Source organism: Dipodomys spectabilis, unplaced genomic scaffold (genome assembly GCF_019054845.1).
Source record: "Dipodomys spectabilis isolate Male_0828 unplaced genomic scaffold, ASM1905484v1 ptg000185l, whole genome shotgun sequence".
Classification (NCBI taxonomy): Eukaryota; Metazoa; Chordata; class Mammalia; order Rodentia; family Heteromyidae; genus Dipodomys; species Dipodomys spectabilis.
The window spans coordinates 2,000,518-2,072,606 of record NW_024870862.1 but is presented as its reverse complement, the minus strand read 5'-3'; the positions used below and the strand labels follow the sequence as shown (position 1 = coordinate 2,072,606).

At 39.4% G+C, this 72,089-nt stretch overlaps 2 pseudogenes; both read left to right on the top strand.

Annotated features, from left to right (window-relative positions):
* Positions 1-29,936: 29,936 nt before the first annotated feature.
* LOC122121150 lies at positions 29,937-31,309 on the top strand (annotated as a pseudogene).
* A 13,968-nt stretch (positions 31,310-45,277) lies between these two features.
* On the top strand, positions 45,278-45,374 carry LOC122121176 (annotated as a pseudogene).
* Positions 45,375-72,089: the final 26,715 nt, after the last annotated feature.

The window sequence follows — 72,089 nt, the reverse complement described above, 5'->3', positions numbered from 1 at the left end:
TTTGGATAACTAGATCTCACCTCACTGCCCAGTGTTGAGGCAGGACAGTGAGAGATCTAGATTCTTTGATAAGGTCATTGGATCCTCAGTATGAGATTATTCTTGAATGTCCTAACTTAGTGCATGGTCAGTCGCATCTAAGACTGCCATGATGTAGGATAAAGAATCTAGAGAATCAGAGCCGGATAGGGTCTGTTCTGGGAGGCTTGAGTATTATGTGTTAGCTTTGAGCTCCAGTGTGCCCACCTGCTTCCCTTTCTTGGGTGGGTCTATGGTAGAAAAAGCTTGAAACTAGGGTGTGGGTCTTGTCTTTGATGCTCAAAGCTAGTACTCTACCATTTGAGCCACAGATCCACTTCCAGCTTTTTTGGGTGTTTAATTGGAACAAAGAGTTCTCATTAACTTTGCTGCCAAGGGTGGCAACCAACTGCAGTCTTCAGATCTCAGTTTCTTGAGGGGAAAGGATGACAAGCACGGAAAAGTATCTTTGGCTGGGCGCCAGTACCTCATGTTTGTCATCCTAGCTACTCAGGAGCTGAGATCTGAGGATCATGGTTCAAAGCCAGCTTGGTCAGGAAAGACCCTGAGAGTCTTATCTCCAACAAACCACCAGAAATCCGGAAGAGGTGCTGTGGCTCATGTAGTAGAGTGCTCGCCTTGAGCTGAAGAGCTCAGGGACAGTCCCCAGGCCCTGAGTTCAAACACCACAACCGAAAAAAAGAAAGAAAGTAAAATATGTTTGCCTTCAAAGATGTGGAGGTTTGTGTGTGGGTGCTGTGATTGAGAGATCAGGTGCTGACCTCATTGTACAGACATTTCTAAGAACTCCTCAAGTTTGTCCCAGTTTGAAGCCAAAGTAGGATGGGTGCTGCCTCACCAAGAACTCAAGAGGATGAGGCCTGTGGCAGGCAGGGAGTGGTCGGATGGGTGCAGGGGTAGGATTGTTGTATCTGTATTCTCTCCATTGAAGGATGGATTTGGATGCTGGGTGTCAAAGTTTGAAGTCAAGTGTTGCAAGAACTTTGTGGCCTGACGAATCGGGTTTCCTCTGGGTTTATGAAGGTGGTTGAACCCGGGGGCTGCTGGTGCTCACAACTGTCATCCTAGCTACTCATAAAGCTGTAAAGACCACGGTTCAAAGCCAGCTTGTGCAGGAAAGTCTGTGATACTTGATATCCAATGAACCACCAGAATACAGGAAGTGGTGCTGTGGCTCAAGTACTAGAGTGCTCATCTTCAGATGAAGAGCTGGACAGCCACCTGGCCCAGAGTTTTACAATGGGTCTTAAATTGCCAGAGGCCTGTGTTCCAACTTTTCTCTGGGGCACAATTCTGGCTGTCCCAATATTTGGCCACCTCCAGGGGATTCTGGGAAAGCAGTGCCAGCTGGCATAGGGTCTCTCATGCCTCAGAGGGAGGGCCTCAGTCATACGATGTCCTGTCCTTTTCCTCAGCTGGGCCTCTGACTGCACATCCCTCTCAGCAGGCTTGCAGTGGCTTGAGGAATGGGAGGATGCTGGTGGCTCTGGCCAACTCGAGCTTGACATCTGATTGAAGGCAACTCAAGCAAGGAAGATCCAGGGCTACCTGAGAGGTGAGGCCAAGGTGGCTTGGAAGTATCTGTCAGTGTCTAGGAAATATAAACGTACTTTATTGCAGGAAAGTTTATATTCTGGCACCAGCTGGGCCTCTCAGGTCCTTCTAGACAATTCCAGATGCCCAGAATACAGGAGGCACAGACTTTAGATTCCAAGGCCAGGAAACTGGAGGATGAGAGACTGGTATGGCCAATACCTCAATGTTCTGGGGCATTATTCTTGACCTGGCTATGACCCCCTTGTGTACGTTCACTTCTTAACCCAGTGTTGGCCACACACCAGCCACTTTGGCAGTACTGTGGAAAGGGCAGGAGTGGAAGTGAGATCTAGGATGAACAAAATCAGAATTTATGGCCTGTGGGGGTGGCAAAGGGTGTCTTTAAAAAAATCTTAGAGCTGGAACTCAGGGTCTAGGCACTGTCCCTGAGCTTCCTTTGCTCAAAGGTAACATTCTACCAGTTGAACCACAGCTCACCTTTTATCTTTTGTACTAGTTTAGTGGAGATAAGAATCTCATGGACTTTCTTGCCTGGGCTGGCTTCAAGCAGTCATCCTAAATTCTCAGCCTCTTAACTAGCTAGGATTGCTGGTGTGAGCCACAAGCACCTGATAAGGATGTTAGTGTGTGTGTGTGTGTGTGTGTGTGTGTGTGTGTGTGTGTGTGTGTGTGTGTGTGTGTGTGTGTGTGTGTGTGTGTGTGTGAGTTTACCGGGACTTGAACTCAGAGTCTAGGTGCTATCCTTTAGCTTGTTTTTGCAAGGCTGGTGCTGTACCACTTGAACTACAGTTGAACTACAGTAGCTCTGCTTCCCAGGTTTTGGTTATTCATTGGAAATAAAAGCCTGCCCAGGCTAAGTTTGAATCTTGATTGATCCTCAGGTGTCATCCTTGAGTAGGGAGGATGACAGGCATGAGCCACAGGTGCACAGCTGATAATGGCCTGGAAGCTCCTGAAAGCTTTTCTTTATTTTTACTGTGCCAGTACCGGGGCTTGAACTCAGGTTTTGGGCTTGGTCTCTTAAATTTTTCCCTCAATGCTGGCACTCTACCACTTGAGCCACAGCTACATTTCTGGCTTTCGGGAGTTCATTGGTAAGAAGAGTCTCAATAACTTTCCTCCCCTGGGCTGGCTTTGATCCACATTCTCCGATCCCATTGTTGGCATTGTGTAGAAGGTTTTCTTAAGCAAGAGTTCTTCCCTGCATTTGACCTGACTCCTCCATGCAAAAGAGGCCTGAAGGTCAGGAGCTGTGAAAATTAGGCTTCTAGCCACAGGAAATGGCTGGAGTCCATGGAGAAAAGTCAAAGCTATTCTTCCCCTTGGGCCCCATTCTGGGCCCCACCCTCTGCCCTACCTGTAACTCAAATTACAAACCTTGACCCACCCTTGAATGTTCTGCTAGACTTGTCTGAGGCCAAAGAACCTTCATTCCACCCACACTACCTGCTCTACACCACACCTCAGGACCTTTGCCCATGCTGTGTACCTTCTGCTTGAGACTCTCTATCCTGTTCCACATCTTAGAACTCCTGTGGAATTTTGGCACTGCTTATATTACCTAGTGGATCAAATCTTTCCTTCCCTTCTCCATCTTTTTTTTTTTAAATATTGAATTGCTAGAGATGGAACTTGTGCATGCTGACTGGCAAATGCTCTATATTGGTGTGTGTGTGTGTGTGTGTGTGTGTGTGTGTGTGTGTGTGTGTGCCACTCCTGTGGTTTAAATTCATGGCCTATACGCCATCCCTGAGTTTTTATGCTCAAGGCTAGCATTCTACTGCTTGATTTACAGCTCTGGATTTTTGGGTGCTTAATTGGAGAAATGAGTCTCATATAGACTTTTCTACCTGAACTGGATTGTAGTTATGATCCTGAGATCTCACCTAGGATTTACAGGGGTTGAGAAACCAGCACCTGCCCTCTACCTGTCACGTATAACCTCAGCCATTCTCTGAGTCCCAGAAGAGTATGTCTCACCAAGGTCACATTTTTTTTGCCAATGTTGGGGCTTGAACTCAGGGTTTGGGCATGTTCCTGAGCTACATTCTATCAGTTAAACCGCAGTGCCACTTATGGCTTTTTCTGTTTATGTGGTACTGAGGAATCAAACCCATGGCTTCATGCTTGCGAGGTAAGCACTCTACCACTAAGCCACATTTGCAGCCCAAGGCTCACTTCTTACAGGAGCTATGAGGGTGGGATTTATTTGTGTACCCTTTTCAGCACAGAAATCGCTGGTCATTTCATCTTTGTCAGGATTTGGGACCAGCCTGAGACTCCGCAATGAGGAATGAAGGATGAGTGATATCCACCATGCCCCAGAGATCTAGGCTCACATCCTACAGATGGATAGAGAATATGGAGAGAGAACCTTCCACAGCTCCTACAGCCTGGGAACTGTGGCCTCCCTGGAGGCAGTGGCTGGCTGCTAGATATTCCAGTAGGACACCTCAGCCAGAACATAATGCACTCATTGCATATGCCAGCCCAGGCAAGCCTTTGGAGTTTCAGTTATTAAATGGTAGAGAAGGGTGCTTTGTTCAAGCTACTTGCTCAGACTTAGTACTCTCTGAAGGCTTCTCCCAGCTTTCTCAGTTTTTAGGTCTGGGCATGGGCAACCTGCTGAATGCCCATCATCCATACATCATCAATCCATACAAAGAGACATAGAGTTACTGCCTTCTTTTTTTCTTTGGTGGGTCCGAGGTTGAAATATGAGCCTAAGCCTTATCCCTGATCTTCTCTTTCTCAAGGGTAGTGCTCTCCCCTTGAGCCACAGCCCCAACCCATGTCGGATATTTTCCTGTGATCTCTTGGAAATAAGAGTGTAGGGACTTTCTTGCCCTGGCTGAATTCAAATTGTCATTTTCTACATCTCAGCCTTCTGAGAAGCTAGGATTATATACAGGAGCCACTGACAACCTGGCTTACTCCTCCTCCTCCTCCTCCTCCACCTCCTCCTCCTCCTCCTCCTTTTCCTCCTCCTCTTCCCCCTCCTCTTCCTCCTCCTCCTCCTCCTCCTCCTCCTCCTCCTCCTCCTCCTCCTCCTCCTCCTCCTCCTCCTCCTCCTCCTCTTCTTCTTCTTCTTCTTCTTCTTCTTCTTCTTCTTCTTCTTCTTCTTCTTCTTCTTCTTCTTCTTCTTCTTCTTCTTCTTCTTCTTCTTCTTCTTCTTCTTCTTCTTCTTCTTCTTCTTCTTCTTCTTCTTCTTCTTCTTCTTCTTCTTCTTCTTCCTCTTCTTCTTCATCGTGACTAACTTAAATCTTCACAGTTTCATTCCAATGGTTTGCATTCAAAGTAAACTATCCAGCCCTGGAATTCAAATGCCAGGGCTGCCACCCACAAACGGAGGGAGATCCCGACGAACTAGTTTCTATTTTTGTGAATGTTATCAAAGTAATAATTAAATTTGCAGTTAATTCATGATTCTATTTTAGAACTAAAAATTATTGGTTTTATATCTTCCATTCTAGCACTATGGTTTGATTCCCCTAATGGAAGGATATTGACTAATATTTAATTAATGTTTTGATAAGTATTCAACCATGATACTTCATTCAATGGAGACATAACTTAGTAACTAATAATTGGTAACTATATATATACAATTTAATTATATCCTCACATTCTCTCTCTCTCTCTCTACACACACACACACACACACACACACACAGACATATATACAGCAATCTACACTTCTATCAATGTATATATTGGGCACTACTCTGGCTTGATCACAGGTCCTCAGAACTTCCTGGCAGCTCAGTTTGCCAGAGGCTGGTGTGCTAAGACAGTAACTCTATTTATGGATTGGCCATTGTAGACTGTGAGTTGAAATCCCAGCATGGCCAAAAATTTATTCATGGATTAAGAAGCCACTTTTGACACATTTTTTTTCCTGAAAAAAGTCCTGGGTCTCAGTATGATGTATAATTCATATGCAAATATATTCTGTATGATAGGATGTAATAACTGAAATGTTATATGGGTAATAATACTAAATAAATAAGGGTAATAAACGTCATACTCTCTAAACCCATGTATGTGAATAGATATCATACATGAATATTATATTTTCCAGTGCTGAGGCTTCAGTTCAGGCCTTGGGAACTGGTCTGAATTTCTTGTCTTCAAGGACAATGAGTTTCCCCTTCACCCACGGTGCCACAGAGTGACCAAACTCTCAGTTCAAATCCAAGGCCTGCCAGAAAAATGGTGCAAATTCCAAGCCAGGGCCTTATTTTATTAAGTTTTGGCCCAGCACGGGCCTTGAACTCAGGTCTCAGCATTTCTGCCACAGCCAATCCTTGAATCCTAGGACCCGAGTTCAAATATCAGAGTTGGCAAAAAACAAATAAATAAAAAGGAGAAGGATAAAACTAAGAAGTTCAAGGAGGTGGTTTTACATTTTTTTCCCTTTGCATTGTGACCATACTGGGTCTAAATGAGAAGGTCCAGAAAGTGTACATGACCTTGCATGCTGATGTTTGGCTGGCTATTAGGGAAGCCATAGACAAAACCTCAACTTATGCCTGGAGGTTGAATCCCGGGACTGCCAGTAATGATTGGCGGGAGATTCTAAGAAATGCATTCCAATATACATCCATACAAATGTTATAAAAGTAACAAATTAGTATTTAGTGTATGAATATACTATAAAATTATACACAAAAATTATACTACATTGACTAATTTTCAATTAATACTTTATTATGTATTCAACCATGATACTTAAAAATGGAAGGAATAATTTAATTGTCAACAATTGGTAGTAACATAATATATGCAATTTCATAATATACAGACATTTTTCTCTTGTTTAACAATTTATATATATATATATATATATATATATATATATATATGTCAATGTACACATTTATCTTTTTATACACTTGTCACTCCTGGGGCTCAGTGGTATAGTGATGGTCAGTACATACAAAGCCCTGGATTCAATTCCTCACTACCACATGCACATGAAAATCCGGAAGTTGTGCTGTTGCTCAAGGAGTTGAGCCCTAGCTTTGAGCAGAAAAGTTAGGGACTGTGTCTAGACACTTACTCAAGACCCAAGATGGGCACCAAAAAAAGATTGAATGTTGTGACTGCAACTCTATAAAGATAGGACTTCAAATACCTCATCACAGAGCAAGCTGCCAGCTGCCATCTAACATAACTTAGCCAGAGGTATACAACTACAACCAAGCTCAAATCCTTGCACAATCCTTGTACAAGTGAAACTAGGTACAGTTCTCATGTCCTGAGTTCAAGCTCCAGGACTAGTTTATGCACACACACACACACACACACACACACACACACACACACACACACACACACACTTTCACACAAAGAGAAAGCAGAAGTGAAGTTGTGACACAAAATATTAAAGCATTAGACTTCTGTCCTGAGCACCCAGGCCCTGTGTTCAATCCCAAAACTTAGCCACTCAGGGCCCAAGTAGGAGAGGTAAAAGGTTTCAAAATGTGATGAGCTTCACCAGCTGTAGATGACAGGAAGTTTGTGATATCCAACACCTGCTTAGATTTCACAAGCTTCCAGAAACCTAGGAGAGACATCATAGGCACATCATCACCCTCAATGAAACATTTCATTAGGTTCAGTGCCCTAGTTGTCTGTCAGAAGGACTCCTGAATTATATTGAGCACTGTATCTGAACACAGGTATATAGTCTCACAAAGGCAGGGTAAGTGCATAGAACTTGGACTGCCATGGGACATGGCACAAATGAAGGCTTCCTGTCAAACCAGAGCACTGGGAAGAGAGATAGCTTGGGGTACAAAGAAGACATTTTCTCCTGACCTTCAGAGCCCACCCACACTCCTCCTCACTAATTGGCCCAGATGGAGATGTTTGTTACACAGCTGTACAGGAGTGAGGCCTTTTGTGGGACTGTCCAGACAATGAGAGAGATTTCTTCCAGCAGGCCTGGGATGCAGACAAACCCTCAGGCTACACTGGGAGCAGTGAGGGGAACCCTGAACATGCAATGTCATAAAAGCAGTCTCTGTGTTATGAACTCATTGTATTGAATTCAAATTTCCTAGGTTGGTGTCATTCATCATAGCTACTCTGGAGCTTCACCTATAGGAATACATCCATACATACACAAAGACATGGAGGTACAGGTTCTTTTTGAGGGGTCGGGTCCTGGGATTGAACCATGAGCCTGGGCATTGTCCCTGAGCCCCTTTAACTCAAGGCCAGTGCATTAAGCTTGAGTCAAAGCCCCACTTCTGGATTTTTCTATGATCTCTTAGAAATAGCAGTGTCAATGACTTTTTTACGTTGACTGGATTTAAATTCAGATTTTCTACATCTCAGCCTCCTGAGGATCTGTAACTACAGTCAGCAGTCACTGGCACCTTCTTTCATTTCTTCTCCATTTTTTAATCTGGAAAATCTGACTTCTTAACGGGTCATTCCAATGGTTTGAACTTATAAGAAACTACTAAATGTTCTTTATAGCTGTTTTCTCTGAGAAGGATTTTCTCTCCTCATCTTCCCCTCTGGTCACAGGTTTGAAGCCAAAAGTGAGAAATGAGTGTCACAGGATTGAGGAGCAAATGTCCACAGGACATGCCAGTTCTGTCACTTAACATTGAGTTGCAGTGAATTTACTGTCTCAGGCTGAGAGGACTGAAAGCTGGAACAATCCTCATACTGTCTGCATTGCTTGTTTTGCCTTTAAAGTGATCTAATAATTATGAGTGTTTTGTGTCTCCAACCTTAATCATGTAGAACACACTAGAACCATCTTCATGTTTCTGTTTTATCTAATACCTCTCGACATTTAGACTAAAAGTTTGTGTGGAGTGGCTCCTAGGTGAATCCCAGAGGAAAGCTACTGAGAGCCTCCTCAGGAGATCACCATTCAAAGCCAGTCCTAGAAGGAATTTCTGTGAGCTTCTTGTCTCCAATAAACCACCAGAAACCACAAGTGGAGCAGTGGCCTAGAACGTACAGCTCCAGTTTTGAGAAAGTTGAGCAGGAGATACAGGCCAGACCAGGCAGAAAAGCCTGGGAGTTGCTTACGTTACAGGCCTGTGTCCTTATATGATGCACATTGAAGCTCTCAGCAGCTTTTATTTACATTTTATTATGAGGCTAATGCAGGAACAGTCACAAATCATTCAGGGGAAAAGAAGATCAGAGTGTATAGAAATAACCAGTATTCAGAAAATTACACTTGAGGATACAAACTGTATCATACTTATGTAAAAACTACGATTATGAAAAAAAGATGTGGGGGCTGGGAATGTGGATTAGTGAGAGAGTGTTTTCCTAGCATGCAAGAAGTTCTGGGTATCAGTATTACATACACAGAAAAAGCCAGAATTGGTGCTATGGCTCAAGTAGTAGAGTGCTAGGGAAAGTGCCCAAGCTTTGAGTTCAACCCAAGAAATGTCAAAGAGATAGCTAGGTAGATAGGTAAGTAGATAGATAGATAGATGGATGGATAGACAGACAGACAGACAGACAGACAGACAGGCAGATAGACAGACAGACAGACAGACAGACAGACAGACAGACAGACAGACAGACAGACAGACAGACAGACAGACAGACAGACAGACAGATAGACAGATAGATAGATAGATAGATAGATAGATAGATAGATAGATAGATAGATAGATAGATAGATAGATAGATAGATAGATAGACAGATAAATGAGCATTGCCTTCACACAACCACAAAGTAGGAAGACTGTCCCTTTCTCACTTCTCAGGCAGCAAAGGGACCAAGAGCCAAGAAGGCAAAGCCGAGTTCTAACTCAGATGCTTGGAAACAGAAGAGAAACAGCCCTGCATCTCCTTGGACTGGGGATTTGCATTAATGATGTGGAGAATGAAGGAAGGACAAAGGACTGGCAGAGGTAGAAGAAGGGCCTTCAAACCTGACAGATGGAGAATCAAAAACCCACTCCCTAAGACCAGAGAGCAGGGTTTTTCTAGTCTCTTCCTCCCCTCTCCCCCACTAAACTGACTTTCTATTGAGGCTCCATTCACCTGAGGGAGGAAGGTTAGTCATTGTTTGAAAAGGCTGAGAAAAGCCTGTTTCCCCACATTGGTGACTGTGCCTGGAATGAATGAAATGGTTTTGCAGCTCACTTCCCTGTTGAGTGTGTACATTCTGCCTCCTAATCCTACAGGCCTAGGTCTCTGCACCTAGCCTGGCTTTTGAAACTGTTTTATGTCCTTCAAATACAGTGTTACACTGGAGTTCTTTCAGCTAGCCAGGCTAGGGCTTGAATCCTGAGAACTTCATTTGAACCTTGGATGGGTCAGTGATGTTTCCTTCTATAGCTTGAGAACTCTAAGAACGTTTAGAGTGGATGTAACTTCTCATCACCAAGGGAAACACACGAAGCTGTTGAACATCTGACCTTTCAGAAGTGGAAGTCAGAGTGTCATAGACTTTCCTGCCCTTGTTGGCTTCACCCTGTGATCCTCAGACCTCAGGCTTCTGAGCTAGGGTGATGGGTGTGAGCTAGGTGATGGGTGATGGGTGCTCTGTTAGGTTCAGAACTGTAATGACATTGACAATACAAGTCAACTGCTTATCTCAATGGGCTTGGGGAGCATAGTAAGCCTTTCAACATTGGACCATTCTGATCCCTTTAGCACCCAAGGTTATAATGCTAGAGACTAAGAGGCTGGGCATATGGATTTGCTATACTTGAGCCTTAAACTCTGACTCCAATTCTGGTGTACATCAGCGTTCATTTTCCAGAGAATGTTCTCTTAATTAGCAAATAGGAAAAGTACTTTGATTAACCCTTACTTTTTTCCAGTTGTGTGTCTTATATCAAGCCTGGGCCCTGTCCCTGAACAATTGAGTTCAAAGGTAATACTCTACCACTTGAGTCACAGCGCCACATGGGTTTTTTTTTTTTTTTGGTGGTATCTGGGACATAAGAGCCTAACAGGCTTTCCTTGCCTAGGCTTGAACTATGGTCTTCAAATATCAGCATCCAGAGAAACTGGGGTTCCAGGTGTGAGCCACCACCATCTGCCCTATTGTTTTTGAGAGTCCTAGGGCTTCTTTTTTTCAACGCTAGTACTCTATCATTTGAGCCACTCCATTGCTTCTGGCTTTTTCTGAGTATGTGGCACTGAAGATTCAAACCCTGCTATTCATGCATGTTGAGCGAGCTCTTTCCACTAAGCCACATTTCTAGGTTTGCCCTTACAATCTTATCCCACAACTTGCCTGCTCTCAAGAAAAGGCTTCTAAGTGTAAATCATTAAAGAAATCCATATAGGAAGGTGTTCAAAAATAAAAACACCAAGCTCTTCCTTGAGAGATACTCTAAATATGTTAAGACTATGACAAATGCCTCCATTTAATTATGTATCATGTTTCAACACAAAAAGTTTTAATGAAAAATGAGTCAATGTCTTAAATTATTGTGTATAATTTTATGATAGATATGCAAAATATAATAAATATTATGTGTATAATAATGCTAAATAAAATAAACAATAAATGAATGAATGAAATAAAAAATAAAATAAATACAAAATCAATAATAAAAATCATAATATGTAATAAACATATATATTTAAGTATATATCCTATATTACACATGTATAGAGACATCTTTTCCATTGCAGGGCCTTCATTCAGGGCATAGGAACTCTAGCCTGAATATCTTTTCAAGGACACTGAGCTTCACCTTCACCCATGGTGCAAATGAGTTACCTAGATGGTGAGATCAAATCCCACAAACGATAGAAATATTGGTCCAGTTCCCAGACAGTGACTTAATTTTTTAATGCAAGCAGTTATGTTTATTCAGTTACATACTGAACATTAAAAAAAAGCAGTGTAGAATTTTGTACAGCTATTCAGACGTCCTTTCCTTACTCCCAAAGTGCTTCTCTGAACACTACATTGTTTCTTTTTTTTTGTATTTTTTTATTATAAAAATGTTGTACAGAGGGGTCACAGTTACATGAGCAAGGTCATGAGTATATTTCCTATTGACCATTATTGCCCGCTCCTTTGTTTCCCCCCTACCATCCCTTCTCTCCCATCTCCACAACTACTCAACCTGCCAAGCTCAGTGACTTAACTTTTTAGTTTTGACTTGACACGGAGTTTGAACTCAAGTAGTGGCAAAACTGCACTTTCCTCACATTGCCACAGACTTACCAAGATCCTGAGGTCAAATCCCAGGCTAGGAAAGAAAACTGAGAGGAATTCCAAACCAGGGAGCTTTATTTCTTTAATTTAGTTAAATAATTAATTAATTTTTTCTTTCTTTTTTTTGGCCAAACATGGGGCTTGAACTCATGTCGTGGCAACTCTGCCTCAGCTTTGAGCACTCTAGGCTGGGTGCTGCCTTGGGACCTGTATCCAGTCCTGGAATCGTAGACCCAGAGGGCTTACAGAAAAAAAAAAGTGGGATAGCATGGAAAGTGGCGAGCTGCAGAGGGCTGGGGGTTTTACGATTTTTTCTTCACACGGTGACCATCCTGGGTCTGAATGAGACAGACAGCTGCAAAGTGGACATGACCTGTCATATCTGAAGGCTGGCGTGCTATCAGGGAACCCATAGGCCAACCTGTCAACAAGTGTGACACCTGTTTTCCTTTCCTGGGAGAGTACTGGGTGTCAGGCATGATTGAGAACACATCTACAAATCTAGATGCTATGTGATAGGATGTAAACAATATAATACATAGTTAGGTATCATCACAGTCAATAAAATAAATGGTAAATAAATGAATAAATCCAAAAATGTAATGAATAACTATCACAAACATAATATAGGCTGAACATCTGTATGGAAGTTCAATCCTATCTTTAAAATCTATATAAGTAGTAGGTTTTCCAGGGCTGGGGCTTGAATTCACGCCCAGGGAACAGGCCTGACTTTTTGGTCTTCAAGCATGGTGAGCTTCCCCTTCACCCACAGTGCAACAGAGTTACCTAGACCCCGTGTTCAAATCCCAGGCCTTGCAGATAAAAAATTGCCACACATTCCAAGCCAGGGAGCTTCATTAGAATTTGTAATATGTTTTTAAGTTCACTTTGCCTTTATTTGATAGATTTTGATTTTATAACACGAGTTTTTCAAAAAAGGTGTTTAAACTTTTACATTTCAGCATAGCACATTGGTGTTTCTATTTTGACCATCTGCCATGAAGAGTGAGAATGAAAATAAGGACACCATTTCTCCCTAGATGGTCGGGACAGTTGAATTTATTTCTATTTAGAATTATTTCTATAATTATAAACTCTCTGCATTTGTGTCATGTTAGTTTTCCTCAGTGCCTAACACGAAATACACTAGGGGATTCCTGAGAGCACAAAACGTTGTGTTTCTGAATAAAAATTCACTTCTGTGAGGACAGTAGGTAATTGTAAGCATTTTGGGAATAAAATGGATTGTAAAATGAAAAACAAATATATTGGGACTGGGATGTAGCTCAGTAGTGGAGTATTTACCTAAACAGCATAAGACTCTGGCAGAAAAGTTTCCTAAAGCTTAGAATGTTAGGATTTTATGATCTGTATGAACAAATTTTTTTTTGGTCGTGGGCCTGAACTCAGGGATTATCACTGTACTCTTAAGGTCAATGTGAGCGATCTACTGCTTGAGTCACAGTGCTACTTCAGTTTTCTAGTGGTTTATTAAAGATAAGAGTCTCACGAACTTTCCTCTCCAGGCCGGCTTTGAACTGCCATCCTCAGATCTCAGCCTCCTGAGTAGCTAAGATTATAGGCATGAGCCACCTGTGCCGGGCATGTGAACAAAATTCTTAAAGATTGATTCTGAGAAAAGAAACTTGGAATACAATTTTAGTATAAATAACTTATAATGCCATGGTTAAGGCATTAATTCAAGAGTATTTATACATTGGCTGGTTTCTTAGTTTATTTAAAGTTATATATATGCACTATTAATATATATACATATATTATTAAAAACATAGATTTGAAGTGTTACCTAAGAGAATATGTGCTCATGTAAATTTATATAACTGCACAAGCTTCATTCTTTTTTTTCCAGTTTGGTTGGTACCATAAATTAGGTGGGATTTTTGTACTGTTGTTTTGTTCTCTGTTTTTGGAAGATTTCTCTCCCTTTTATCCCTCTGCCCCTGCTCCCTGCCCTTGAACTCAGCTTGCTCTTTCTTGGCTTGGTTGTTCATAGATGATTTTCTACCACTTCAATCATACCTGTAGCTGGGCTTTTTTCCAGTTAATTGGAGATGATTTCTCTCAGGCTTTTCTGCCTTCATTGGCTTTGAAATTTCATCTTCCAGTTCTCAGCCTCCAGAGTAGCTAGGATTAAAGATGTGAGCCATTGGGGTGCCTAGGGATAAATTAGAATTTGGTTGGTGTATTGTTTCTGTTTTTCTAAGCATGGGATCATCAACTATAGAATTTCTGTGAATGTCCTGGGTCTGAAGTAAGATATATAATACATATGCAAATCTGTATAGTTCTCATAAGATGTAATGAATTCAATACGTTTTATAAGTGTAGTAATAGTCAATAAATATAATGAATGAATAATACAAAAATAAATACACTCAACGCAATATGCAGTAAACATAAGTATGTAGATATTCATCATTTTTTCAAATGTGGATGAATATTACTTAACAGGTCTGGGGATTGAATTCAGGCCTTGGGAACAGGCCTGAATTGCTTGTATTCAAAGAGGGTGAGTTTCTCCATCCTCCACAGTGCATTAGAGTTTCCCAGACTCCAAGTTCAAATCCCAGGCCTGGAAGAAAAAAAATGAGCACAAATTCCAAGCCAGGGAGCTCCATTAGTATTTTTAATATTTTAAAAATTTTTTAATTTATTTTATTTTATTTTTTATATATTTTATTACAATTTCTTTTGTTTTATTTATTTCTTCGTTTATTTTGTCAAGCACAGGGCTTGACCTCAAGTTGTAACAACTCTGCCTCAGCCTCCATTATCCTAAGCTGGGATGGTGCAGCTTCTGGGCCCACAGCCATTCCTGGAATCCTAGGCCTCAGGGGCTGACAGTAAAACAAATTGAAAACGGCACCGAAAAATTGCCGCGAATTGAAGACGGTTGACGGTTTCTCGGATTTCCTTCCTTGCATGGTGACCATCCCAGGTCCAAATGACATGGCTGCAACCTATAGGTCACTGGGCATTGCTGAAGGCTGGCAGGCTGGCAGCGAAGCCATAGGCCAATCCGGACACCTAGGCCCTGAGTTTTAATCCTGGTCATGCCACTTACAAAGGACTGGAGAGCCTAAGAAACTGTTGCCTATCCATAGGAACACCAGAGGAATGTGATCAATGTCATGGTTGGATAATTAGTTTGTCAATCAGTCTAATTTAAAATTAAACCCAGTAGTCAGAAGATGTGGATTGATTTTAATTCATAGTTTATTATATATTAAAAGAATACGTGTGTGTGTGTCTGTGTGTGTGTGTGTGCGTGTGTGTTTTGTCAGTAGTGGGGCCTGAACTCAGGGCCTGGGCACTCTCTCTCAGCTTTTCAGCTCAGGGCTAGTGCTGTAACATTTGAGACACAGCACCATTCCCGCATTTTCTGATCATGTTGTGCTAGGGAATCGAACCCGGGGCTCATGCATGCAAGACAAGCACTCTCCCAGTGAGCCACCTTCCCAGCCCATAAAAGAATACTATTGATTAAATAGAGTTCTCACTAAATACCTGTGAATCACTAGGAAGGTATTTTATGTCATTGAATACTAGAAAGGCATCACTGGCAGTATCTAAATTTCTAAATATATATTTATTTGTATACTACCGTCTGCATAGAAAGGTTTTCCTATCTTGGCCAAACCTGTATCTTGATCCCAGGTCCTAGGATCCACCTGGCATCTGAATGTGCTAGAGGCTGTCGTGCTGACACTCACCCATTCATGAATGGGCCCTTCTAGGCCCTCAGTTCAAGCCCCAGCATTGCCAAAAATTCTTCTTGGAGTAAGATTCCAAGTGTGATACCTGATTTCCTTTTCTGTGCAAGTGCTGGGTGTCAGGTATGATGTATATAATATGTCTGCAAAGCTATATGCTATGGAATAGATTTGTATGAATATAATAAATGTTATAGGAGCACTAAGAGTCAGTCCATAAACAATTGGTAAATAAATAAATAATAAAATATCATGAATCATTCCAACAAACACGATATAAACTGAATATATAGATGTAAGTATAAATCATATAATAAACATGTCAATATATGTTATGTTCTCCAGGCCTGGGGCTTGAATTCAGGCCTAGTTAACAGGTTTCAATTATTTGTCTTCAAGGGATGAGAGCTTCCCTTTCTTCCCCCTGCCCCCCCCCCCCACACAATGCATCAGTATTATCCAGATGCCAAGGTGACATCCCTGGCCTAGCAGACAACAAAATGGCATGAAATGCAAGACAGGGAGCTTCAGTAGTATTGTTAATTAATTAATTAATTTATTGGTAAGCACAGGGCTTGAACTCAGGTGGTGGCAACTCTGCCTCAGTTTCCAGCACCCTAGGCTAGGATGGTGCAGCCTCTGGACCCACAGCCATCCTGGGTCCTAGGATCAGGGGCTGACAGGAAAACAAAATGAAAACACCACCCAAAAAAGCCGCAAGCCACAGGTCAGCAGTTTTTGTTTTTCTCCCTTACACGGTGACCATCTTGGGTCTGAATGACATGGCTGCAACCTGTAGGTCACCTGGTATTGCTGAAGGCTGGCAGGCTGTCAGCGAAGCCATAGGCCAACCTGGACACTAGGCCCTGAGTTCTAATGCCGATCATATCATTGAAAAGGGGCTTGATTGCCAACGAAACTATTGCCTGTCCATAGGAACACCAGAGGAATGTGATCAATGCCATGGTTGGATGAGTAGTCCATCAATGAGTATAGCTTAAAATTAGACCCAATAAGCCTGTTGCCCTGGGTTCAATTCCTCAGCACCACATAAGCAAAAAGAAAAAAGCCAGAAGTGGCGCTGTGGCTCAAGTGGGAGAGTGCTAGCCTTGAGCTGAAGAGCTGAGGGACAGCGTCCAGGCCCAGAGTTCAGGCCCCATGACCAGACCCAAAGGCAAAAGAAAAAAAGAATACTATTGATTAAATGGAATCCTCACTAAATACATGAGAATCGGTAGGAACATAGTATATGTCGTTGAATACTAAATAAAAACCTCTGGCAGTACCTAAATACGTAAATCTATATTTATTTATATACCACCATCATCATAGAAAGTTACTGCTATTTTGTCCCAACCTGGGGCTTGATCCCAGGTTCTGGGATCCACTTGGCAGCTGAATGGGCAAGAGGCTGCGGTGCTGACACTTACCCATTTATGAATTGGGCCTCTCAGTCCTTCAGATCAGGTCCCATCATTGCAAAAATATTTCTTCCTGGTGTAAGATTTCAAGTGTGACACCTGTTTTCTTTTTCTATGCAAGTTCATAATATGTCTGCAAAGTTACATGCTATGGAATAAGTGAGAATAAATGTAATAAATATTTTAGGTGCACTTACAGTTCGTAAAATAAATGCTAAATAAATAAATCAATAATAAAACATATTGAATCACTCCAACAAACACAATATAGACTGAATATATAGATGTAAGTATAAATTATATATTTAATATGTCTATAAATTTATGAGGTGTTGAATTCAGGCCTAGGGAAGAGTTTACTTCATGCATGATTCTCATAGGAAATGGTAGGCAAGATGTATGGCACAACGATTATTTTTAATTAAGAGTTCATGAACTGTGACAATAAGAATCATATTCAGGAACTGGAGACAATGGGAAAGATCCAAGAATCAGTACTCACAGGTTAGATAGGATTCCAACACAGCCCACCACATCTCCTACTCTATACAAATAGGTATTTATTAGCATACTAGCTTCAGCTTATGAATGGATGAATATTGTGCCACTGGGGCTCGATCTCAGGTCCCAGGTACGACCTAGCTCCTTCGTTGCTCACAGGCCAGTATCCTCATCTAGACCCTTTTGCCAATTGGAACTGCTAAGCTCTGAGTTCAAGACCCAATACTGCCGAAAGATGAAATCTGATGTGAGAAGGCCGTCGAGTCACCTGTTTTCCTGTCCTGTGAAAGTTTTGGGTCTCAGGGAGGATGGAGAATTCTATATAGGCAAGTCTATAGCCATAGGAATAGGTTGTCATCTGTGTCGGCACAGTTATGTCTGTCATCATACTCAATAAAACACAAAATGCATCCATGACTAAGACACACAATAAAAAGTGGAACTACACTGAACACATGATGCATTCCACACATGTATGTAAATACAGATCCTATGTGTAAAACAGGTGGGTATATTATTTTTGCCAGTGCTGGGGCTTCAAATCAGACCCTGCAACCTGGCGTGATATTGCTGTCTTCAAGGATGGTGAGCTTCCCTTTCCTCCACAGTGCTATAGATTTACCCAGACTTGAGTTAGAATCCCAGCTGTGGCAGAAAAATGGTTCAAGTTCTGAGCCAAGGTGCTTTATTATTATTATTATTACTACCAAGGAAAGAATTTGAACTAAGTTTGTGGTAACTCTGCTTCAGATTCAATCATCTTAGGTTGGTGGGCTGCCATTGGCTTATAGCTGATCCTGGGATCCTAGGCCCGGAAGTCTTGCAGGAAAACACACACACACACACACACACACACACACACACACACACACACACACACACACACACACACAGAGAGAGAGAGAGAGAGAGAGAGAGAGAAAGCCGCGGAATGGATTTTTTACATTTTGTTCCTTTCCACCGTGACTATCCTGGGTCTTAATGACATACCTACAAAAGGTTCTTCACCTTGCATTGTTGAAGGCTAGTGGGATATCGGGGAAGCCATAGGCCCATGCAGCAATGTAGGCCCTGAGTTCGAGTCCTGGTCCTGACACCTACCAATGGGGGGAATTCCCAAGAGACTCATTACTGTGCATCGAAATACCAATGGAATGTGAGCAAACTAATGATTGAATGAGAAGTTTCTGCGTGCATCAGTGTAGTCTAAAATTAGATTCAATGATCCTAGGACTCTGATTGATCTTAATGAATAGTTTATTAAGCATGAAAAGAATCACATTCCTTCAATGGTGGCATAGTAACTACCTAAGAGTTGGTAGGAATGTAGTTGATAGGTAGATTTCTCTGGCACTCTATACAAATATATATATATATATATATATATATATATATATATATATATATATATACATATATTGGTATACTACCACCTGCCTATCCATGTATGGCTATTTTGTCCACCCCTGTGGCTCAATCTCAGGGTCTGGGAACTGCCTGGCAGCTTCCTGGGCTAGAAGTTGCCTTGCTGACATACCCCTTCATGAATTGGATCTGCTAGGCCCTGAGTTCAGGTCCCAGCACTGCCAACAATTGGATCGTGGAGTAAGGAGCCCAGTGTGACACCTGTTTTCCTTTTCTCTTAGAGTCCTGGGTGTAAGAACTACATTCAAATTTGAAGGAAAGACTGCTGTGTGCCGTCCCCCCAGCACCCAATACCTAAGGGCTCCATCTCAGGTACTGGGAAAGGCCTTCCTCATCAGTGGCTCACAGGCTGGTGTGCTCACATGGACCCATTTGTCACTTGGGTCTGCTAGGTCCGTGTTCAGATTCCAGCAGTGCCAAAATTCATCCTAATATCAGAAGCCAATTGTTGCACCTGTTTTCCTTTCCTGTGCAAGTCCTGGGTCTCAGCTAGGATGGAGAATGCATGGGCCACCCTGTGGCATGGGAATAGGTTGTTATCCATGTCAGATCAGTTATACTTGTCATCATATACTCAAGAAAATACACAATACATCCATGAATAGCATACAAAATAGAAAAATTACACTAAATGCACAATGCAGTCCACACACAGATGTGAATATATATCCCATGTTTAAATGATCCATTCAAGACTATTGTGGCCTCCCTGGGGCTCGATCTCTGTTCCTAGGAAAGGCCCAGCTCCTTAGTGGCTGGTGTGTTCACCATGACCCATTCACCAATTGGGCTTGCTGGGCCTTGAGTTCAAATCCCAGCACTGCCAAAAGATTCACCTTGATGTGAGAAGCCAAACGATCCACATTTTTTCCTGTCTCATGAAGTCATGGGTCTCAGTGAAGATGGAGAATTCTATATAGACAACTCTATAACCATGGGAATAGGTTGTCATCCATGTCAACACAGTTATGTCTATCACCATACTCAATAAAATACACAATACATCCATGAATAAGACAAAAAATAAAAAGAATAACTACACTGAATGCAAGATGCATACCACTCCTGTAGGTAAAGAGAGATCCTATGTTTAAAAAAGGTGGGCTTGTTATTTTGTCCAGTGCTGGGGCTTCAAATCACGCCCTGGACCAGGCCTGACATTCTAGTCTTCAAGGATAGTGAGCTTCCCCTTTCCCCAAAGTGTAACAGAGATACTCAGACTTCAGTTCAAATCCCAGCATGGATAAAATTTCATTCTGTTGTCAGAAGCCAGTCGTTGTACATGTTTTCCTCTCCTGTGAAAGTCCCGGGCCTCAACTAGGATGTAGAATGCATAGGCAACCCTATAACCATTGGAACAGGTTGTCATCAATGTCAGCGCAGTTATACCTGTCACCATACTCAGTAAAATACACAATAACTCCATGAATTAGACACAAAATGGGGAGAAGTGTACCGAATGCAAGATGCTGTCCACACATGTATGTAAATATAGATCCTATGTTTAAATTATGAATTTATTACTATTTGGCCCTCCCTGGTACTCAATGTCAGGTCCTGGGAAAGGCCTATCTCCTTCGCTGCTCACAGGCTGGTGACCCTTGACCCTTTCTCCAGTTGGGTCTGGTAGGCTCTGAGTTCAAATCCCAACACTGCCAAAAGATGAATCCTTATGTGAGAAGCCCATCGATTCACCTATTTCCCTGTCCTGTGAATGTCCTGGGTCTCAGCTAGGATGGAGAATGCACAGGAAACCCTATAGCCTTGTCAATAGGTTGTCATCCATGTAAGCATTGTTATATCTGTCACCTTACTCAGTAAAATACACAATACTTCCATAAGATAGACAATAAGAAGTACACCAAATGCAAGATGCTGTCCACACATATATGTAAATATAGATCCTATGTTTAAATTACGAATTTATGACTATCGTGGCACACCCAGGGGATCAATATCAGATACTGGGAATGGCCTAACTCCTTTGTTGCTCACAGGCTGGAGTGTTCACCTTGAACTATTTGCCAATTGGTCATGCTAGGCCCTGAGTTCAGATCCTAGCACTATCAATAATTGGGTCATGGAGTAAGAAGCCAAGTACGACACATTTTTTTCCTTTTCTCTGAGAGTCCTGGGTGTCAGGCATGATGAAGAACACATCTACAAATTTAGATGCCATGTAATAGGATGTCATCAATGTAATAAAGGCAATGGGTGTCATCACTGTAAAATCAATGGTAAATAAATGAATAAAACAAAAATTCAAGGAACAACCACACCAAACGTGTACGGGCTGAGCATCCATAGGTAAGTACAAATCCTGTCTTTACATTGTATATGAATAGTATGTTTTTCAAGGCTGGAGCTTGAATTTTGGCTTAAAGTATAGGCCTGATTTTCTTATCTTCAAGTACAGTGAGCTTCCCCTTCTTTCACAATGCTGCAGATTTACCCAGACCCTGAGTTCAAATCCAAAGCCTGGCAGAATAAATGGGGTGAATTGCAAGCCAGGGAGCTAATTTCTTTTATTTTTTTTTTGCTCAGCAGGGGGCTTGAACTCAGGTTGTGGCAACTCTGCCTCAGCTTCGATCATCCTATGCTGGGGTGCAGCCACTGGACCCACAGCAGATCCTGGGATCCTAGACCCCCAGGCCTTGTGTGGCAAAAATATTCAGAAAAAAGCGGTGAGATGGCCATTTTATGTTTTCTTCCTTTGCACGGTGACCCTCTTGGGTCTGAATGACACTGTTGCAAAGGGTACTTCACCTTGCATTCCTGAAGTTTGGCAGACTATTGGGGAAGCCATAGGCCCACGTGGCAATGTAGGCCCTGATTTCGAATACTTGTCCTGACACCAATCAATGGCAGGAGATACTAAGAGACTCGTTCCCATGCGTGGAATAACAAGGTAATGTTATCAATGTCACAGTTGAATTAGTTGATCGTGAATGATACTCCTATAAAATTAGACCCATCATTTCAGGAGACTGATTTTACTTAATATTTATAAGCATTAAAAGAATACTATTATTTACAGGAATGCAATAATTTCAAGATATTGATTGATTTAATTAATAGTTCATTAAGAATGAAAACAATGACAATAATTACATGGAGGCATAATAAATACCCAAGAATTAGTAGGAATGTAGTCTATATAACTAAATAATGTATAGTCATCTCTGGCACTCTATAAAGATATTTATTTATTAGCGTACTACCATCTGAATGTCAGTCTGTTCTTATTTTGTCAACCACAGGGACTCGATCTCAGGTACTGGGAACTGCCTGTCAGCTAAATTTGCCATATGATAGCAGACTGACACTCACCCATTCATGAATTGGGCCTGGCAGGCTGTGATTCAGATGCCAGCATTCCCAAAAAATGAATTGTGGAGTAAGAAGCTGATGGTGACACATGTTTTCCTTTTCTGTGAAAGTCCTGGGTGTCAGGTATGAAGTGCAATATATATACAAACCTATATCCTATGTAATCAATGTAAGCACTGTTCTATGTGTCATAATTGTCAATAAAATTAACAGTCAATACATGAATAAAACAAAAAATAAAATGAATAACTACACTGAATGCCACATATGTATATAAATATAAATCATATATTTAAAATGCACACAAATAGGATGTTTTCTGGTGGTGGGCATCGATTTCAGGCCTAAGGAACAGACCAAATTTCTTGAATTCATGGAGGCAAGCTTCCCCTTCCCACACAGTGCAACAACAGTGTTACCCAGACCATGAGTTCAAATCCCAGTCTTGGCAGAAAAAATGGCATCTACATGCTATGTGATGCTCAATTCTTAGGGACTTCATTTGGCCTCTATTTAATGAATGTGATTGTTTAAATGCTTCATAAAGTATTAATTATTATCGACCAGTGTCCTATAATATAATTGTGTATAATTTTAACCTTGAATCATTCAAGAACTGCCCATTTAATCATGACATACATCACATTCCATTGGTAATCATATGAATAGGAATGAATTTCTTAGGATCTCCTGCCATTTGGAGGTGGCAGGACCAGGATTCCAACTGTGGGCTCCAGCTCCTACCACTTAAACCTGACGATAGGGAACTCACAGGTCTGTCCAAGAACATCAGTAAGACCAATGATTAGGCAGGCACCAGTGGCTCTCAACAGTCCTCCTTGTTATTACAAGGCTGTGATAGGAGGATCATGGTCAAAGTCACCCTAGGCAGGAAAGTCCTTGAGACTCCTGTCCAATTTGTGCCAACAAAACCAGAAGTAAAGCCATGTGGCTCCATAGGTAGAGGGCTAGCCTTGATCAAAAGCAGCTCACAGACTGTGCCCAGATCTTTAGTTCAAGGTCTGGGACTGGGAACAAACAGACATACACAACAATCTGTCCAGTCATCCGGCTAAAGCAGGTAACCTTCTTGTCTCCAACTGGATTGGACAGAGTTCCCTGGGAAAGGGGCTGCCATCATCTTGACTCCGCCCATTCTGCCTGCATCACAGGATTCCAGCCACACTCCCATCCTTTCATGGTTCTTTCTGACCAATGGGATACAAGAATGGTGGCCATGCCCACATTCCATACTGCCCAATAGCACTGGGATTCCATCTGTTGGTTGACACGACTACCACCAGTTGAGGAAGGTAGAGGTAGCTGAGTGATGAGCAAGAGACTCGAGGCCTAGGAAGAGAGGCCTTGCTCAGGCCCACCATGTGTCGGCCTGCGCTCCGGCCCCTTCCCCCCCTTCCCCGTGGCACAGCATTTCAAACCTGGTGCTGCTGGCTCAAACCCATTTTGCCTCTTAGATTCGTCAGGCAATGGTTCAATAGTGTATCTCTAGCCAGCTTGTGGCCCTGACCTGGTCCTGGCCCCCTTGTCCTCTGCTCTGGGCCTGATGTCCGTCATTCCACTGCCATTGCTGTTCGCCCCACCTGGAGCAGCTGCCAACAGATTTTGCCAGGAGCACATGTGAGTGGCGGCCACACAGGCCCGCTCCCTGCGACCCCATATCACCTCCCCTCCCAACCAGGACCAGCGCCTCCTCTGTGCCCCACATCTGGCCCACGCCTTGCCATAAATGTGCCCCAGGATTGGGGGTGGGTATTCACCCGAGATCCCATCCCCATCTCCAGCGTCTAGTGTCTCAGGAAATGGGGAGATGCAGGGTTGGGTGATTAGTGGACACCACAGAGCCCCTGACCTGGAGCAGTGGGAGCCACACAGCTGCACATCTGCACCCTTCCTTTCCCTGGTTGGAACCTGGTGGGGAGCAGCATGTCCACACCTGCCTTCTGGGGTCTTTTCCCTTTTTCTGGGGCTGGGAGGCATTGGATGCAGAAGATAGACCCCCCCTTTCTGTGTGAACTCTTGTCTTCTGTGCTCGGTCATCCTTTCACCTGAAGACAGAGAGACAGAGAGAGAGATTATCTTTCTCCTTGTACAGCCTGACTGTGCTCAGTTGAGTAATCAGTTGGCAAATTGCAGGTGCTGCATGGATGAGTCTTCTGTCACCAGTCTGGATGTGTGTGTGTGTGTGTGTGTGTGTGTGTGTGTGTGTGTGTGTGTGTGTGTGTGTGTGTAGCAGTGAGTGGTAACAAGGAGGCTGAATGCTTTGGTAAATTCTACCTGCTATCTTTCTGGCATGCATGGGCTTCCTAGCTGAGGTCTGGGAGCCTGGAAAGGTGAGACGCTTGAACAGGACACAGCACTATTAAATTACAAGAACAAGAGATTTGTGTGCCCTGGAACTGTGTACTCCCTTGGGCCTGGTTGGTAGCAGTGGGAACTTGGGAGGACCTAGGAGTGCAGCCTGCAGGGGATGGCTTCCCCGGAGGACAGAGAGCATGGCCAACATTTAGTAAAGATATGAGTCCTGCTAGTATGGAGTGCAACAGCATAGGTCAGACTCTGGGTCTTCCAATCATGATCTCTGATGGGCGAGGCCAACCCTATTTTAATTCTTGAGCTGTGATCTTCAGATCTCACCCTCCTGAGTACCTAGGATTATCGGCATGAGCCTCTGGCACGGGGACTCTGGTTCTTTTTGGTATATTAGGGTTTGACCTCAAGGCCTTAGGCTTGCCAGTCAGGTCTTCTACCAGCTTTTCTGTCTTGGGCATTTCTGAGATGGAGACTTAATATATGCTCAGGTTGGGGTGGATCACAGTCCTCCTATCTGTGACAGGCATGAGCCACCAGGCTCGGTCCTCTGTAGTTGGGATGGTAGACATGTAGAGCCAAGCTCAGTCAGTGGTTTAGATGGATTTTCACAAACTCAGTCCACAGCAGCCCATTTTTGACCACAGGTGAAGCTCTGGGTTGGGCCTCAACCATTGGACTTCAATCTCCTCATGGGACAGTTTTGAGAAAACAATTTATTAATACAGAGGGATCTCTAGAGCAGGGCCAGGCAGAGAGGGAGGTGCTGTTAAATACGGTTCTTGGCAGTTCTGTGAGTATTTGACAGAAAATAACCGGAAAGATCTCAGATGGTGTGTGTTATTAATGTTGTGACAGGCATGGGATTATGAAACAAAACATGACTCTCTTTCTTTAATACCCAATCCCCATGAGGAACAGGATCCTTCACTTTGTTCAGATTTGAAGCTGGGGAAACTGAGGCACAGAGAAGCTGGGTGACCTACTTATGACTCCCAGCTGACAGGAAGCTCAGCCTGACTTCTCTGCCATGCTCCCTAGGACAATGGGTGTTATTCAGTCTACTTCTTCTGGTGGGAAGTCCACTTCTTTTCAGTCGTGGGGCTTGAACTCTGGGCCTGGGCCAGCTCCCTGAGCTCCTCAGCTCAAAGCTAGCACTCTATCACTTGAGTCACAGGGCAACTTCCAGTTTTCTGGTGGTTCTTTGGAAATAAGAATCTCACAGGTGTTCCTGCCCAGGCAGCCTATAAACCACAATCCTCATATCTCTGCCTCCATTGTACTTAGGATTACAGGCCTGAGCAACAGGTACCTGGCTTAAGTGTAATTTTGACCTTCTTTCTTTTTTTCTCTCTCTCTCAGGAAGTGATTGAATGGGTGCTGGAGGAGTCGGCCCAGCATCCCCAATGTAGTTGGAACCAAGGTCGTCCTCTCATTCTGGAGGTGGGCTGTGGGTCAGGAGCTGTCTCGCTCAATCTGTTGTACCAGCTATATGAGGTAAGTCCCTCTGTGCCCTGGCTAGACCGTGACAGTTATTCATTGTCTATCTAGCCTTACTGGATTCAGTACTGTGATCAATGACCTTTTCTAGCAAAAGTTTCTGGTTAAAATTATGATACATAGTTATGGAATGAAAATTTAACGTCATCTTAAGAGAGTCATTTAGGGTTCTGGGAATGTGGCTTCATGGTAAAGTGATTGCCTAGCATGCATGAAACTCTGGTTTCAATTCCTCAGTAACACATAAACAGAAAAAGAAACACTGGAAGTGGTCCTGTGCCTCAAGTGGTAAGAATTGAGCAAAAAAAAAAAAAAAAAAAAAAGCTGAGGAATAATTCCCAAGCGCTGAGTTTCAGCCCCAGGACTGCCAAAACAACAACAGCAACAACAACAACAATGAACATTTAGTTAGTAAATGCAAAGTAAAGAATCCAAACTTGGAATATATAATTGTTCCTTCCATACTGATTCTTGATAATAGTCCCTAATTAGTACCTATATTAGGATTCTGTGTTGAAAAAAAGTTTTGTTCATTAGGTCAGGGCAATTAATACCAGGAATGTGCTTAGATGTCAGGTGAAGATTAGTTCTGGAAATTCAAAGATTGCAGGATTTTGAGAGGGGTCACTGCTAATCACAATGAGAAGGGTAGTCTAAGTGAGATTTGGAAATCATTTTGGCCAGCCATAGCACCAAATAGGCAGAGGCTAATTAACAGTCTTGATAGAAGAGTAGGAATAACTCCAGATGGAAGCAAAAAAATGATAGTAGCTAAGGTATAGCAGAAACAGTTCTAGTGAACCATTTTTGGTTATTGAAGAACTAGTTATCAACTAGGCTTATTCCTCATTGCTTTAGCATTCTAAATCTCTTAGGCTAGATAAATGTGTCTCCTTCTATGCTGTTCTTTCATACCTGATATCCTTTGTTTTCTAAAAATCTGTCTTTCTATATTTCTCTATGAACATTTCCTAATACTAAATACACCTATACAGATGTCACAGGATGCTAATGTAAGGGTCCCATAGCTCATGAGTCATTAATGTAACAAAATGGAAAAAGAGGAGATATTTATTGCTACCTCAATTTTTCTGAAAAGCTGCAATGTCATCATTTGGTTCAAATTTCCATTCTTTGTCTACATAGTGTCATAAGTGAACATAAATGCAAATATGAGCAGGGTGCTGGTGGCTCTTGCCTCTAATCCTAGCTAAAACCAGAGGATTGTGGTTCAAATCCAGCCTGGTCAGGAAAGTCCATGAAACACTTATCTTCAATTAGCCATCAGAAACCCAGAAGTGCTGCTGTAGCTAAAGTGGTACAGCATTCAAGTTTTGCTGAAGAGCTGAGAGACAGTGCCCAGGATCAGTGTCCAATCCCCACAATCAACAAAAAAGTGCAAATATGGCTTTAAGTTTCCCCCAAAGGAATGATGAAATCAGTATTAATCTTCCCAAAGGATTCAGTGCACCTACTCTTGCTGAGTTATTTAAGTTATGGCTTCTTTGATGAACGTATTCCCTTCTTTAAAAATTGTCAAATATTAGCTTTATAGTAAACTTCATCTAATATTTCTTGGTTCAAAAGAGAAGTCGATACAGTTGATGTCACTTAGCTTTCTTACTGTCTTAGTTCAAAGCCAAGCAGGCAGGAGAGTCTGTCAAACTCTTATCTGAAATCAAACACCAAAAAACCAGAAATGGAGTTTTGGCTCAAGCAGTAGTGTACTAGCTTTGGGGGCAGGTGGGAAAGAAAGACAACTGTTCAGGGACAGGGTCCAGCCTCTGAGTTCAAGCCCCAGAACTAGCACAAAGTAAACAAAGAAGCAAACAACATAAACCCTGGGTATTTCTTTGGGACTCTCCTTAAAGGAGTAGTGGTCCGAGAAGAGGCTGGATTTGCTGATCATACTCACTGGATCCTGCTTTTTTGAAATGTTTATTGCTATGGAAAACTCAGGACCAGACTAAAGGAATTGATAACTGAGTCCTGCAACAAGAGAATCATCTCAGGAATGAAACATCCATCCATAAGACACTTCAAAACCTCCATATCTTTGTTTCTTTGCAGTAGAACATTTAAAACAAAGTTATTTCCTTTTGTTCTATGCTGGCCTTCAAATGGCATATTGTTTCCTTTTGTAATACTCTCAACTACAAGTTTATAGACAAGATTTATATGAGTAAAGAACACAGTCAAAAATGTCAGGGAGAAAGTTTCCTTCAAACCTTGAATTCTTTTCTTGTACAGTAAAAAGGAAAGCAAAAGTTAACTTGAACTTTGTCATTCCTCTATGCTCAATTCCTCTCCTGAGATCAATTTCCACATCTAGTAACAGTTACTTCCGTTTACTTCAGAAAAAAATTAATGTTTTCTGGCTTCATTGAAATAGCACAAGGACACTTTTGGACATGAGGTAACACGTGTTTCAGAGACAACTTAGTAAAGAGAAAATATGAAATTTAAATTGCTTATGAATAATTTTTTCATGAGTATATTTTGTTCAAAGTTCTTAAGTGCTCTGTAAATTATGGTGAATTTTAAATGGGAGAAGGTTCTCAGATCATTTTTTGTGAGTGTATGTGCTGTGCATTAATTTCCCAAGTGTACACGAGTGAACAGTAAGAGAAACAATAGCAATAATAGGAGAGAGAAGTTCTGTGTTTACATACAAGGGTTCAGTAAAATATATAACACCCTACAAATAAGACAACATTGAAACAATAGAGCCAAGTCCAGTATGTAGATTTATGGGAGGGATATAGAGAAAGCATTACTTCCATGTGGAACGTGAAGCCACTTCCTTTCTAAATCACACTTTATAATCACATAATTTTGTAAAAAGGAGAATGGAAGAATTGTTGGGAGCTGACAGTAAAGCTCCAAGGTCATCTTGACCCTTGTGATCACTTGAAGGCACATACAAGGAACTGGCTTTCATGAAAAACACCAGGTGTCCAGGTTTGCCTTGCAATGTCTGTAGAATTTGTTTTACTTTCTATCAGTTGACCTTGTCTTGTTTCTTTCTGCACCCTTGTTTTTATTAAAATTTTCCTTGCTTTTCTGCACTATGGTGACCTTAGGTTACCTCTTGACTTCTAATAGTATAAATAAGGAGAGTTAAAAATAAACGGGGCTGCAGTCTTGAGCTACAGACCTCCCGGCCCCATCCTTTGTCTTATGTCTTTATTTTTCCATCCTCGCCCCCTAAATCAGGAGTCTCTTTCATTGCTGGCTGGTTTCGGCAAGTGGTGCCTGAACAGGGATCCTGAAAACCTGGGATCAAGGCAGAAGACCCTGCTAAGGTAAGAGGACACGTCCGGAAAAAAAAGCGGGTGATAGTATAGTCGGGAGTGAGAAATTATTGGTCAAGGAAACAGCCGTACATTATATGTGCAGGCTCTTAAGGGCATGCTTCAAGCTCTAGGAGTAAAAGTTGGACAGAGTCTATTAGAGAGTTTCTTTCACTTTATCGAGGAAGTATGCCCCTGGTTTCCGGAGGAAGGAACCATTAGTTTAGAAACTTGGCAAAAAAATAGGAAAAATGATTCAGGAGCATTATGATGCAAGTGGCCCTGAAAAAACCCCAGTGGATGCTTTTACACTTTGGAATTTAGTTTGAGACTCTCTGGACCCCAGACATGAACAAATAAAATTTAATCAGTTGATTGGGAAAGTTGGACAGGGTAAAGAGTCTCGCCCTGACCCAGAAGTGCATACTGCTGCCCAAAAGAAATCAAATAAATTGATAAAAGTTGAATCTATTGAGTCAGAAAATGAGACAAATTCAGATGGCTCGGATGCCGAGGAAAAGTCAGATGACTCAGATACTGAGGAAAATTATATGATGAGCCTATTGAGGATAAAACAGTCCATTTTGAGGAAATGTTAAATTCTTTTATGAAAAAATTGTCACAGATTGAAGCAATGCAACGACCCCCTTTAAGGGTGAATGTTTGTGAGCCCTCTTTAACAGCTCTAGGGGACTCAGAATTCTTTCCGCCACCCCCTCCGCCTGTTATTCCCCAGGCGCAGTCTACTCGGTCTGCGCAGCTTAGTCGGCCCAGGCCTTTGAAGTTATCTAGTCCTCCTAATGATAAATTCCCTCTTGGGACAGGGGCTATTTGCCCTCCCAGGCGTAGTGCCTTGCAGCTCTCATTAGCACAGGCTGCTCAAAGAGGGGAGGATATTTCTGGTTTTCATTTATTTCCTGTAATGGAGGACCAAAATCAACAAAGAACTCACCAACCTATTCAATTTAAGCAAATAAGAGACTTGAAAAACACTTGCGCTCAATATGGACCTACAGCTCCATTTACGCAGGAAACATTGTCCACTGATGCTTTATGCCCTAATGATTGGAAACAATTAGCCAGAGCTTATCTTAGTGGAGGAGATTACTTGTTGTGGAAGTCTGAATTTGTGGAACAGTGTCAGGCCACAGCAGAGGTTAATAGGGCTAATAATATACCTACTACTTTTGCAGAGCTTGCTGGGGAAGGTGCTTATAATGACATCCATACCCAGTTAAATTACCCTGTGGGCACATATGCTTAGATTAATGCCACTGCTAAGCGTGCCCAGAAGAAACTTCCAAACTCTAATAAGACTGAGGATCTTTCTAAAATTAGACAAGGACCAGATGAACCTTATCAAGACTTTGTCTCTCAGTTACTAGAGGCAACAGGCCGTCTCATCCAAGATGGGGATGCCAGTATGGTTCTTGTACAATTGGCATATGAAAATGCTAATGCAGCTTGCCAAGCAGCCATTAGACCACTTAGAAAAAAAGGAGGAATAACTGATTATATTCGGCTCTGTGCTGACATTGGCTCATCTATATGCAGGGCCTCACACTGGCTGCTGCACTTCAGGGACAAACCATAACTGAATTCCTCCGCTCTCCCCAGGGAGGCAAAAATGGAGGAAGATGTCCCCGAATTGCTGGACCTCCGGGCAGCTGTTTTTCTTGCGGCCAAATGGGCCACCTAATAACTCAATGTCCTAATCAGAAAAAGGTAGCTAAACTAAGGAGATGCCCCCGATGTAATAAGGGAAGACATTGGGCCAGGGATTGTAAACCTGCTTTTGATAGTGCTGGCCATCCGATTACGGAAAACTGGCAGAGGGGCCAGCCCCTGGCCCCTCAACAAAAAAACGGGGCAGCCCCGTGCTTTTCATGGCTTCAAGCCTACCTGCTGGCAACCAACAGCAACAACAACAAACGGTTTCCAGTCTCCTCAGAGCAACCCCAGGAAGTGCAGGATTGGACCTCTGTTCCTCCACCTACACAGTATTAACTCCTGAGATGGGAGTTCAAGTTCTGCCTACGGGCATAGTTGACCCCATTCCAAAAGGAATTGTTGGTCTGTTATTAGGCCGCAGTAGCTTGGCATTGAGAGGCCTACATATTACCCCAGGAGTGATATATCAAGACTATACTGGAGAAATAAAAATTAAGGCCTCAGCGCCTACTAGAGTTATATCTATTTCTGCTGGGCAAAGAATAACTCAGCTGGTCCTATTTCCTTTAATCTCTGTTGGAAATTCTGTTACTTCTGTCCCTAGAGGCACAAAATATTTTGGGGCCTCAGATGTATTTTGAATTCAAAATATAAAACAAGGAAGGCCTGAACTTATAAAAGAAAAGCCTTTTCGAGGCGTGCTGGATACTGGAGCAGATGTATCTGTAATAGCTAAAAAATATTGGCCTTCTCACTGGCCCCTTTCTGCCTCTCTCACATCCTTACAAGGAATTGGCCATGCTACATATCCACAGCAATGCAGTGCTATTCTCATTTGGAAAGATGATGAGGGCCATTCTGGAACTTTTCAGCCTTATGTGCTGGATCATCTGCCCATTAATTTGTGGGGGAGAGATATTATGGAAAAAATGGGAGTTTGTTTAGTCCAAATGATGTAGTCACTCGACAACTCTTAGATCAAGGACTGCTACCCTCAGGGGGACTGGGGATTGGTCAACAAGGCATTCAAGAGCCCATTCAGCCACAGCCCCTACCAAATAGACTAAGTTTAGGATATTTTTAGCGGGGCTGCTGTTCATCCTGCCTCTCACGCCGATCCTATTACATGGTTATCAAAAACTCCGGTGTGGGTGGATCAGTGGCCCCTATCAAATGAAAAGATAATTGTTGCCCAGCAGCTGGTGCAGAACAGCTGGAATTGGGCCATATAGCTCCCTCTACTTCCCAATGGAATTCACCTATTTTTGTTATCAAAAAGAAATCTGGAGTTTTGCCCTCCTCAATGGCCATTCCGCAAAATACATACAAAATAATAATTGATTTAAAAGACTGTTTTTATACCATACGCCTTGCCCCTCAAGATTGCAAACGTTTTGCATTTAGTGTCCCTTCTACTAATTTTAAAGAACCCATAAAACGGTACCATTGGTTAGTAATGCCTCAAGGCATGGCAAATAGCCCCACCTTGTGTCAAAGTTTGTAGCGCGGGCTCTTTCTTTTACTCGCCAAAAATTTCCTTCCGTTTATATTATTCATTATATGGATGATATATTGTTAGATCATTTAAACCCTACAGTACTACGACAAGCTTTTGGACAATTAAAACTAGACCTTACCTCTTTTGGATTAATTGTAGCCAATGATAAAGTGCAAGAGCATCCTCCGTTCACTTATCTTGGTTATATTTTGGGTTCTTATTATTTTACTAGTCAAAAATTACAAATTAAAACTTCTCATTTGCGTACTTTACATGGTTTTCAGAAATTTCTGGGAGACATTAATTGGCTTTGCCCTTATCTTAAATTATCTACAGCTGAATTAAAACCTTTATTTGAGTTGTTAAAAGGAGACCCTAACCCTGCATCCCTCAGAGAATTAACAATTGAAGCGGCTGAAGCTTTAAAAATAGTAAATTCTGCTATCTCTTCCCAACATGTAAATTATATTGATTATTCAGCTCCTTGGGAAGCTTATATTTTAACTACACCTCATTCTCCCACAGCGGTCCTCTGGCAGAAGGGACCCCTTCTATGGCTTTCTTTATCTGCTACTCCCTCAAAAGTATTAACTCCTTATTATGAATTGGTGGCTACTTTAGTTCACATGTGCCGTGTGGAATCTTGTAAATATCTTGGACGAGATCCACATGTTATTTATATTCCCTATACATTACAACAGCAGGAATGGCTTTATTTTCATTGTGATTCCTGGGCTATTGGTTGGGCTAACTTTATGGGCACAATTTCACATCATTATCCCTCTAACAAATTGCTTCAATTTGCCTCCTCTTATACTTTCATATTTCCTCGCGTGGTATCTTTATCACCTCTTTCTATGGCTGCCTTAGTGTTTAGAGATGGATCATCTAATGGAATGGCTGTTCTTACTATTGATGGAAATACTACATCCTGGGATACTGGTCTTTCTTCAGCCCAGGAAGTTGAGCTTCAAGCAGTTTTACAGGCCCTTACGCTTCTGCCTACTAATGCTTTTAATTTATATTCAGATAATCATTATGTTATTCGAGCACTTCAGGTTATTGAAACTGTCCCCTTTCTTGGAACAGCAAATTCCACTATTCAAACTCTTTTTCGCCAAATACAGCTTCTTCTTCACTCTCGCATTTGTCCATGTCATTTTGGATTTATACGTGCCCATACTAAACTTCCTGGTCCATTAAGTGAGGGCAATGCTATTATGGACAAGGCTACTCAAGTTTTTCTTACTCAAATTGATTTGGCAAAGCATTCACATGCCATTCATCATCAAAACAGTCGTGCTTTACGCCGACAATTCCAAATCACTCGTGAGGCAGCTCGTTAAATTGTAAAGACCTGTCCTAGTTGTACTACTTTCTTACCAGTGCCCTCAATTGGAATTAACCCTCGAGGTTTAGTTGCTAATTAGATCAGGCAAATGGACATTACTCATATTGCATCCTTTGGACGGCTTCGCTTTGTTCATGTTACTATAGATACTTATTCTAATTTTATTATGGCTACTCCCCTTGCTGGGGAGACTAGAAAGCATTGTATTTCCCATTCTCTGCGTTGTTTCGCCACTATGGGACTTCCTAACTATATTAAAACTGACAATGGTCCGGGATATGTCGGACAAGCTTTTCAAAATTTTTGTAAATCTTATCAGATTATTTACACTATCGGTATTCCCTATAATCCTCAAGGTCAAGGAATTGTTGAATGAGCTAATGGTTTGCTCAAACACCAAATTTTTAAATTAAAAGGTGGGGAATTATACCCCATCTCTCCTGTTAATATTCTTTCTCATGCTTTGTTTGTACTAAATTTTTTAAACTTAGATTGTAATGGCCTTTCTGCAGCACAGCAGTTTTGGGAAAAAAGAGAACAAAGAGCTTTTGCTCAAGTAAAGTGGAAGGATCCTTTAACATGTGCTTGGTATGGGCCTGATCCGGTTTTAACATGGGGTCGAAGACATGTTTGTGTTTTCTCGCAGGAAGAAAATGACGCCCGCTGGTTGCCTGAACGCTGCGTTAGGATTGTGGAGACTCATTCAGATGACACAAACGCTGACCCATTGGGCTTACATGCCGGATCCCCCGATTGTGCACCCAGCGACCTGGGAGGGAGTTGAAGTACTCATTCATGTTAATAGATCAGCATACGGTACAGCCCCCGATCTTTTCATCCAATATATGAAAATAGGAAATTTCTCAGCTTCAGGTATTGGAACTCCCTTATGTTTTACCACCAATTTTAAAAGCTCCATTCCAGGCTGTACTTTTATGCAATCCATGACTCATAAAATTTGGATCCCAGACAAAAATCTAATGTACAATATACAAATGACATCCTTGCCAGGTGGCCAATTAGTTTATGCAAATTCTACTCCATCCTATAGGATACCTCGTTGCATTAATTCTTCACAGATAGTAGAATCTACAGGAGAGCCTCATCCAATAAGGTGCAGGCATGTACAGCCATTTGTTACCAATATTTCTGGAACTAATTCTCAATTATTGGATTGGTCTGGAGCTAATCTTACTAATAAGTTCAATCCTGGATTGTGGTGGATGAATGGGCATCCTGGACATCATGTTTGGATGTTGGTGGCTGCACTTAATAATATAACTTGGCCCAATTCATCCCTTTTAAAAAATATTATGAGTTGTGTATCCCCACCCCATGTTATTATGTATGGACCGTTTAATATTTCAGTAGGAGCTAATTATTTTAATGTTACCTGTTCTAATTGTTCTTTTACTAATTGCTTATATTGTGGCATATCTGAATCCATACTTATTGTTAGACAACCACCTTTTGTTATGCTTCCTGTAATTATTTCTGAAACTTGGTATGAAGATTCTGGTATTCAGATGTTAAAACTATTGAAAGAACTAATGTGCCCTCGTAGGTTTGTTGGGCTACTTATAGCTGGTGTTCTAGCCTTTATTTCGTTAGCTGCCTCCTCAGCAGCAGCTGCTGTGGCACTAATTCGAAATGTACAAACTGCCCATTATCTTAATCAGCTTGCTCATAATACTACACAGGCTCTACACTTTCAAGGTAGGATTGATGATAAGGTAGAGCAAAAACTAGAAACCTTATATGAGTCAGTATTATCTTTAGGAGAACAAGTTCGTGCTCTGCGAACTTTACAGGGAGTGCGCTGTCATGCCAGGTTTGATTTTATTTATGTGACTCCTCATATATATAATGAATCAAATTACTCATGGGAAAAGGTTGTAGCACATCTTACTGGTATCTGGCACCATAATAACTTGTCTTTAGATCTTTTTCAGCTTCACGGGCAAATTGCCGGATTAGAACAAGCCCCACCGCTGGACACTGAAGTGGCCAAAATTGCTAACGAGCTGTTTGAACAATTTCATCACTATATCCCTTCCCTGTCTAATGCTGAAGGATTTTTAATGACATTGCTTGGCCCCGGTGAACTTTTATTGTTGGTTTTTCTTTGCCTTCCTTGTATCATACGTGCCCAGCAAAACTCTCTTACGAGTTTAGCCAGCCAGCTACATAAGATCAAGCTCCAAATAAATGAATTCCCCCCAAGAAGAACTGCAGCCAGAGACGGGTAAGAGGGGGTGCCAGTCTGACCAACCTAAGACAGGGCCTTCAGGTTTGCTCTGAAGAAGTTCCCAAAGACGGGTAAGGCAGACAAGGTGATCCACCCAACCTGAGACAGGCGGGTTCACTTCTTCAAAAAAAAAAGATGGGGGAGATGTTGGGAGCCGACAGTAAACTCCAAGGTCATCTTGACCCTTGTGCTCACTTGAAGGCACGTACAAGGAACTGGCTTTCATGAAAAACACCAGGTGTCCGGGTTTGCCTTGCTATATCTGTACAATTTGTTTTACTTTCTATCAGATGACCTTGTCTTGTTTCTTTCTGCACCCTTGTTTTTATTAAAATTTTCCTTGCTTTTCTGCACTATGGTGGCCTTAGGTTACCCCTTGACTTCTAATAGTATAAATAAGGAAAGTTAAAAATAAACGGGGCTGCAGTCTTGAGCTGCAGACCTCCCAACCCCATCCTTTGTCTTATGTCTTTATTTTTCCATCCTCGCCCCCTAAATCAGGAGTCCCTTTCGTTGCCGGCTGGTTCCGGCAAAGAATGATTGTTTCCAATGCAAGTCATATATGAGAGAATGGACTTAACTGGAAAAAAAGAGTCCATCTTGAGAAAATAGGAATTATACTAGCAATGAATCTGGTGGATAAGATCACATTTCTTTTTTTTTTTTTTCCTTTTCTTATATTCATTTTGTAGTTGTTGGTCGTGGTACTTGAAATCTGGGACTGGGCGCTGTCCTTCCGCAATGCAGCTCAAAGCTAGTGCTCTTCCACTTGAGCCACGTACCACTCCCAGTTTTCTGGTAATTATTGGAGAAAAGAGTCTCTAGAACTTTCCTACCTGGGCTGGCTTTAAACCCCAGTCCTCAGATCTAACCACACCCAGCTTAGGATCACATTTCTAACATTGTACACTCAAGATATGTAATGTATATGTTCATCTATCTTTATGTTAATTCTTGAGTTAAAAATCTGGGCTACAGGTTAGACTTTACACTCACAAAATTGTTTGCAGTTTAAAAGTTGATACTCCTGGAAAAATAAAACCTAAGAAGGTAAAGGAGTCTGAGAAGTTCAATTTGCATCAAGCCTAGGCAGAACAGGCTTTGAGACACTACCTATAATTAAACAGCCAAAAGCTGGAATACCAGTCATGAGCAAGATTGCTGAATAAGAGCATGAGGTTTTTGCATACATACAAACATACACATACACACAAAGGGATTTATATGTGCACACAAAAATACATAAATGAAACAACTCTCAGAATATGTAAAAAAGTTAGAAAACAATTGAAAATATGTCCTGAGTAAGACTAGAATCAAGTGATAATTTTTAATATTAGAAAGCCCTCAAGTGAACTTTCCCCCCAAAAGTTGAGAATATTACATAGGTAGGAATCAGAGATAGTAAGAGAGTCAAGAAACATTATTAACGGGATAGGATCCATGGAGGAATGAATCAGGGAACCATATAGGTGCATATAAAAATATCTTGTGTGAATTGTTAGAACATCTTTGAAAATAGTACATAAACAGTCTGAGCAGTCAGTCTAGTGGATAAGATCATAGGAGAAGTTCAGAATTGCTAGTCTGTTTCTAGAGTAAACAAACAATGTGATACAAGCCTGGAATTCTAGCACTTCCACAGGAGATTAGAGAATGGAATTACATTGCAATACCTTCCCGGACCAGGTAGAATAATTTTGTCTCAATAAAACAAACCAAACAACAAAAAAGGAATACACAGTTGGAATTTTGGGCTAATTTTCTCATTATGTTTTGAGAAGTCAAGTTTCCTATTGAAATGCAACTCATATATATCCTCACTTGTATTTTAAATACTCTATTACAGAACATTCTAGATGCAAAATGGCTCCTTATTTCCATCCAAAAATTTGCAAAACTAAGTAAGTACCATTCTGTTGGATTCCAAAGAAATGTTGAAGTATTACAAAAGCTTAAGCCTGGAGAAATAGCAAAGTTCATCTAGTGTAGGACTTTGTAGACCTTGCTAAATTAGAATTTAGATTTAAAGTATGTATTTTTGTTTTGTTTGTAATTTTATATTCTATAGGATACTACAAAATTCTTTTTAAGTAGAGGGATTAATGGACAAATTCACAAATGATTCTTGGATTCTGTTTTCCTAGAATATTCTTACAAGAGAGTTATAAATAGAACATAGTTAATAAATAATTCCCAGAGTTCATCTATACCATGTTAATGTGAATAATCTAGACAGTTGCTAAAAGTGGATGATATTAATTTATAAATTTAGAAAAACAGCAATTTTTGAGGGTTTGGTTTAAAATGGTATGAAGAGAGTAATTGTGTGACATCTTTTTTCAACCACTAAGTAACACAGGAAGCCATTTCCTTATTTACGTGCCTCTGTATACATTGAGAAAAATGCTAGATTTGGGGTTTGTACTCAACTTTGTTTTTGTTTATTGGTTTGCCTAGAGCTTGAACTCTTGGCCTGGACAGTGTCTCTGAGCCTGTTTATGCTCAAGGCTCATGCCCTACCACTTCAACCTCAGTGCCACTAGTGTCTGGCTTTTGTGGAGAAGTATATTAGAGATAAGATTCTAAGAAACCTTCCTGCCAGTGTGGGCTTTGAATAATTTTCCGATCTTAGCTTCCTGAATATCTATGATAATTAAAAAATATAAATATAAATAATATTTGCAAGTGATCTGATCTTAAGAATACCAGTGGAGGAAAAATTATGCAGCTCAGTTTATTGTGGTGTTCTTTCCAGAACACGGAGGGCATCACATTAGCAGAGATGTAGTATTTTTCACAATAGAGGTAAGCTATTCATGATATGAATTAAGGAATTTTAGGGTGCACCTTACATGTTGGAAACTGTTGGGCTAGAATGACTTCATGTCATAAATCTTGGGATTGATAGGCATAGAAATAACAGCTTACTCTGATAAAAAAAATTGCTTACTCTTGACGAATTAATTATTACAGATGCTTCATAGTTTTATCCTCTACCAGAATGTGGTTATTTTTCTGTTGAGTTCTCAATTTGTACACTCCATTGGAAAATGCGTCTATTGCAGAATTTCATAACATACAAAAAAGTACTGTTTTGAATCTCTAAAATATGGAATGTTGAGAATTTAAAAATGAGTAATTATGAGTAGTTATTTGTCAAAGAATTTTGAAGAAAACATATACTCTGTCCTATTAACAACTTACTTAATTTTAAAAGTTATAGGTTTCCATAGCATTAAAGTGTTTTTCTGTTTTAGAATGAGAAAGTAATAAATTTATTCTTTTTCAAAAAATTTGGCACGTATATTATGAAAATATTGTCTAGTTGGATAAAAATCACGTTGATGACCCTCTGATAAAAAAGAGGTAATCAATATGAAATAGATGTCAAATAGAATTGAATTTTAAAATATTGCTACATAAAGAATAATATTTACAGTGCCAATACAGTAAAATTACATTTTACGCAGCTTATTTGTTCAATTTTATTATCAAATTGATGTACAGTGAGGTTACAGTAATTGTAAGGTAGTGAATACAAAACATTTCAAACTTGTTACCCCTCCTTCATTTTTCTCACAGTTTTCCTTCACCCCTTCACCCCTCACAAGTTATAATGTACATTTCCAACATGTTGTCTTGTGAGTGTTGCTAATGCATTGGTTTTCCCTTTGTCTTTTGTCTCACCATTTTGCTTTTCCTCTTCCCTATTTAAGGTAAATGCATACACAATACAAAATCAAATACAGCAGGAATGAACTATAGGGGAAAAACCCAAAGAAAACAAATCACATAGTTTATCAAAAACAACAACCACAAATGAAAAAATCTGGTTCCATATCTTGGAATTCATTTTGCTGAGCATCAGCTTATATGGTTATATATGTACGCAGTACAAAGCCACTGGAAAATAATAGCTGCATGGACACTATATCATAAAAAGAGCATGTTAACTTTTGGATGGTAAAGGTGGAATTAGGATTGGTGAATTCGCGGTTCTGATAAAGGAATTTCAAGAGTTTTAAAGTTATGACAGGTAAATTTCAATTGTTCAAAAATTTTAACAACTTAGCCTATTAAGAAAATTTAAAATTGCCTGGGAGAATAGGCTTTCATGCAAAGAAATCCACGGAGACTTAGTAGAGAGGAAGCAATGTGGGTGAAGATGGCTCTTTTTCACACTAAACAAACAAACCTCAGAAACGTTGCTGTAAATCCTGTTGGTTCCCTTGGAATTATCCTTACCCAGGAAATATATTCTCACTGTGTGAAACAAGGTTGTATTGGAATTTAAATTCAAGTTCTTAAAAAAAATAAGACATCAAAATTTGTGAATTTACCTTTAATTACCACACAGTAATTCTCTGAAAAAGATAATTTGAGTCAAAATATTTAGGGAGAAAGTTCTCTTCAAAATGAAAGAAGGTGTTGGGTTTACACATTTCTGTTTGTAACACTTTCCACAATGTCTTTGCATGTGAAGCAGTGAAACAGAAAAAATTCTGATTGTATAATTCAAACCAATGATTTCACATTTCTAAGTGGCTCACAAAAAATAATATCCTTAATAACATGAGATAGTGAAGACTTCTCTTATTACATAAGCCAAAATGTTTTGGGTTCAGAAAAGAATTGAGCAAATGGAAAAGGTAAGAAAACATAGTTCTTAGAAGGCCTAGCTAAGCATATTGGCTTCAGCAGTGAAGGGAGTCCAAACATTTTTATATAAATTGTGTTAATATTTTTTGGAGGGTCCGGTCATGGGGCCTGAACTCTGGGCCTGGTCGCTGTCCCTCAGTTCTTCTGGTCAAGGTTAGCGCTCTACCACTTAAGCCACAGGACCACTTTCGGCTTTTTTCTTTTTGCTTATGTGGTGCTGAGGAATCGAACCCAGGGCCTCAGGAATTCAAGGCAGGCGCTCTACCAAAGAGCCAACTTTCCAGCCCTAAATTGTGTTAATATTTTTACTAACTAAAGTGATTTTACACAGCCTATTTGGGTCACTACAATGCCGAACAGATTGAATGGAGACATGAAAATAAATTCCACATCCAAATGAGGCAACTTAAAGAGTTTTCAAAGAGAAATCATGAAGATGTAACAGTGATGGAGCCTATATAGTCCTTCAGCTTCACTAGACTTGAAGCCAAGATGTTGTGATTAATTGGAAATCAGGCAAGAGCTAAGAGGAGGACATAGAAGCAAGACATAGAATCATTGTCCTTTTGCAACAGGCACTGTCTTTCTAGGTATAGGTGATTTAACTCTTCTCTCCTCCATACATCTTGATGAACAAATGCAAGACCAAGAGAAAAATAATCTATTGAAATAATTTTGCATAGAATAACTTCATTGTTCTTTATATGGTATCTAAGGAGAGTCTTAAGATAGAAGATAAAAGTGCAGTATTTTTCAGTTTCTTTTAACCATCTTCTTAGCAAAATATATCTTTTAGGTTAGAATTGATTGAACCAGAAAGTGATGGAGTATTTATTTTTGTGGGCACTTTAGACACAAGAAGACTTTCAAGGTAAAAGAAAAAAGAAAAAATACAGTCAAATATTTGTATCACAGCTTCTTGGACTGTTTTCTGGAGAAAATGTTTTACATTAGATTTCTTCTCATTGACATAGATGTTGTTTCATGGCAACCAAACGCAAGAGGGAAGTTTAATAGACTCGCCTGGCCAATTAAACAGCATGAAAGAAGAAAATGGCAAATAATATTTAATGAATTACTTTGACCAATTACTTTGCCAGAAGAAAGAAGGAAAAAATATAATTCAAAATCAATTGACTTAAAAGTGTGAAGAAAGAATAGTGAAGAGAGATTAGAGAAAACATAGAGGATTGTTTTCTCTCCAATGGAGTAATGGGTTCTTGATCTTGTTTCTTCCGTTCTATCTTCACAAGCTATCAAGTGTGTCTCACGACTGGATTATCCAGTTCAGACAGAGAACTCGTAGAAGAAAGATACTATTTGCAGCAGATGTAGATGATTTATAACCTTAGACAATCTATTTAAATCTGTTCAAAATTCTCTCCTATCCCAAACTTCTCTCTTTGTACAGCTTTGTTTGCTTTTCCCAAGACTACCCTTCATTAACTTCTTAAAATTTTGGGAGGAAATATTCATACTCTCTAGAAATTTCTGGATGGTTGTCATTTCTGTGTGTTTTTGTTTTTTGTTGTGTTTTTAAACTGAATTTCAAAAGGTTGTGCAAGTGTGTTACAATTAAATATATCCATCTAATTGTCCAATGCTCTTGGATCAGAGTCACTCCTTCCATCATTCTCAACCAAACGATTCTCCAAGATTTATTTCAGATTTACCACTTCCTTTATCATATGTGTACATTGAGTATTCTAGCTGTACTTGCCCCTTGTTCATTTTTCATTCATTCTATGTCTTTACTATAATTCCTTTCTGTTTTCAATTTCCTGATAGTCATCCTGTTAAACTGTCTATTAATACTTTTAAAGGTTTATATACATTTCATGGAGTTTCCATTCTGCATATGCTTGAACTAATGTCAGCTTATATTTCCATAATTCATTCATCTGCAGTAACAATTTGCAACACTGGAGACGTGAAGCACCTAAACATGATTTTATTCTCATTCATTTGGAAGATTAATCTTTAGTCAAAAAGAAAGTTAAAAAATGGCATAGAATGTATTCCTAGCTACTAATTTTTATTAATGGCTTTGTACAGTGGTGTGATTGTTTTATTTTACATGGTATAATATTTTCTACTATCTATAAGTTTTGGAAAAAGAAGAAAACTAAAATTTATTCCTATAGAGGAATGTCATAGAAAGAGAAGACAGATTTTATTTTTGTCATATCTCTGATGAGTACCCATATTCAAGACTTAAAGTCATTTTTCTTCCTATATTAGACTGATAGGAAAAACATAATATTACATATGATAAGACAACTATTTGTGAAGTTTTAAAATATACCTTATTAAATGATGACATTTACTTTATTAGCTAACCTTTTGGTTTGAAATTTGGCAGGCTGATCTATTTAACACATTTCTCCAAGGCCACTACTGAAAAACACAAATTGTGGTTGGTACTATTTCTACACTTTAATGAATGGTTGAACGTGTTTGGCATTAGTGCTTGGTAAATAATTCAACGCTATTGTAACTTGCTCCCTACACTTGAAAAACTTGTAATGTCACTAAGTATCATTTAGTTGTCGAATGTTATTTTGGCGAATGTGATTTTAAAAAGTTAATTTGTAAAGGAATAACGTTCAGGAGATTAAATGTAGACTATCATTGGTTTGAGAGTGACCTTTTTATACCACTGATCCATGTTGTACTGAAGTCCCAGTGTTTTGAAGCCCTAAGGATCTTCTCAATGATTTTCTGAATTATATTTGAACTCTAAGTAAATTTTTCTGGGCCTTGGTAGATCAATTATGGATCTATCCTTCCAGGAACTATTTTTTGGCCCACTTATGCTGGACTAAAATCTTTCATTAATCATAGGGGAGGGGTATTAAAAATAATCTTGTGACACCTTGTGAACTTGTTCACTCACATGGGCTGGTCATCTGTAAGTTGAATGTTTGAATTATAGTACATACTCTCAAATTTTGTGATCTCATTTTTCATTTTAAGTTGCCTTGCATTTCACAATTGCTTACTGCTAAATCTTGTATCTCAAGGTATTAGGGCCCTGAAATATAGGAAATGAGAAATTGAAATGGGTCTTCGATTACTTTGTTGCATGTTGCATGGGTCTTTGTGAGAAGTCTTGCCCGTGTTATCTGATAATGCAGGTAAGTGTTACCTGGGATCCTAGGAATCATTGGGTCATGCAGAAGAATAATATTTGTTAGATATCTTATCAGCAAAATTTGGGCATAATCAGTAGGAATGCTTCAGAAATATGGAGAAAAACAGTTTGGGACCAGTGAATTAAAACAATAAACAGAGAAGCAGAGGAAAATCCCTTATAGATTAGAGGGAAACAACATTTTTTTTTTAACCATGTAAATTCAGAAGACCAAGAACAGTTAGAATGTATCACAAGTTTATACCAAAGACACTGCGTTGATACATTTATATTCTAATATACATTTTAAACCTAATTATTTATATTCTAATTCTACTTATTGGAATAAATAAATATTAATTTATTTGTGAAATTATCAAATAATTCTAGTAAGTTTCACTGTGTGAAATATAAAATCAGCACATATAAATATAAAATATATAACTATATATAATATAAGAAAAAGACACATGTTTTGCATTGTTCTGTTGTGGTTACAGTATCAAAGGCAACTCTGTTTTAAAGTATTATTCCATTATCTCTACCTCAGTGTTTGATAGAGTTGGAACTAAAGCTTTACCCTTTGTAGATTTACAGCCTGGAGGCAAGAGAAAACACTCTGATTAAAACATTAGCAATTTAAGGCCCAATAACGAGGAGAAACATCTGGACTTCTCCTGCAAGTATGTAAATATTTGGTGATAGAAATGCAGTAGTGTAACTTCCTGCCTGGTAGGATGGTAGACAGGCCAGGACATTAAATAATCATGAATATGATCAATTTTTTCACCTTCTTGGCTTTAGTTACTTCTGAATTGTTAGATATAATAAACAATTATATTTTGATAAAATACCTTCTAGTCTGAACAGTTCTGACTGAACTGTTCATCTCTCTACGATCCCTTGTAACTAAGATAAGTTTTGTTCAAGTAAAACAATCTATGCTGTCAAGGTAGGATATTCTGATTGGTCTGTTCCTACATGGAAGAAGAGTAAAGGGTCAGGTAGACATTTGTGCCAGTAAGACCTCATTTTGGAAAATGTCAGCTGCATAAGGTTAGAAGTAGCTCTTAAGCAAGGCTTACTTTGAATCCAGTAGCTCCACAAAACTAATTCAGTTGGATCAATAAGTACTTGAAAAAGCCATCACCTTTGAACCTAGCTATAAATTATTGAAAGTATGATCAAATTCCAAATGAATAAGACTTAATATTGCCATTGACAAAAAAAATTTGCAAATGTGAGCATTCGACTGAACAATATATTTTTTTCCACTATTCCCAGAATTTTAGCGAAATAAGATCAGTAGCATTGTCAGAAACAATATAGTTTCCTTGTTACAAATAGGCAACCAATGATATAAGTCTGTATAAAGATTGCATCATTAACTACTTAAATTTAGAAGATACTACATGTTTCAGCAGCACGTATTCCCAAATTACAATACAGAGATTAACATGGCAATTGCACAAGGATGATATGAAAATTTGTGAAGTATTCCGTACTTTTCATTCTTCAGATGCAAGAAATGAAAAACAGTTATTAAAAAGTTGATTATAAAATAACAAGTGTAACAACACACGTAATTCATATAATTAAATTTAGTTTGGCATCAGTGTATTAAATCTTCACCTCATAAAGGCGTTTACATACCATAAACTTTACAAAACTTTTGAAATTAAACAACATTGTCATTTTATCCCAAAGAAAAATAATATTAGGACCTAGGTAAAAAAGGAATCTAAAACTTTCTATATGGAATAAAATCTGAAAGGACACATTAATGAACCTATATATTATAAAATAATATAGAATTCAAATTATATCTAGGAGAGAATAAAATAAATTATGAACATTATACAAACGTAGAATATTTTAAAATATTTTTTTTCAGACAAGCACCAGAAATACTTTAGTTTCTGTACTACTCATTTAAACAGACAAGTTAAAATTATTTCTGATTAAAATTTCACAAACTCTCCAGAAATAATTATACATGTATAGAAATCCCTTGAATACATTTGACATCCAATGCAGGCAATTCACTTGGAAGAATTCCACGGAATTCATGAATTTTTACAGTAAGTATTGGTGTTGCCGGACACTGGTGGCTCAAACTATAAAAAGAATTTTGAGGTTTTACCAGGTGTAATAGACTCAGACAGTCCTACCACTATAAAGGTCATGATAAGGTCTCTAAAAGAGACTATTCAAGTTCATAAAGGGCAGAGCCTTGCCAAATACTTTTACTCTCATATCTAAACTTGCCTAATCCCATACTGACTCAAAACAGCAAAGGAGGGTTTGGCACCACAGATACTGTAGCCTGGGTTCAGTAAATTACAGATAAAATGCCTTACAAGGCCATTAAATCAATGGAAAACAAATGACAGGACTCTTAGACACAGGAGCTAACAGATCCTGTATAGCTGGAAAAGATTGGCCTATGGCCTGGCCAGTGCAGTAGACTTCTTCTTCCTTAATTGGATTAGGGATGGCTTCAAATGTAGCTTAGTCATCTCAGAGACTCAAATGGGTATGTGAAGGGCAGCAAGGCCACTTCAAACCTTATGTTATCCCCAGCTTGCCCTTTTCTTTATGGGGCAGAGACATCATGCAAGACATGAAAATACAAATAGGACAAATAGATTCCTCATCGAAGGAGCAAAATTTTTCATAGGGGCCACTGAGGAACAGCTTTATGCTGACAAAATAATATGGAAAAGTGATGATCCTGTATGGCCCCTAACTCAAGAAAAGATTCAAGCCATACAGGACTTAGTTCAAGAACAATTGAGTCAAGGAAGAATAGAAAAGACTACCAGTTCATGGAATACTCCATTTTTTTGTAATAAAAAAGAAGTCAGGAAAATGGGGATTATTACAAGGTCTAAGGGCAATTAATGAGACCATGCATGACATGGGAGCCCTTCAACCAGGTCTACCCTCTCCTGTTGCAGTCCCACAGTGTAGATACATAAAAATAAACTTACAGGATTGCTTTTCTACAATAAAATTACAACCAGAAGATTCCAAGAGATTTGCTTTCAGTGTCCCTTCCGCTAATGTTAAACAACCTTATGATAAGTACCAATGGAAAGTGCTACCTCAGGGCATGAAAAACAGCCCTACCTTATGTCAACAATATGTGAAAAGGGCTATAGAACAAATTAGACAAAAATATCCAGGGGCATATCTTATTCATTATATAGATGGTATACGTATGGCCGATGAAACTAGAGAAAAGACAGAAAAAATATTACAGGATATGGTAGAACAATTAACAAAATTTGGATTGATAATAGCTACTGATAAAGTTCAACATGAACGACCTATCTGGAAAAAGTGATTGGACATGATTATATTATGTCTAAAAACTAAAAACATTAAATGATTTCCAAAAATTATTAGGGAATAGTAATTGGATTCGGCTTAGTTTAAAAATAACTACAAGACAATTAGATCCTTTGATGAAAATGTTGGAGGGAGACCCTAATCCGAAATCTACCAGGAAAATAACTCGTGAAGCCCTATCCTGTATAAAATTGGTAGAAAAAGCATTGAATACAGCTAAAATATAGCAAATTAATATTGCACAAACATGGTCCTTTATAATTCTGGCTACTAGCTTTTCTTCCATAGGATGTTTTTGGCAGGATGGGATACTGGAATGGATCCATTATTCCCATAACTCTGGAAAAATAGTTGCTTCATATCCTTTTTTATGTGCTAATTTGATTTTAAAGGCTAGATTAAGAGCTAGAGAATAATTTGGCCAAGAAATACCTAACATTATTATCCCTTATAATAAGAAACAATTAGATCATTTACTACAACTTGATGATTATTGGAAAATTGCTGTATTAACTTACACAAATAAAATAAGCTTTCATATGCTCCAACATCCTTTGTTACATTTTTATACTGAAACCCCTGTGATATTTCCAAAGGTTGTGGTTACAGAACCTTTGGGCGGGGCATTAACTATTTTTACAGATGGATCTTCTAGCGGAAAGTCTGTGGTTTATTGCAGTACAAAACCACTATTAATATCTTATGACCCAACTGTATCTGTACAACAGGCAGAACTTATTGCAGTTCTGCTAGCCTTTCAAAATTATTCAGAGGAGTTTAACCTTTACACAGATTCCCGCTATGTGGTTAACTTGTTTCTTGCCATTGAAACAGCCCTAGTTACTGGTCATTCTAAAGTAAAAGAGTACTTAATAAAATTACAACAACTATTACAACAAAGAACGACAAAAGTATTTGTGGGACACATCAGGGGGCATAGTAATCTCCCTGGACCTTTGTCTCAAGGGAACAAGTTTGCAGACATTAACTAAGGAAAGTCATGTAATGTCAGCTTTAGAAGAAGCTCAGGAAAGTCATAGCCTACACCATCAGAATGCTAATGCCTTAAGAATATGTTTCAAGTGTCCTGAGAACAGGCAAGACAAATTGTTAGGGAATGTGAGGCATGCCCATAAGTTTTTCATCCACAAAAAATGAGAGCAAATCCTAGAGGCTTAAAGCCTAGAGTTCTGTGGCAAATGGATGTTACCCATGTAACAAAATTTGGGAAACTTTCCTTTGTTCATGTTACTATAAATACTTATTCTCATGCTATGGTTGCTACAGCCCATTCTGGAGAGGGTGTGAAAGATGTTATTCAACATTTGGTTAAAGCCTTTGTGGACCTAGGAATTCCTAAGGAAATAAAAACAGACAATGGACAAGCATAAACCTCCAAAGCTTTTGCTAAATCTTGTGCACAATGGAAAATTGTGCATAAAAACTGGATTCTGTATAATCCACAAGGCCAAGCAATCATAAAACGGGCTCATCAGACCTTAAAAAGTCAATTGGCAAGAATTAGACAGGGAGGAGAGAAGCAATACTCCCCCAATTACACGGTTAACCATGCTTTACTGGTTCTTAATCATTTCAATGCTGATGAGCAAGGAATAACTCCAATGATGAGACATTGGGGCATGGAAAACACTACAACTTTTCCTTTACTAAAATGGAAGGATCTACTCACTGGAACCTGGCGTGGGTCAGACATCCTGTTAACACCCGGGAGAACTATGCTTATGTTTTCCCACAGGAATGGGAATCCCCGATTTGGGTCCCAAACAGACTCATCAGGCCTTTCTCGGGCCCAAAAAAGAGCCAGGAAGAAAATGAAAATACATCAGGAGAGAAAACTGGAGCAGAAGATAAAGTCTCTCTCTCTATCACCACGACAGGCTAATTCAACAAAAACTGCAACACCACCTACGTGGGGAAAGATCAAGAAGCTGGTTGAAAAGGCTCGGCACATTTTGTTAATGAGTTAAATAAGGATGTTTCTCTAACATTAACAGAGCAACAAATTATTGATCCAAAATTAAAAAACAAACTAGAGGCTTTGGAAATAGTAGTCTTAAAGTTAGGGACTGAAGTCAATAATCTAAAAACCCAGCTGACAACTAGATGTCATCAGTCATTTAAATATATTTGTGTTACCCCATTACCTTATAATGAGAGTTTAGATTGGGAAGCTACCAAAGTGCATTTACAAAAAATCTAGAAGGACAATAGCTTAACTCATGATATAGGACAGCTCCTGGAAGACATCTCAGCCCTTAGTCAAGCTCATTTGGAAACCGTGGGGATAAATTCTTTGGCAGAAGACTTACAGAGAGGATTAAAAAGTCTTAATCCTTTAGATTGGTGGCACAACTTGGTTACAGTTGGAGTCATAATACTAATTGTTATATGTATTCTTGATGTCTTTCCAGTCCTCTTCAAACTAGTCTTCTGCCCCATCTCCTCTATACTAGAAGAAATTTCTCTGGCACATCTAAAAAATAAAAAAGGAGCAAATGCCATGCCTACTCTGGTGGAGTCTGCTTAGCATGGAACACCTGCTTTCAGACCTGAGAATGGGGCTTCACAGAAGCCTATCTCTGAGAATGGGACTTCACCGAAGTCTTCCTCAGAGAATGGGGTTTCAAAGAGGCCTACCTCCTGGAAAGGCTGGCAAGCCCTTGGGAAAGATGTGTTTCTGTTCCTGTTTTTCTTTTCTTCCCTATATAGGAGTGCCTATTAATCTTTTACTGTTCCTGATGCTTGTTCTACTTACTCATGCTCAATGTTCCTTTATTCAAGGCTCTTTTTTTTAATTTAATTTTATTTGTGAACATACTGTACAGAGGGGTTACAATTACATGGGCAGGATAATGCGTACATTTCTTACCAAGCATTGCAGCCTCCTCCTTTGGTTTACCCTTCACATCCCTTCCCAGCCTCCCCCCTCCCCCCCCAATCCCAATCCTTCTCCTTCCCCTCTCTTCCCCCTCCCCCCCCCCCCGCACCGACGTTGTAAAGCTCGTTTTGGACCTGACAACCTGTACTTCTCATTGTTGCAACAGGTCCACCTGTATCCTTAAACAACTGGTTTTTCCCCATCTCCTCCACAAGTTATACTGACATCAAATATAGTGAAAGCAGGGGTTATAGTGTGGGGGAGGGACATACAAAGCAACAAAGAGTTAATCTTATAAATGCGTTAGAAACACATGCATGAAAGAAAAAAAAAACATTAAAATACATATCTAAGGGTTCAAGGCTCTTTCTTAAATGTGTCGATGATTCCAACATCCGAAGGGTGTCCTGAGAATATGACTAATTCACCAGAATTAAGTGCTACCCTAAAAGCCCCTCTTATGGAGGCTATTAGACAAGTCATAAGTAAATATAAAAGTATTGGGGGTTTCATGACGTCACTTCAGCAGAAGAAATTGTTTGTAAGAGAAGCTGTAGGCATGGCTAGAGCAAAAAGAGTGTATGGCTACTGGAGACTTTCCTTTAATCCTAAAGCATATACAATAGAGTCATATAGATATCCTGTAGATAAGAAAGATGTAAAGGGATATTTAGACCAAAAGCTAAATAAGATTCTTAAACAGTTGGTGGATGGAAGGTGGCAATGGCTTATCAGAGGAAAATGGTGGGATCCTCCATTATCTAGAGGACTCCAAAGACCACCCCCAGATCCATAGCCTTTTACAAGTGTGCCTCCATTATCTAGAGGACTCCAAAGACCACCCCCAGATCCATAGCCTTTTACAAGTGTGTATGATAAGGATGGCAACCATTGGGAAAACTACTTAGAAGGAAGAACTTCCTATTACTCTCTTTCATTTACTGAGGGACTTGCTAGATCTAGGTCTCCTTGGTACTTAATATCAATGAAGGAACAAGAAAGATCTTATGATACAGTTAAGGACTCTATGGAGAAAAGTAAACGATTATGTGAAACGGTTACAGAAAAGACACTATGAGCTTAAATTTGATATATGGCCAGATTTAACTAAGTATATTAATATCATGATTTTGGCCACAAATTGAGGATCCTCTAAAGAATGGCAAAGAAGCACAATTGCTTTAAAAAGATTTGAAACGTATAAAGTACAAAACTACACAAAAGTAACTATAAAGTACTAGAGTTCATGCCTTTCTGTCCAGCACCTTGTCCATATGCTCTGGTTAATGGTTAATAGATGATAAACATCCAAACCAATTGTATTTCTTAAAAATAGTGGTAAAGCCAAAAACAAGTGCCTACTGTCATAGCTCCTCATCCAAAAAACAAGATCAGGTGACCAGCTGATGACCACCCAAAAACGAAGCCTTGCAGCAAGATTGTGTAACTTTTTGCCCTTTCTCATGGAGACTTTTGCTATAAAAGCGTGTTATACTCTGCAGTAAATCGCACTTAGCATTCACTCTTCTTGTGTATGAGTTTTCCATTTGCCATCTCCCCACCTGTTCTAGTTCCTCCACTAGGTGTCCTCCGTCGTCCCGACAGAGCTGGACCGCGGCAGAGGTCCATTATATCTTTGCTATCTCAATTCTCAGCAGCATGAGGCCTTTAGTTTGGGCATTGGTATCTGTATCATGATGAAGTAAGAAAGAAGCCACTCTGGTATTATTCTGCATATATACACTGTGCAGGGTTGTCCAGCCATCTGCAGTTATTGCATTTGCCACTTGAGCCACCAACTCACGGAAAATGTCTAAGTGTCCACTGTAGGCTTCCTGATGAAGAGGGGTATATTCATCGTCATCCCTAGTATTCACATGACTGGTCTTTTTGGAAAATAGTCTCCGCACTGTAGTAAGCTGAATATTTTCAGCAGCCCAATGAAGAAATTTACTTGAATCCTTCTCCATTTTGTGTCTTGCAATTGATACCATTCCTTATTTTTTCATCTTGTTCCTTATCTTCCTAAGAATTGCCTAACCAGAGACTTTGAGTGCCAGTGGGAATGAAGTTTCCATGTATTTCCCTAATAGTTCACATTGGTTGAACTGGTCAGAAATATCCAGTGAATTTTCTGCATATCTGATTATATTCCCTTTTCCAAACTTACTATTCGAAATTATTCTAACTGGAGAGTAAGGAATTGATGGAGAACAGAGGAAAGATGTTCCTCCATATTCAAAGGTACAGACTGAAAATGAGGACCAGTGATGTCTTCATGTGCAGCTCATTCTAGGAATGAGAAAATATGAAATAATGCCTTCTATATAAATGATTTGGTAAATGGCAGAGCAAAAAGTGAAATGATGCAACCAAAAATATGAAAGCAAAATAAATTAGGATAATTATGGAGCAATCATATTATCTCTGAGAACCATGAAATAGAGAAAGAAAGAGAGATACAGATGTGCAATGACCTAGCTAGCCACAAAATCCATGCCTCTGATCAATTGATAGAGCAAACAAAATTTTATTTTTTAAAAAAGATGGAAATAGAATTTATGTATTTGCTTGAAATTAGTAAATACATTTTAGTAGCCTACATAAAGAGACATAGCTTTGACCAAATTACAGACAAGAATCTAAATCCTTGGTAATTCTAGTAAATTCTTGGTAATTCTAGTAAAATCTGCCTGAAATCAGTTGAATCACACTTTTCCTGTACAATGAAGTAATAGGTTCAAGCTAGTAAAGCAGCTAGAGAAGGCAGGCAGTTTGTATCTGTGACAAAAAACTTTGTGGAAAATGGTATTGAGGATTTCTCACTGGTGATCCATTTGCACTGGAAGCATGATTTTGAACTATTGCTTGCTGATTCTGAACTATTGCTTTGATCATTATATTCTCCAAGAAGAAAAACTGAGAATTGATAGTTTGGAACTACTAATACATTTTGACCTTCTCACTAAGCACCTTCAATCATCAAAATCACATGAAGAAAATAGACAGGCCTACTTTTTTAGATGAAAAAAGTGTCTTTAAAAAAAACAAGGAATTTATGTAGTCATGCATAGAACTTCTATTTTACCAATGCCTCATACATTTTTATAATGTTGGGTAACAATAAATAATGGATCTATTAGAAAGCTCTTAAAGCTCATATGTTCAATAGTGAGTTCTCTTATACTGTATCATGGTATTTTTTTGTTTATGGTCTTAAGAAATTTACCTAACTAACTTGAATTTCTGATAGGACAGTATCATCACTGTACATCTTGCTTCTATACTCTCAGTTTTACATTACTATCTAAGTATGTGCATTAGATAGTTATAGAGAAAAAAGTTGAAGCCACACTAGCAGCTCATGTCATTAATCCTAGCTAATCAGAAAAATGAAATCTGATGATAGTGGTTTGAAAGCATACCAAGAAAAAAAGTCCATTACATTCTGATTTGAAAGTAACCAGCAAAAGGTAGAAATGGAGTTGTGGTACAAGCAATAAAATGCTAGCCTTGAGAAAAGTGAAATAAAAAATAACAAATTCTGGGAAAAGCTGTTCGCACTGTAGGAAATGTCCTGCTGTGTTAGGAGCCATTCCAGATGTGTAGAGGCTCTGAGTTTTGTCTACAGTTGTTCTGAGAACAATAGTGCCATCTTCTCGGGGATTGGAATATTCATGTGCTCAAGGACTCCTGAGGCCTTGGGCTACACGTTGGTGTGTGTGTGTGTGTGTGTGTGTGTGTGTGTGTGTGTGTGTGTGTGTGTGTGTGTGTGTTTCCCTCATTTTCCCCTTTCCACTTTGTGAGTGCCTGTCTGCCTATTCCTAATCTCGGATAGTGCCCCTTCTCCATTGCATACTAGCCTTTAGCCCCCATCAGGATCTGTAATGAGTCTTAAATTGTCAGAGACCTGAATATTCCACTTTTCATTTGGAGCCCAAGTTTGGCTGTCCATATCTTTGTCCACCTCCAGAGGATTCTGGGTCAGCAGGGCCAGCTGGCATATGATCTCCCCTGCCTCTGGGAGGGCAGGGTCAGTCATGCGATGTCCTGTCATTTTCCTCAGATGGGCCTCTGGCTGTACGTCCCACTCCCAGCAGTCTGGCAGTGGAGTGGGGGAAGGGTGGTTGCCAGTGGCTCTGACCAACTCGAGCTTGATAGCTGACTGAAGGCTAACCCAGCAAGGATGATCCGCGTTTACATGGGAGGTGAGGCCAAGGTGGCTTGGAAGTATTGGTCGATGTCTAGGAAATGTCAACGTATCTTTTCACAGGTAAGTCTATCTTCCGACCCTAGCAGGGCCTCTAGACAATTCCAGATGTTCAGAATACAGAGGCACAGACTTTGAGCTCCAGGGCCAGAGAACTAGGGGATGAGAGACTGATATGGCCAGTGCCTCAATGTTCTGGGACATTATCCTTGAACTGGCTATGTCCCCCTTGTGTAAGTTCTTAACCCAGTGCTGGACACACACCGGCCACTTGTGCTGTGGAAGTGGCAGGAGCAAAGGTGAGATCTGGGATGAGAAAAATCGGGATTTATACACTGAATGGGGTGTAGGGTGTCTTTAAAAAAATCTTAGAGCTGGAACTCAGAGCTGGGCACTGTCCCTGAGCTTCCTTTGTTCAAGGCTAACACTCTAACACTTGAACAACAGCTCACCTTTCATCTTTTTTAGTAGCTGAGTAGACAGAAGTGTCTCACATACTTTCCTCCTTGGCTGGCTTCCAGTTGCTGCCCTAAGAGCTCAACCACTTGAGTAGTTAGGATTTCTGGTATGAGCCACTGGAACCTGCTAAGGATGTGTGTGTGTGTGTGTGTGTGTGTGTGTGTGTGTGTGTGTGTGTGTGTGTTTACCAGGGCTTGAACTCAGAGCTTAGGTGGTATCCTAGGTATCTTTAGCTTGTTTGCACAAGGTTGATGCTGTACTACTTGAACTACAGTAGCTCCGCTTCCCATGTTTTTCGTGATTCTTTGGAGATAAGAGTTTGCCTAGGCTAGCTTTGAATCTTGATTGATCCATAGGTCTCAGCCTTGAGTAGCTAGGATTATAGGCATGAACCACTAGCATCCAGGTGCATGGATGTCTTTTCCTACTCTCTTCTGTTGTAACAGCTGTCTACTTGCCCTGGCCTAGATCTCTGACCTCCACATCAGCTTCCACCAGCCCCTGACTGTGTGAAAAACATAAAACTCAAACCTGATCCCATTCTTTTTCCTCAGGGGAGGAGGTTATGTTTCATCTGAAGCCTGAGGTAGGAGGGGTAGCTGTAGATGGGTGCTCAGCTGGGAGAGAAGTAGTCTGTTTTAGTCAAGAAAGGAAGTGTGGCCAGATGCTAATAGCAGGAGCTCTCATACTCCTAGCTCCTCAGGAGTCTGAGATCTGAGGATTGCCATTCAGAGGCAGCCCAGATAGAAAAGTCTGTGAGACTCTCTTCTGCAAATAACCACCCAAAAGCTGGAAGAAAAACTGTGGCTTAAGTGGTAGAGTGTTAGCACTGAATGAAAAAAGTGAGGGACAGAGCCCATACCCTGAGGTCAAGCCCTAGTACCAACGTGCATATGCGTGCACATACAGACACAGAGACACACAGACAGACACACACACACAAAACACATACACAGGAAGGTGGTAATGATGAGGTGAGCTTGAACTGGGGGCAGTCCTGAGGCATTGTCACAGTAAAATCTACAGGCCATATCAAGTGGTTTCTCCCTAAATACTTCTTGGGCTGAGGGGTCTGGGCCATGACAGTAAGTTCCATGGAACCTGTCCCTCCATCTGTGCACTGGGCCACAGGACCAAGGTGAGGGCACTATGGATGCTCATTTGTAGTCGACCCAAGATTGCAGACCTTCATGTGACCCTGAGCACTGGAGAGGAAAGCAGGCCTCTGAGCCCTGGGACTTCAGGGACAGCGGCTGCTACAAGCATCAGCCAGCCGGCTGTGGATTCCTGAGACTACAAGTCTTTCATGAGCCCAACACAACACCTGCCGAAGGTGTGCCTGACAAATTCACTCATGTGATATCCGCATGAGTGGGCATTACCTGGTGTGACATCTTGTAGCTTCTTCCCCTCCCGGCTCAGAACTGTGGTCTGAGACTTCAATTTACTGCTCAGATCCACATTACATCCATGACAGATGCCATTCTGATTATCTCCATGCCCCAAGGCTGCACCCTTCTCGTACTGTGTCTTGCTCTGTAGGCAATGGCCTCCAAACAGGCTGCTCTCAATACTTGTAGGACACCTAGACATTGGGAGACCCTTAGGGATCCACTGGAAAGTACTCTGCTTAGAGCCAGAGAGTGAGGTACAAGCAGGCCAGGGGTTGGTCATGGGGCTTGAACTCTGGGCCTGGGCGATATCCCCAAGCTCTACAGCTTACCACTTGAGCTACAGAGCCACTTCCGGTTTTATAGAGGTTCCTTGGAGATCAGAGTCTCCCGGACTTTCCTGCTTAGGCTGGCTTTGAACCGTGGTCCTCACATCTCAGTCTTCTGAGGACTAGGAGGACAGTTGTGAGCCACCAGTGCCCAGCTGATATGGCTTTTCACCACAGTGGACTAGGAGCTCCTAAAAACTTTTCTTTTTTTTCTGTGCCAGTACTGGGGCTTGAACTCAGGGTCTGAGCTCTGGTCTCTTAACTTTTTCCCTCAAGGTTAGCACTTTACCACATGAGCCACAGCTCCATTTCTGGCTTTTGGTAGTTCTTCGTCAAGAAGAGTCTCACTAACTTTCTTCCCCAGAGCTGGCTTGACACACGATCTCTATCTCAGTCTCCTGAGTAACTAAGATTTACAGGGGTTGAGCCACTAGTGGCATTGGGCTAGAAGCTTTTCTTAAGCAAGCATTCTTCCCTGCATTTGCCCTGAATCCTACATGCAAAGGAGGTCTGAGGGTTAGGAGCTGTTAAAAATAAACTTCCAGCCACAGGAAAAGGATGGGGTCCCTGGTAAAAAGCTAAGCTAATCTTCACCCTGGGCCCCATTCTGGGACCCCACCCTCTGCCCTACCTGTGACTCAGCCTTGAATGTCCTGCCATACTTGCCTAAAGCCACAGAACCTTCATTCCACATACACCATCTTCCCTACACCACACCTCAGGAACTTTGCCCATGCTGTATCTTCTGTCTTAGGCCCTCTGCCCTGAATCCACATCGTAGAACTCCTGTGGAATTTTGGCACTGCTTATATCACCTCCTGGAGCAAGTCTTTCCTTCCCTTCTCCATCTTTTTTTTTTTAATATTGAATTTCTAGAGATAGAACTTGTGCAGGCTGACTGGCAAATGCTCTATCGTGTGTGTGTGTGTGCATGTGTGTGCCAGTCCTGGGGTTTGATTTCATGGCCTGGATGCTATCTGATCCCTGAGCTTTTGTGCTCAAGGCTAGCACTCTAGTACTTAAACCACAGCTCTACTTCTGGCTTTTTGTGTGTTTAATTAGAGAAAAGCGTCTCATATAGACTTTCCTGCTTGCAATTGGGATCCTCAGATCTCAGCCTCCTGAGTAGCTTACAGAGTTTAACCACCATCATCTACCCTCTACCCTACCTCTTACCTATAAACTCGGCCCTCCTCTGATTCCCAGAAGAATACGTCTCATCAGGCTCACTTTTGTTTTGCCAATCTTGGGGCTTGAACTCAAGTTCTGGGCATGTTCCTGAGCTTCTTTTGCTCAAGACTAGCATTCTATCATTTAAGTCACAGTGCCACTTTTGGCTTTTTCTTTTTCTGTGGTACAGAGGAATTGAACCTAGTTATGGAAGGGTGCTAATTAAAGTTATATAAAACATGAATTATAATGTGAATGAAATTCATGGTTCCATTACTTGTTCTAGGAAAACAATTATGCCTTTTGTTTTCAATCATATTTCTTTGAGAATGTGTAACATTCATATATTTCACTGTTAAAATTGATAACAGTTACATTATATCAAGTTCATTAAAACTGGTATTTGAAAATTGCACACTTAAAACAAATATACTTCCACTTTCTTCTAACACATAATTAACATAACAGTATAGCAAAGCTTGGTGTTAGCTGTTCATGTGTAGAATCCTAGAAACTCAGGAGGCTAAGACCTGAATATTTTAGTTCAATGTCAGTGCAAACAGACAAAAATATGAAAAAAATATCTGGAATTATCCAGCAAGAAGCAGAAGGTGAGGATGTGGCTCAAGGAATAAAGTGTCATCATCCATGAGCAAAAAATATGAAGGAGACCATTAAACATTGAATTCAAGCCCTAAAAATTGCAAATACACATAAGACAACAACAAAAAAGTAGTATGAGCATCAATAATGAAGACAAAATAGGAAAGATCATGAGAAATGTGTAAACATCTTGCAGACAGAAATCATTTGACAGAATTTTGATTCATGAGAGGGAAAAGTCACAGTCTCATTTGTACAATCTCATTGTAGTCATTTGTGTTGAAACTTGGCTATTGGGTAACATGTGAAAGAGAAGACTGGACTACCTGACAGTGCAGACTTGCCTGTGACTATGCACCATCCCGCTCTGCAAAAATCTAAAAGAGTGCTTGTTAATTTTTTTTAAAAACCTCATTAGAGACTGGTCCACACAGACTGGGGTCCTTAATTTGAGGCTTCTGATCAGTTCTTTTGTTTATAACCACTCCTATTTTATCCCTCTTCCTTTGTGCAGCTATACCTTACTTAGCTGGCACCAAGCCAAGGCTTTGAACTAGACCCCCTGCCTAAATCCCACCATTTTTTCAGCTACAACTCATTTCACATGCAATCTATGTTTTATCATTGTCTTCCTATTCTCCACAAGAAAACTCTTATATTCATGTAAACCCACTACAAATAACCTAGGTAGATAAGGGAGTAAAGGTTTAGCATTGGCTGAGGCTCTCATATGTAGGTTTGCTCCCTAATAAATCTGTGCTACACTATCTCTTTTTTCTTCATGGCTTTTGAGTCTGACAAATGATTGATTTGGTTTGATGTAATCCCATTTATCCAAACTTACTTTGGAAATTTTGACCTGTGCCAAGGAGCCCTCATGTTTCCCCTAACTCTTCCTGTCACATTCTCAAGTTATCCAGACTTACATTGAGGTCTTTGATTCATTTGGGATCAATTCTGCTGCAGGGGTATATATAAGGATCTAACTAAAGTTTTCTGTGTACAGACAATTCTTTCAGCACAATTGTTTTTTTTTTGGGGGGGGGGGGTCTAGTCGTGGGGCCTGAACTCTCGGCCTGGGCGCTGTCCCTCAACTCTTCAGCTCAAGGCTAGCGCTCTACCACTTGAGCCACAGCCCCACTTCTGGCTTTTTTTCTTTTTGCTTATGTGGTGCTGAGGAATCGAACCCAGGGCCTCAGGCATGCAAGGCAAGCACTCTACCATTGAGCTACCTTCCCAGCCCCTCAGCACAATTTTTTTGAAGAGGCTATCTTTCTTCCATCCTGGGTTTCTGACTTACTTATCAAAGATTATGTGCCTATAGGAGTGGCTTCATTTCTGGGCCTTCAATTCTGTTGTATTGATGAAATTCTGTGCTTCCTTTGGAAAGAATGGCATTACCCATTCCTGAGGAAATGGAAAGACTGGAAAATGATATTAAGTGAAATAAGATCCAATTAAATATATGCTGCAAGGTTTTCCTCATTTGAAATAAGTACACTATGTCCATAAAACTACAAGTTAATCCAATAGATAGTAAATGACAAATAATTCCTCTTGGACATGATTAACTAACTGCACTCTGAGCATTCACATGGCAAGAAGATGGGAAGCTATTCTTAGGAGAGGATCACAATGACTCAATACGTATGGGCATGTGACCAAATAAAATGTAGCTTATTGCAATGAACTCTAATAATCAATCATACATGTGAAGTACATATATCTGCATATAATTTTAAAAGATGTCCTAGAAACAACCGACTTCTATATAAACTCAACAGCAACATTCTAAGTTCAGAAGATAAAATTGAGGAAAGTTTTCAACACAAACTAAAATACACAGTGGAAAAGGTGGGAGAGAAAAGATAAGATGAAAAGTAGAATAGCTAACTATTGAAGAATTCATAAACAATTTCCAAACTTTACAAGAGAACTGGTCAATCTCCAAGAAGGCCTAATAATAATTTAATAAATAGTAGTAATACAATAGTTACTTGAAATAAATACTTTCATTTTATAGAGGACTGAATCCTCAAAAAGTAAACAAAATATTTTCAATTCTTGTACCCATTGACAAAAAACAAATATGAAATGGAAATAGTTTCCTTTTCTGTCCTTTCCGTTCCTTTTCTGTTTTCTTCTTTTTCGTTTTTTCCTTTGGCACTTCTGGTGCTTGAAGTTGCTAAGACTCTAACACTTTAGATTATTTTTCTGTCCAAGCCTCTCGTGAGCAATGATTTATTACCTATGACTTCCACAAACGTGAGATAACAGGGAAATTACACTATATCTAGCTTACTTTGGTTTCGTAATTTCTCACTATTTTTTTTGTCTAAATTGGCCCTGATATGTCTTCTAAATCTCTGCCTTCTAATTAGCAGGGTATATTTCAGCTCAAGCTTGGACTCAGACTGTTTTTCAAAGTAAACTTTCTATATTGACTTCTGTTTTCTAGATATCATTAAATTCTATTGAGGTTAGTATGGATCGTTATGAAGTTATAAGAAGAACACAGAGATATCCCTGGAATAATTTTCCTGGTTTCTTTAAATATTTATAGCATGAAATCACAAGTATGACATTAATATTTCACAAGTATTTATGCAGACTTCAGTAGTTTTAATTATTTTGCGCACATATTAAGTCCAATATAATTTTATCAACTCTATATGAATATACCATATTTACACATAGGTTTCTTTACCAAAAATGAGTCTTTCTCATGCTTCCCTTTTATTATTAAACCCACTACTTCTCTTTGTCCCATCCCAAACCTATTTCATCCTGGCAACCACCGCAATTTTTTTCTCCAACTTCTAGATCATGCAATAAATAAGCTTTTAAGATTGCCTTCAAGTATATGATAGATTATTCCCAGTTATTGTATGCTTTAATATTGTATTGTATTCACTCGAGTTGCCTTTTGGTTCTGTCATAGAGAATGTAGCACAATTTGTTTCCCATTCACCTGAAGAAAGACTGAATTGATTTCCATTTCTTTGACTAGAGGAAGTAATGCTGCTTAAAATCTCTGTGTTTTGGCCTTTGGGTGAACGTTACATTTTATTTCTATGAGACAAAGCCTAAAGAGCTCAATTCCTGTGCTATACTGTGCGTGCTTGCATATTTCATATTCTAGGAACCTGTCACAATATTTTTAGTAGTGGCTTTCCCATTTGACATTCCTGCCTGCATCCAGTTTCTCTGTTTCTTGATAGCATTTAGTATGGTCATTATTGTATTATGTGGAGTAATTCTCATGCATGTTTTATGATGTCATTTTAGTTTTAATGTGTATTTATTTGATGACTGATGATGATTTTCTTGTGGTTATTTTTCACAAGATATATTTTGCTGGTTTCTAATTGATTTTTTTAAACATTAGGTTTTGAGAATTCTATGTAGAATATAGATATGAGGCATCCTTCAGTTATAGTATTTGCAAATATTTCATCCTTGACTATGGGTACCCTACATCATCATCATCATCATCATCATCATCATCATTATCATCAATATTATTATTACTACTATTCCATTTGTACATGTGTGTATGGTCCTGGGGTTTGAATACAGGGTCCCTGAGATTTGTTGTTTTGTTAACAAGTTATCCATTGAGTAATGCCTCACTTCTGCTTTTTTGCTGATTAATCACAGATAAGATTCTCAGGGACTTTATTTTGTGGTCTGGGTTCATACAGCAATACTCAAATCACAGCCTCCCAAGTAGCTAAGGTGAGATACATGAGCCCTCTGCTCCCAAATTCTATTCACTACTTGTATATAGGCTTTCACAGACCAAATTACTTTACACTTTTCTTGAGTTCTAATATATCAAGTTTTTCTTTCCTATAATTTTAATGCCTAAGTTAAGAATGCTTCATCTCCAAAATTGTAAAGACATCTTCCTTTGCTTTATATTTACATCAATCTTTTTTTTTATATGCCAGGTTTTAATTCTGCTTGAAGTTAATATTTGAATAAATTGTTATGTTTAAGTCAATGCTCATTTTTTAATTCTCCCCAATACTGTCTACTTATCACCTCTTATTAAAGAGAATGTCATTCCACAAATATTTAGTTTTACTCCTTATTAAATATTCCTTAATAATAAGTATGTGAATCTAATTGAGTGCCTTACAGACCCATTGAGCTGTGTAATCTTTCCTTTACAAACATAACAATTTTACACTAACAGCTTTAATATTGGATGGAGAAATACATTCCAGTTTATATTTATTTGTCAATGAGTCGAAGAGTGATGGTCAGGTGATTTTTAGAAATTTTCATAAACTTTTAAATATTAATGCCAATGAAAAACTTTAATCTTCCTAAATAAGCTATCAAAATATCCAAATACATCTCTCTGTAATAATATACAAACATATGAGAAGGTCATATTATACCTAGCCATAGCATACATATAGAGATTATTGGAAATAGGAACAACAATAAGATATCCCTGCAGAACCACTATGTAGAAATTGGAATCCTTATACATGGGTGCTTGGCACTTAAAGTGATATTGTCAATTTGTTAAACATACTGACAATTTTTAAGGTATTACATATAGAGTTGCTTCTATGATCCAGCATTTTCAATCATAATTTTATATACAAAATATATTTCAACTTATGTCAAGTGAGACACATGTACAAGAATATACATAGCAAAACCTTTTACAATAACAAAATAAAATATTGAAATTCCCATTGAGGACATTATACAGTTATACACATGCATATAAAACAATATTCTCTATCCATGAAAAAAATTACATGGACTTACTTACTTGGGAAGCACTAATATTGCATGGGAGAAATGGATAAAATAAATTACATTCTCTAATTATGTGAGCTTTTTAACATTGGCACATCTGTAGTGGTAGACTAAGTAATGGTTGGTCAAGTGGAGGGTAGGTTGAAATGATGACAGGAAGTGGCTATTAATAAATATTGGAGTATTTTGATAGAGCAGTGAAGATAAAATGTTCTAGAACTGAAGGTGATGTTCATAGTCAAACTCTTAGACGTTCTATGAATCATTGTACTTCATCGAATATTTACAGATTGCATTTGCATTAATCTTAGGAAAAAGTTTAGAATAGTAGTGGGTGAATCTGAGTGATAATTTAAAATTTAAAATCACAGAATTCTGTAATCAATAAGTTTAGTATATTGATGAATAAGATTATCAATAAATTTTGATCTGTGGCATATCATCTTAGTGACTATGACATTGTGAGTCAGCGAATATTCTACAAAATTATGTAAATTGAGGGATGAGATAGGATAGAGAGGAATGAGGGATAATGAACCTCAAGGTGCATTGTATTAGCCATGAAATGTGTCTTACGGGTACACTGTTTGTCTTGCATGTGTGAAGCCCTGGGTTTGATTCCTCAGTACTACATAAACAAAACAATCTGTAATTGGCACTATGACAAGTCATAGAGTGCTAACGTGAGGAAAAGAAGCTCAAGAACATTGCCAAGACCCTGAGTTCAAGCCCCAGGACTAGGCAAAAATAAACATGATGCATTTTATTAAGCCGGGCACTAGAGGCTCACGCCTGTTGTCCTAGATGCTCAGGAGGCTGAGGATTGAGGTTTGAAGCCAGCCCTGGCAGGAAAGTCCATGAGATTCTTATCTCCAATTAAATCTCAGAAAAATCTGAAAGTGCTGCTGAGCCTCAAGTGAAAGAGTTCTAGCGTTCATCCAAAGGAGCTCAGGGGCAGCGCCCAGACCCAGATTTCAAACCTCAGGAAAGGAAAAAGAAAAGAAAAAAAAACACACAAATTACTATACGTAAACTGCTTTATCAAACAGCAATTTATATACAATTACTTAAAGTTAATTTAAAAATATGATTAGAATAAAATACTAATCATTTTGGGAAGAAGACATAGGTAGAATTGAAACGTTGTTTACAGGAGACAAAGTAAATTTTATATCATACACTTTGAGTTGAAATTTGTTCTTGTCTTCTTACATCATTTATGAAATTGACAATATTGCAAGTTATGGGTTAATTTCCTTGAGAAACTGATTGTATTCTTCTGTCTTTTCACAAGAAACCATAGTGGTGATTTTTTTTCTCTTTTTTTAAAAATTCTGAACGTACCTTTCAGAAGGGTTACAATTACATGGGCAATGTAATGAGTTCATTTTTTATCAAGCGTTGTTGCCTCTACCTTTGTTTCCCCTTCCCATCCCTTCCCATCTTCCCCCACCCCACCTCCTAGCCAAAGTTGTACATTTTGTTTTTTGACATAAAGTCTTGTACATCTCATTGCTGGAATGGGTCCACCTGTATCCCTATTTAAACAATATGTTTTTTCCCTCCCCTCCAGAAATTATACAAACATCAAATACAGTGAAAGCAAGGCTTTACCGTGGGGGAAGGACATACAAAGAAACAAAGAAATCACCTTATACATATGTTAGAAACAATCACGAGAAAGAAAATACATTTGAATCCTTACCTTGGAGTTAATTTCTCCTAACATCAACTTATCTGACAGTTTCTGCTTGTCTCAGACAAATATTAGTTATTAAAAATAAGGGAAACCATGAGACCTATGTTTCTTTGGGCTTGGTTTACTCCACTTAACATAATTTTTTCCAAGTCGTTCCATTTCATAACAAATGGGGCAATGCCATCCTTTCTGATGGAGGCATAGCATTCCATTGTGTATATATACCACATTTTATTGATCCATTCATTTACTGAGGGGTATCTGGCTTGGTTTCACATCTTAGCTATAGTAAATAATGTTGCAATAAACATAGTTGTGCTGATAGCTTTGTTTGTGATCATTTGGGTAAATGCCCAAAAGTGGGTTTGCTGGGTCATAGGGGAGCTGTAAGTGAAATCTTTTTAGGAACCTCTATACTACCTTCCAAAGTAGTTGAACAAATTTACACTCCCACCAACAATGCAGTAAGGTTCCCTTCTGTCCAAATCTCCTCCAGCATCTGTTTTTATTACAATTCTTAAATATAAACATTCTAAATGGAATGAGGTGGTATCTCAATGGTGTTTTGATTTGCATTTCTTTTACGGCATTTCTTCATGTGACTATTGGCCACCCTTCTTTCCTCTTCAGAGAAGTTTCTCTTTAAGTCTTTAGCTCACTTATTCATTGGGCAGTTGTTTCTTTGAGGATTTGTTGTTGGGCATTTTAATTATTTGAGTTTCAGGTATATTTTAGATATGAGAGCCTTGTCCATTGTATGGCTAGTGATGATCTTCTCCAAATTCTTGGGATTTCTATTGATCTTGCTAGCTATGTCCTTTGCCATGCAGAAACACTGTGATTTCAAGCAATCTCGTTTGTCCAACCTTTCTTTGATTTGTTGTGTTTCTGGGTTTCTATTAAGAAAATTTCTGCCTGTGCCAAGGAGACCTAGGGTATCTCATATTCCATTCTGTACTGTTTTCAGGGTGACTGCTTTGACTCTGAGTTCTTTGATACATTTGGTGTTGATTCTTGTGCAGGATGCTATATAAGGCTCTAGCTTTAGTTTTCTACAAGTGATCCACCAATTTAGCCAGCACCCTTTACAGAAGAGGCTGCTTTCTTCCATTCTATTTTTTAGCTCCCTTATCGAAGATTAGGTGTGGGTTCATTTCTGGTTTTCAATTCGAGTCCATTGGTCCTGATGTCTGTTCTTGTGCCAGTACCAGGCTGTTTTTATTACTATGGCTTTGTAGTGGAGTTTGAAATTTGGTATTTATATTCCTCCAGCACTGTTCTTTCTGTTAAGGATCGTTTTTGCTATTTGGGTTTTTTATTGTTCTATATGAATTTTTAGATTGCCTCTTCTATTTCCTTGAAGAATGAGGTTGGAATACTGATATGTATCACATTGAATTTGTAGATAGCTTTGGGAAGTATTGCCATTTTCACGATGTTGATCCTTCCAATCCAGGAGCATGGGAGGTTTTTCTGCTTCCAAAGTTCTCTTTTGATTTCCTTTTTAAGGTTTTTAAAGTTTTCATCATAGAGGTCATTCACATCTTTGGTTAAGTTAATTCCCAGGTTTCCTATTTGTTGTGGGGCTATTATAAATGAGGTTGCCTTCCTGATTTCACCCATGATATTCGCATTGTTGTCATACAGAAAAGCCATTTATTATTGAGGGTTAATTTTTTACCCTGCTACTTTGTCAAATTTTGAATCAGCTTCAGTAATTTGATAGTGGAGTCCATGGGATACTTTAAATAGAAAATCATGTCATCTGCAAAGAGGGAGAATTTTCCTTCATCTTTCCCTATTTGGATCCCTTTGATGTTTGCATCTTGTCTTATTGCTGTAGCTAGGCATTCTAATGCTAAATTGAACAGGAGTGGAGAGTGGACATCCTTGTCTCATTCCTGAGATAAGAGGAAGTGGCTTTAGTTTTTCACCATTAATTATATTGCTTGCTGTACGTTTGTCATATACAGTCTTTATTGTGTTGAGGAATGTTCTATGAATTCCTAATTTTTCCAGAAACTTCATCATAAAGGGTTGGTTGGATCTTGTCAAATGCTTTTTCTGCATCTATTGAGATAATCATGTGGTTCTAATCCTTGCTCTTTGTTGATGTGACGAGTCATATTAATTGATTTGACTATATTGAACCTGCTTTCAATCCCTGAAATGAATATTTTTTTATCACAGTTTATGATTGTTTGGATGAATTGTTGAAATCGATTGGCCAAAATTTTGTTGAGAAGTTTTACATCAATGTTTTTCAAAGAAATGGGCCTATAGTTCTTTTTCTTTGATGAGTCCCTGCCTGGTTTTGGGATGAGGGTTATCATGGCTTCATAGAATGAGTTTGGTAGTGAACATTCTCTTTCAATTTCATTGAAGAATTGGAGGGACTATTGGTGAGGCCTCTGCTTTGAAGGCCTTGTAGAATTCCACTGTAAATGCATCTCCTCCTGGGCTTTTCTTAAATGGAAGGTCTCTTACTGCTCTTTCTATTTCAAGGCTTGGTATGAGCCTTTAAAGTTGGTTTAACTCACTGTGGTTTAGTTTCGGCATGTCGATATCTGCCAGGAAAAGGTTCATTTCTGCCAAGTTTTCAAACTTTTTAAAATAAAGTTTTGAGAAGTATTCCCTTATAATGTTCTGAATCTTGGTTGTTTCTGTGGTGAAGTTTCCATTCTCATCTATGAGTTTATTTACTTGGGTGTGTTCTCTCCTTTTTCTGATAAGATTTGCTAAGGGTCTGTCAATTTTGTTAATTTTTTCAAAGAACCAACTCTTTGTTTTGTTATTTTTATCATTTTTTAAAACTAATTCGCTTAATTCTGATGTAATTTTACTTATTTGTTTCCATCTACTGGACTTGGATTTATCTTTTTGCTCTTTTTCTAGGAGGTTCAAATGTGTCATTAAATTGTTGGTTTCAGATCTCTCCAATTTGTTGGTGTAGGAACTCAGAGCTATAAACTGCCTCTGAGTACTGTCTTTGATGTTTCCCAGAGGAGCTGGTAATTGTGTGTTAATTTTTGTTGAATAGCATGAACATTTGAATTTCCTTTCTAATCACTTCCATGACCCACTGGTGATTCAACAGTGTGTTGTTCAGCCTCCATGTTTTACAGGACTTTCTTCGGTGGCTTTTGGTGTTGAGTTCTAATTTTATTCCCTTGTTGTCTGAGAGAACACAAGGTAAAAGTACAATGTTTCTTGGGCTGGGAAGGTGGCTCAGTGGTAGGGCGCTTGCCTTGCATGCCTGAGGCCCTGGGTTCGATTCCTCAGCACCACATAAGCTAAAAGAAAAAAACCAGAAGTTGTGTTGTGGCTCAAGTGGTAGAGTGCTAGCCTTGAGCTGAAGAGCTGAGGGACAGCGCCCAGGCCCAGAGTTCAGGCCCCACGACTGGACCCCCCCCCAAAAGAAGTACAATGTTTCTGAATTTGGAGAAGTTTCCTTTGTGACCTAAAACGTGGTCTATTTTGAAAAATGTCCCTGCTTCTGAGGAAAACGTGTATTCTGATGGTGCTGTGCGAAATATTTGGTAGATGTCTGTTAAATCTAGTTGATCCATGCAGTTGAGGACCTCCTTATTTATTTTCAGAGCAGTTACAATAGGTTCATGATATCCTATAATATGTGGATATCAGATCAAAATTTAAATATACCACTGCACACATACAGGACAATCATATATAGCTTGTAACTTGAAATTTTAAGAAGGCAACAGTTGTGGAAAAAGACAATGTTAGAAGGTTAATAACAAATACACAGACATGGAAAAATACAAAAAATGTGCAAATAGTTATTTTTAATAGTAACAAAATATTTTCCTCAAGTTTTAAAAATGAAACTATAAAAATAATACTTAATATCATCAAATAAATATGCCATGCAGAAAATTTACCATAGACATATATTTCCACATAATTTGTTTTATTTGATAACAAATGTATTAGAAGAAAATGTAATTACATGTCTGAAGATGATAACAGTTTCAAGTGTCATTGATTGAATCCAACAAAGGATAGTAACAGAGAAGTAGAGAGTGAGAACAACCTGGGATATGGATGAAGATACTCAGTGAGGAAAGAATGTGCTCCATTTCCCTCATCAAAATAAAACTAGGACAGCTACCTTTTGACAGAACAGTTGTGATGTAGAATAGACGAGTTACTAATTTAGGTAGTAATTTATTACTTTTATTCCCTAATCTTATGATGTGATTCCCAAATGATGTGAGTGATCCTAGATTTTCTGAGCCCTTGTTTCCCCCAACGTTTCTGATTCCTCCCCTTGCCAATGATTCTTGTGCTACTCTCATTTATCTTTGTTTCTGAACTGAACTGTAACCTTTTGGTTCATGAGAAAGAGCTGGAGAAATATGAGGATGGCCTGGAGTCTGAGCTAACATCCACTCCAGCTTGGAGAATCTGGTGAAGGACTTCCACATGGGTCTTAGAATCAGATTATTTATTGACCTATTTGGAATTGGAGAAACTCACTCCCTCAGGCAGAATCTCCCTTGACTTTCTATGAAGAGATTTGGTACTAGGGCAAAATTCAGAGAATGAGCTTTCCCAATGTCATAAGGAACAGGTTCAAAACTAAAAGTGGCCTCACTTCCCACAGGGCCAGTCAGAAGCCAAAAGATCACACTTTCACTCTTTCTTCATCAAGGACCTTCTGGAAGGAACAGACTATGAGCAACGTCTAAGATGGAGATAAAATGAGACTGGGCCTAAGGAGGACACAAAAGAATGACCCTCTCTTTGATTACAAGTGAGTTGTGTAGTGAAACATGACAACTTCCTTCATATACGAAAATTCACTAGGTGAGTTATCTCACTACCACTTTGCAGGAGGTCAGTTTCTCCAAAAGAGAAGTTTTTAAATGTTGTGACTGTCAGTTTGCTCTCTAGGCTGTTGTCTCTCTCACCCCTTCCCATGCCAGAATGCATTGCTTCTTTCAGCCACTCAAATACTTGTCCAGACTCCTAGGCAGGATTACTGTAGGCTATTCTTTGGCTAACCTCTTGCATTTGAGGTAGAATATGCCCAGGCTCTGCTCATGCCAAGAGGTAGATGGAAGAGGTGAGTATAAGCTCAGATTTGTACTGAAGAACAATCATATTGAAAAAAAAATTAAATGAAATTAATAGTTGAGTGATTTAGGGTTTATAGCCACAAAATTTAGGTAATTATTAGTAACACATCTAGAATCATGGATTGGAAAAAGAACAGTGAATTAGGTCTAGGATATGATGCAAAAGACACACCATAGCCATAACAGGAAATAAGAGTTTGAAGGAAGTATTGGCATAGGTCCATTTACTATCTTAGGAGTGACCTTGGACAGGAGGCTTTTAGAATAATATCTGAAAGAGAGGGAATTGCTGGGCACTGCTGGCTCACACCTGTAATCCTAGCTACCCAGGAGGCTGAGATCTGAGTATTATGCTTCAAAGCAAGCCAAGGCTGAAAACCCAAAGTTGTGCTGTGGCTCAAGTGGCAGAGTACTAGCCTTGAGCTCAGGGACACTGCCTAGGACCTGAGTTCAAGCTTCAGGATCAGCAGAACAACAACAACAAAATAATAATGATAAAAGAAATAAAAGAAGACTTGAAGATATGCAATGGAATGATGATCATGTGTAACTGTTTATGGAACATAAAAGGAGACAAAATTTGGAGTAAAATAATACCCATTCATTACTAATCAAGGATGCAAAGCAAATGCCAAATCCCTCTTCTCAAAAACTTCCAAACATGGGCTGGGAAGGTGGCTCAGTGGTAGAGTGCTTGCCTTGTATGCATGAGGCCCTGGATTCGATTCTTCAGTGCCACATCAGTAGAAAAAGCCAGAAGTGGTGCTGTGGCTTAAGTGGTAGAGCACTAGCCTTGAGCTGAAGAGGTGAAAGGCAGTGCTCAGGCCCAGAGTTCAGGCCCTTTGACCGGCCAAAATAAAAACAAACAAACAAAAAACCCAAAAAACTTCCAAACTTATCTTTTCTCATAATTTAGGAGAGGCTCCTTTTACAGGAATTCTCCTTATCTAGCTCAAGGTCATCAGAACTTCAGTAGATTTCCCTGTTGAGATGTAATGCACCTAACTCTACTGAACCTAATCATGGCTAGGAAAGTATGGACATTGATACATTTGTCATATTTATCCTTATGAATATATAATACTGTCAGGTATTATATATAATATATTATACAATATATTATACATTATGTGTTATATATTAAATATGTAATAATTCAAAATATATTTTGTGTTAACAGACTTCCTAATTTTAGAGGTAGGAACAAGCAACATATTGAAAGAAAAAAACTTGAATCTCTGAGTAATTTCTCTACCACAGGACAATACCAGGTTTCATTCTTATTACCCAAAGAGCAACATAGGAAAGCGATGCCCATGGATGTGGTTCTCTGGATTTTGGAAACTATGAATGTGTAAAACTATAGCAACAGATAAATAAGTGAACACCTATGTGCACACACACTCAATCATTTTCAAGTGTAAGAATTTCTTTTCTATGCTCCCTATTCACCTACACAGAGAGTACATGAGTTTCTTTTGAATTGTCCTGGAAAATCTTTATCTGGCTAGTGTAGCTTCACATCCTTTGTTCTCTAAGTAGCCAAATGTTATGTATTCAACAACAATACTTGTTACAGGCAAAGGTATCCACCCTGACACACAGGGTTTCAGAAATGCCACAAATAAGTGGGATGTACAGCAGTACTTTTCAAAATTGAATAGATTACATATTTATTAGAAAGCTTGGGAAAAAAAACTTGAGTGTAGGATGAAATACTTGAAGAAAACTACAGTTTTAATTACACATATCCAGGTGCTGCAATAGAAAATAAATAAAAATAAAAAATAAATTACGTATAATTTATTACCAAGTCTGTACAAGGAAAATAGGATATAACACATGGCATCCTTTGACTTGAAGTTGTAATGTTCCAGGGTATTTCCCCATTCTTGAGAACTAGGAGTAATCCATATTTAAAAAAAATAAAAAGGCGAATGCTTTTACCAAATTTCAAAACATATTATATGTTATACAAAGGAAATGCAATAAGCACGCAATTCATTGTCTAGTAATATCATATGGTATAAAGAATCTAATTAATTGATTCATTAAACTCAATACAATGCAGTTAAAACATCCAATATCTCAAGTGTCAATTTAGCAGAATACTTTCAATCTATGATGTCTATTTTGTATATAATTCAGCTCTATCCATCCCACAATGGCAGAAGGCTCTTCCTGAGAAATTCCAGAGACCTGTCTCCTGTGAGTGCTCAATGTAGA